Genomic DNA, 67749 nt, shown 5'->3' with positions numbered 1-67749 from the left:
TATTTGTTTAAAAGCCTTGTACAGTTGCTCCTTTTTTTATGAGGAGGACTAGATGCGGGAAAAGGGAGAGAAAGCACCAGGAAAAATCAAATTCTGTAAGCTACTCATCATCATTATCAATCGTATTTACTGAGCGCTTACTATGTGCACAGCACTGTACTAAGCGCTTGGGAAGTACAAATTGGCAACATATAGAGACAGTCCCTACCAAACAGTGGGCTCACAGTCTAAAAAGGGGAGACAGAGAACAAAACCAAACATACTAACAAAATAAAATAGAATAGATATGTACAAGTAAAATAAATAGAGTAATAAATATGTACAAATATATATACATATATACAGGTGCTGTGGGGAAGGGAAGGAGGTAAGATGGGGGGATGGAGAGGGGGACGAGGGGGAGAGAAAGGAAGGGGCTCAGTCTGGGAAGGCCTCCTGGAGGAGGTGAGCTCTCAGCAGGGCCTTGAAGGGAGGAAGAGAACTAGCTTGGTGGATGGGCAGAGGGAGGGAGGGCATTCCAGGCCCGGGGGATGACGTGGGCCGGGGGTCGATGGCGGGACAGGCGAGAACGAGGTACGGTGAGGAGATTAGAGGTGGAGGAGCGGAGGGTGTGGGCTGGGCTGTAGAAGGACAGAAGGGAGGTGAGGTAGGAGGGGGTGAGGTGATGGACAGCCTTGAAGCCAAGGGTGAGGAGTTTCTGCCTGATGTGCAGATTGATTGGTAGCCACTGGAGATTTTTGAGGAGGGGAGTAATATGCCCAGAGCGTTTCTGGACAAAGATAATCCGGGCAGCAGCATGAAGTATGGATTGAAGTGGAGAGAGACACGAGGATGGGAGATCAGAGAGAAGGCTGATGCAGTAGTCCAGACGGGATAGGATGAGAGCTTGAATGAGCAGGGTAGCGGTATGTATGGAGAGGAAAGGGCGGATCTTGGCAATGTTGCGGAGCTGAGACCGGCAGGTTTTGGTGACGGCTTGGATGTGAGGAGTGATTGAGAGAGCGGAGTCGAGGATGACACCAAGGTTGCGGGCTTGTGAGACGGGAAGGATGGTAGTGCCGTCAACAGAGATGGGAAAGTCAGGGAGAGGGCAAGGTTTGGGAGGGAAGACAAGGAGTTGAGTCTTCGACATGTTGAGCTTTAGGTGGCGGGCAGACATCCAGATGGAGATGTCCTGAAGGCAGGAGGAGATGCGAGCCTGGAGAGAGCAGGGGCAGAGATGTAGATCTGGGTGTCATCAGCGTAGAGATGATAGTTGAAGCCGTGGGAGCGAATGAGGTCACCAAGGGAGTGAGTGTAGATCGAGAACAGAAGGGGACCAAGCACTGAACCTTGGGGAACCCCCACAGTAAGGGGATGGGAGGGGGAGGAGGAGCCTGCAAAAGAGACTGAGAATGAATGACCGGAGAGATAAGAGGAGAACCAGGAGAGGACGGAGTCTGTGAAGCCAAGGTCGGATAGCATGTTGAGGAGAAGGGGGTGGTCCACAGTGTCGAAGGCAGCTAAGAGGTCGAGGAGGATTAGGATAGAGTATGAGCTGTTGGATTTGGCAAGCAGGAGGTCACTGGTGACCTTTGAGGGCAGTTTCCGTGGAATGTAGGGGACGGAAGCCAGACTGGAGGGGGTCGAGGAGAGAGTTGGTGTTGAGGAATTCGAGGCAGTGCGTGTAGACAACTCGTTCAAGGAGTTTGGAAAGGGGTGGTAGGAGGGAGATGGGGTGATAACTATCAAAGTATACTATCAAAAATCAAAGTATCAAAGTTTAAATCTAAAGGCCTGCGTTTAAATCTAAATCAACGTATAAATCAAACTGTAAATCAAAGTTTAAATCTAAAGGCCTGCGTTAACGTCTCACTCTAAAGGGCTGCTTTTAAATCTCAATCTAAAGGCCTACTGCTGGTAGGCACATTCCCTAGTGGAAGGAGGAGAGGCCTGGGATTCGGAGGAACTGGGTCCTAATCCCAGGTCTGCCATGTATCTGCTCTGTGACCTCGGGCAGGTGACTTCACTTCTCTAGCCCTCAGTGACGTCATCTGTAACAAGGGAATGAAATCCTATTCGGTCCTGGTTACACTGTGTAATGGGATGTGATGGGAGCTGGGATGGCAACCCTGGTCCTCTGACTCCCGGGCCTAGTCTCTTCCCGTTTGGTCATGCTGGCCAGACTAAAGCTTTAAGCAATGATCGAGTGCCCCCTTCCCAAAGATCATACCCTTTCTGATCTGATGGGGAAGCTCAGAGGCCAAGAAGCTCGACCCAGCTGTCCACTGTAAAAACGGTACAGTGCCCTGTTGAAACAGACCCAGGTGAAACTCTTCTGGTGATCATTGCCTGAATTAGCTGAAAGCTCCACAACCTGTTGGACCTCAGCTGTGGCTCAGTTTTCAAAACCTAAAGATAGAGCCAAATAAAGGGGAAAGTGATGAAGCTAAACCCATTTTCCCTCTCCCCTAAACCCGGTTCAAGAAGATTTGATTGTTAGAATCGAGTCCGGAGGGGTCGTGGCATGAAACCAGCCCTTGCTTTTGCCGGTACCCCTGTCGTTAGTGTTCTTCTGGGTGCCCGGGCCACAGAGACCCCAAGGAACAGATTCAAATGCAAAGTCCATGGCACGAAGCCAGTCCCACCCTTTTGGCGGTAGCCATATTTTTAATTTTCTTCCCGACACCTGGGCCGTGAATGCCCCATTGGGAAGACTCCAATATGGGGTTTGAGGGTTGAGACCTGCCCCGCTTTTGTCAGAAAGCGTATTTTGTATTGTTCTTTCCTTGAGACTGAGCCATGAAGGTCCAAATACAGAGAATCGAGTCTGGGGTCATAGCGTAAGGTCAGCTCAACATAGTGCCGGCATATATGTTTTTGCCGCTCTCCGGGCACCTGGACCAAGAAGACCCTAAAAGGGGGCCTAATCTGGGGTTCTAGGCTTGAGGTCATCACCCATTTGCTACTACCCATATTTTGATTCTTCTTTCTGGTGCCTGGGCCATAAGGATCACCAAATAATAATTACAGTATTTGTGAAGTGCTAACTAGGTGCCAGCCACGGTATTAAGCGCTGAAGTGGAACGAGCAAATTGGATTGGGCACAGGCCCTGTCTCAAGTGGGGCTCACAGTCTCAATTCCCCATTTCCCGATGAGGGACTGAGGCCCAAAGAAGTTAAGCCTCTCAGGCCTACGCTCGATCCGCTACACCGAGCTGCTTCTCGTAGGGACAGTTGGTCTCGGTACTGATATGCGAGGGAATGAGAGGTGTGTGGGAGCTAATTGCAGAAGTGAGTTTCAGGAGATGAGAGCGCAGAAAAATCCTTACCGTGATCAACATTAGATGCAAAAAGAAGAAAAAGAAAGCCCCTACCCCCAGAGAGCCCTGAAAAAGTCAAAATAATTCCCCTACCCTCTCTCACCATGACCTGGAAAAACATGCAAAACGAGAAAATGTAAGAAAGAGGAAGCACAGTGTTTAAGTGACTCATCTGTTGGGGTAGGTTAGAAACGGCCAAGTCACCCCTTGGCCCCGGGTCAACGAGACATCTGAAAATGAATGCAGAAAGTCAGTCAGAATGAATTAGTGCAGCCATACAGTGATAGGGGAAATAGCTGGATCAGACGGGCCTCAAAGCCCCAACCGGGTCCAGCTCCGTCCCACACACCCACAAACTACCTACCCATGCCCCAACCCGGGGTAAACCTGACAGACGCGGGGCCGACTCCCCCAGAGCCATAGCCCCTACCCCCCTAAAGAAGCACAGAGAACCCCCCCCCCCCCCAAATGACCCCCACACACCAATCCCCAGGAAGGAAAGTAGCCACTCAGGGTTTGTTTGTTTTTAAGAGCCTAGTACAGTTGTATTTTTTTATGAGGCAAACTACATGCATGAAAAGGGAGAGGAAGCACCAGGGAAAAATACGTATGTAATCGTGGTGGGTGTTGAAGTACAGCCGCGTCACCCAAGGCGCTGGGTCAGTGATGAATCTGGACAAAAAAAAAAAGACAGAAAAAAAGTCAGCTGGAACTACTTCAGCCCTACCATAACTGAGGCGGATGGGTCATCCGGTCTTCGAGGCCCAAACGCGAGACAGCCCCCTCCCGACATAGATACTAGACCTACAAGCATCTCTCCACACCCCGACTCAGGCTCAACAACATAAACTCTGACAGAGCGGAAGCCCCTGCCCCCAGAGAGCGGTAAAAAAGTCAAAATCACCCCCCTACCCTCACTCACCACGACCGGGGAACACGGAGATGCGGGCAGACGCTTTGAAGTAACTGAAGAGGCGGCAGCCGAGGGAAGGACCACCCTCCTGGGGCCTTATATAGGGGACGGAGGGGGCGGGGCTCCACCGTCTGGCAATTCCTCGATGGGGAGCAGCTGAGCAATAGGCCACCATCGGAGGGGACTGTGCCCAGGAGCTGCTCATCCTTTACAGAAGAAACATCTGGCCTGCTTGGCGGAGTGCACCTACAAAGCATCTGCCCATTCTGCGACTCAGGCTCAACAACACAAACTCCGACAGAGAGGAAGTCCCTACCCCCAGAGAGCAGTGAAAAAGTCAAAATAAGCCCCCTACCCTCACTCACCTGGCCCTGGGGAACACAGAGAGGAAGGCCTACAATGACATCTCAATCTTAAGGCCTGTGTTTAAATCTCAATCTAAAGGCCTACCTTTAAATCTCAATCTAAAGGCCTGCGTTTCAATCTCAATCTAAAGGCCTGCGTTGACATCTCAATCTAAAGGCCTGCGTTTCAATCTCAATGTAAAGGCCTGCATTGACATCTCAATGTAAAGGCCTGCATTGACATCTCAATCCAAAGGCTTGCATTGATATCTCAATCTAAAGCCCTACCTATAAATCTCAATCTAAATGCTTGCGTTGACATCTCAATCTAAAGGCCTACATTTAAGTCTCAATCTAAAGGCCTGTGTTGACATCTCAATCCAAAGGCCTACCTTGACATCTCAATCCAAAGGCATACCTTGACATCTCAATCTAAAAGCCTACCTTTAAATCTCAATCCAAAGGCCTACGTTTAAATCTCAATCTAAAGGCCTGCATTTAAATCAAAATCAAAGTGTAAATCAAAGTTTAAAGATAAAGGCCTGCGTTGACAGCTCAATCTAACTGAGGCAGGTGGGTCATCCTCTCTTCACAGGACAAGCTGCGTGGCTCAGTGGAAAGAGCATGGGCTTTGGAGTCAGAGGTCATGGGTTCAAACCCCGACTCTGCCACTTGTCAGTTGTGTGACTTTGGGCACGTCGCTTCACTTCTCTGGGCCTCAGTTACTTCCTCTGAAAAATAGAGATGAAGACTGTGAGCCCCCTGTGGGACAACCTGATCACCTTGTAACCTCCCCAGCGCTTAGAACAGTGCTTTGCACATAGTAAGCGCTTCATAAATGCCATTATTATTATAATTATTCATGGCCCAAACACTATCAAGCACTTAGTACAATGCTCTGCAAACAAAAAGCGCACAATACAATTAACTGAATGAGACAGCCCCCTGCCAACATACACACTACACCTACAAGCCTCTGCCCACGACCCGACCCAAGCTCAACATCACAAACTCCGACAGAGAGGAAATCCCTACCCCTAGGTAGAAAAGTCCAAATAACCCACCTACTACCCTCGCTCACTATGCCCTGGGAACACAGAGTGGAGGGCAGACATTGTGAATATACAAGAAGAGGCAGCAGCTGAGAGAAAAATCTCCAGTGGCTACCAATCAATCTACGCATCAGGCAGAAACTCCTCACCCTCGGCTTCAAGGTTCTCCATCATCTTGCCCCCTCTTAGCTCACCTCCCTTCTCACCTTCAACAGCCCGGCCCGCACCATCCGCTCCTCTGCTGCTAATCTCCTCACCGTGCCTCGTTCTCTCCTGTCCCGCTGTCGACCCCCGGCACATGTCATCCCCCTGGCCTGGAATGCCCTCCCTCCCCACCAAGCTAGCTCTCTTCCTCCCTTCAAGACCCTAGTGAGAGCTCATCTCCTCCAGAAGGCCTTCCCAGACTGAGCCCCCTCCTTCCTCTCCACCTCCTCCCCCTGTCCATCCCCCCAACCTTACCTCCTTCCCTTTGCCACAGCACCTGTATATATGTATAAATGTTTGTACGTATTTATTACTCTATTTTATTTGCACATATTCTATTTATTTTATTAATATGTTTTGCTTTGTTCTCTGTCTCCCCCTTCTACACTGTGAGCCCACTGTGGGAAGGGACCGTCTCTATATGTTGCCAACTTGTACTTCTCAAGCGCTTAATACAGTGCTCTGCACACAGTAAGCGCTCAATAAATACAACTGAATGAATGAATGAGAAGGCCCTCCATCCTGAAGCCTTATATAGGGGAAAGAAGGGGCATGACTCAACCGTCTGGCAATCCCTTGATTGGAAGCAGCTGAGCAATGGGCCACCATTGGAGCAACTCGTCTTTTGCATGGCAGAGTGCGGGGGAGGCGGAGGCGGGCATCCTGGGCAGCCCGTGACATGGAAAACCCTGCTGGAAAGGATCCAAAATGAATCTCTGTTGCCCCAAGGGACCCAGGAGATGGGCGGGCTAGGATGCAGGCTAGCTGATTATTTAAAAATAAGGAAAAAAAAAAACAAAGTCAACATTTCCCGACCCTACATTCTTTCCCCAACTGGTGGGAATCAGATCAAATTTTTTCCGATTTGGACGGTGAAGACCAAATGGGACTGGGACCTTGCCGATATTCCCCTGTCCACCACAAAACGTGGACCCCGGGAAGAGTGCCTTAAATGCCAAAGGGAAATAAAATGGAAAAAAATTCCACAACGGCCCCCAAATGTATAGCGGGGTTTAAAACATGCGCTGGAAACCTCAGAACCACAACAGGAACCGAAATGAAAAAGTAATTGGCGTTTTGATTTCCTCAAATTAAAGAGGAAATCAAAAAGCCAATGCATCATCTGACTATTAATACCCATGGTGTCCCAGGAAGGCAGTGGTTCCTTTAGAGAGGAATTGCCAGCCCAAAATTTTTTTCGTGTTTTGGGTTTTTTTTTAATACCCCACCCACCTACCTTCCAGCCTAGGAGTGGACACTTGTCTACTCGTGTAGCCCCATCGGGTCCTTTTCCTTTCCCAGAGGGATCCCGATGGAATTTAAAGGAAACCGAATTGCCTCCGGACAGCCCGAAAATTGCTATCCTTGATCGCCCCATCGGGAACACCAAACTAGCGGCGGGACGGCAATTTGGGCACCACTTGGGACCGAAAACCCGGTTGGTCACCCCCAGTGTTATATGAAGTTTATTTGTGACCCTGTGGCCGCCAAATGCACTTTTGGGCAAGTGGGGACATCGACGATACACTCGACCGACGCCCCCTCCTCCCCTTGCTGCCCAAAGCACTCATTAGGGTATCCATGGGCACCAGAAATCCGTTTGGACCCTGTGCCCACCAGAAAATCGTTTGTGCGACCAGGGGCACAAAAAAATCAATTCGGTCTTCAGGGCGCATCAACAAACCGTTTGTTCTTACCTGGATAAGTCAGAAAGAGTGATATTTGTTTCTAAAAGGGGGAGGTCGGGGTCTTTTTTTTTAAGAGGACAACATTGGTTTCTCTGAGGGGGAATTGGAGGGCCCTGCGTCCAGGAGCTGTTCATCCTTTGCAGAAGAAATGCCTTGCTTACCTGGCCGAATGTGGCGGAAAAAGAGGAGAAGGGCTTCCTGGGCAGCTGGTTGCATGGAAAGCCAGTTACGATGGACCCAAGAGGAATCTCAGGTCGGCCAAGGGTCCCGGGGGATAGGCGAGCTAGGGTACAGATGGTAAGAGTTTCCCCATCCTAACTTCTTTCCCCAGGTGGCGAGAATCAAATCGAATTTCTTTCAATTTGGGCAGTGCGAAATGAACGGGACTGGAACGAGGACCCTGTGGATCTCCCCCTGTCCACCCCAAGAGGTGGACCCCGGGAAGAGTGCCCTAAATCCCACAGGGAACTACAAGTGAAAAGATTCCACGATGCCCCCGCCCCCTCGAAGTATAGAGGGATTTAAAACATGCCTTAGAAACCTCAGAACCACAACAGGAACCGAAATGAAAGAAGTCATTGGCGCTATGATTTCCTCTAAAATTTAAGAGGAAATCAAAAAACCAATGCATGACCTGACTATTAATATCCATGATGTTCCGAGAAGGCAAGTGGTTCCTTTAGAGGATGGACAAAGGGAAGTCAAAGTTTAAATTTAAAAGTGGAATTCAACGTTAAAAACTAAAAGCATGAATTTAAATCTAAAAGGCTACTTTTAAATCTCAATCTAAAAGGATAAAGTTTAAATCCAAAAGCCTAGGGTTAAATCCAATGGCAGAGTGGAAGGCTGAAGGCCAGGGTGCAAGGCTACAGGCCAGCAATGAAAGCTAAAGGCCTATCAATTTAAAGCTCAGAGTTGAAATCTAAAAGCCTGAATTTAAATCGTAACTGAAACGCATGATTTTTTTATCTAAATCTCATAGCCTAAGTTTAAATCTAAGTTTAAATTTAAAAATCTGTATTTAAATCTAAAAGCCCAAGATTAAATCTAAGTTTATATTTAAAAACCTAAGTTTACATCAAAGTGTAAATCTCAAGCCTAAATTTAAATCTAAATTTAAATGTAAAAGACTGGGTTTAAATCTAATCCAAATGCCTAAATTGAAGGCTCAGTTTTAATCTCAAAGTTTACATCTAAAAACCAGAATTTAAATCTAAGTTTGAAACTAAAATCCTGAATTAAAATCCAAAGGCTGACCCTGACCCGTGTCTGATTTTAAGTTTTAATCTGTTTGAATCCAAGTTTAAAACTAAAATGAAAAGCCTGAGTTAAAATCTAAGGTTAAACGTAAAGGCCTAAAGTTAGATCTAAAGGCCCGTGTTTAAATCTCAATCTAAAAATCTGTTTAAATCTAAAACCTGAATTTAAGCCTAAAAGCCCAAGTTTGAAGCTAATCCCTTGACTTTAAAACTAAATCTAAGTTTAAATCTACATTTAGATCTAAACCTAACTTTAAATCTAAAACTAAGTTTCATTGTAAATGTCAAGGCTTAAGTTTAGATATAAAGTCCTGAGTTTAAATCACAAAGCCAGAGTTTACTTCTAAGTTTCAATTTAACTGCCGGCTTCGATATCAAAGTTGAAACCTAACGGGCCTGCTTTGAAATCTAAGTTTCAATCCAACTGCCTGCTTTGAAAGCTAAGTTTCAATCCAACAGCCTGCTTTTCAAGCTAACATCCTGCTTTGAAACCTAAGTTTAAATCAAACAACCTGCTCGTAAAGCTAACAGCCTGCTTTGAAATCTAAGTTTAAATGTTACAGCCTGCTTTTGAATCTAACAGCCTGCTTTGAATCTAAGCTTTAATCAAACAGCCTGCTTTTAAATCTAAGTGTAAAGGTAACAGCCTGCTTTTGAATCAAAGTGTAAAGCTAACAGCCTGCTTGGAAATGTAATTTTAAAGCTAACAACCCGCTTTTAAAACTAACAGCCTGCTTGGAAATCGAAGTTGAAATCTAACAGCCTGCTTTTAAATCAAACAGCCTGCTTTCAAATCTGTTTCAATCCAACAGCCTGCTTTTGAATCTAAATTCAAATCTAACATCCTGCTTTTGAAACTGACTTTAAATCCAACAGCCTGCTTTTGAATCCAAGTTTAAATCTAACAGCCAGTTTTTAAAGCTAACAGCCAGCTTTGAAATCTAAGTTTAAATCTAACAGCCTGCTTATAAATCTACCTTTTACTCTAACAGCCTGCTTTTGAATCTGTTTAAAGCTAACAGACTGCTTTTAAATCCAAGTTGAAATCTAACAGTCTGCTTTTAAACCTGCCTGCTTTTGAATCTTTCAATTTAACAGTCTGATTTGAATCCAAGTGCCAATTTAACCGCCTGCTTTTAAATTAAAGTGTCAATCTAACAGCCAGCTTTTAAATCTAAGTTTCAAACAGCCTGCTTATAAATCTAAGTGCCAATATAACAGCCTGCTTGGAAATCCAACTGTCAATCTAACAGCCTGCTTTTAATGCTAACAACCTGCTTTGGAATTTAAGTTTCAATCCAACAGCCTACTTTTAAGTCTAACAGCCTGCTCTTGAATCTAAGTTTTAATCTAACGGCCTGCTTTTGATGCTAACAGCCTGCTTTTCAATCCACGGTTTAATGCTAACAGCCTGCTTTAAATGCAAACAGCCTACTTTTGAATCTAAATTTTAATCTAACAGCCTGCTTTTGAATTTAAATTTTAAGCTAACAGCCTACTTTTAAAGCCAACAGCCTGATTTTGAATTCGTTTCATTTTAACAACCTACCTTTAAAGCTAACAGCCTGCTTTGTAATTTAAGTTTCAAACAGCCTGCTTTGGAATTTGTTTCAATCCAACAGCCTGTTTTTAAAGCCAACAGCCTGCTTTTGAATCTACGTGTTAATCTAACAGCCTGCTTTTAAAGCTAACAGCCTGCTTTTGAATCTGTTTCAATCTAACGGCCTGCTTTTAATGCTAAAATCCTGCTTTTGAATATGTTAAAAGCTAACAGCCTGCTTTTGAATCTGTTTTAATCTAACAGCCTGCTTTTAATGCCAACAGCCTGCTTTTGAATCTAGGTTTTTATCTAACAGCCTGCTTTTAAAGCTAACAGCCTGCTTTTGAATTTAAGTTTCAATCAGCCTACTTTTAAAGCTAACAGCCTGCTTTGGAATTTAAGTTTCAATCTAACAGCCTGCTTTGGAATTTAAGTTTCAATCTAACAGCCTGCTTTCAATGCTAACAGCCTGCTATTCAATCTAAGTTAAAATCTAACAGCCTGCTTTTAAAGCTAACAGCCTGCTTTTGAATGTTGTTTCAATCTAACAGCCTGCTTTTAGAGCTAACAGCCTGCTTTTAAATTTAAGTTTCAATCTAACTGTCTGCCTTTAATGCTAACAGCCTGCTTTTGAATCTAAGCTTTAAGGCTAACAACCTGCTTTCAATGCTAACAGCCTGCTTTTGATTTTTAGTGTCTAAGAGCCTGCTTTTAATGCTAACAGCCTACTTTTAAATCTATGTTAATGCTAACAACCTGCTTTTGAATCTGTTTTTATCTGACAGCCTACGTTTAAAGCTAACAGCCTACTTTTGAATCTGTTTTAATCCTAACAGCCTACTTTCAATGCTAACAGCCTGATTTTGAAACTGTGTTTATCTAACAGCCTGCTTTTAAAGCTAACAGCCCGCTTTTTAATCTGTTTATCTAACAGCCTGCTTTTAATGCCAACAGCCTGCTTTTGAATTTTAAGTTTATATCTAACAGCCTGCTTTTGAATAGAAGTTTCAAACAGCCTGCTTTTAAATCAGACAGCCTGCTTTTAAATCTAACAGCCTGCTTTTAAACCAGGTTTAAATCTAAATGCCTGCATTGAAATCTAAATCTAAGTAAAAGTCAAACCCTTAAAAACCCCCAGAGTACAAAACTAAACCCAAAGCCACCATGCCCCCACCCCAAGAAGGAAACACTCCATCAGTTGTCTTTATTTATTATGATACAAAGACTAAACATTCTCGATGCTAAACGAGATTACAGTTTTCTGGGAACACAAAAATCATGAAACAATTACAGATATGTACATATGTGACAGAACACAACTTAATACAGTCATCTGATTACTTTGTGATGGTACCCGGTTGACACGATGATGGATGTGCTGGGGGACGGGAAGATTTGGGAATGGGACAGAGAGGGCGCACCTTTGGATAATGCCACAGGCTTGGGGAGTCATAATAGTATCACACACTTGAGGGCGGAGCACTGCTTTCGCTACCAGTTGCCTCTGACAGAATACATTAGGGAGTGCTGAGGACGCAAAAGGCAGGAGTGCAAAGTCTAGAACAGATAGCGAAGACGCCGGGAGTCACTGTGGCCGAGCGACAGAGTGAGATTGAATTCCTTCTCACCTGCCGTGTCAGGGTGCCAGGGCCGGAATGCGCCTCAACAGTACTCCATGGCAGAAGAGCGGGAGTGGAGAAGAAAGGATGGTGCTCCTGGGAGCTGAAAAGAAAAGGTGAAAAAAATGAGAGGACGGTTTTTAAATGAGAGGCCTCCACCGGGCCCCAGTGAACCTACTATTCAAATCGCACAAGAGAACAGCCACGGACACTCTTCCTTACCTCTGCCAATAGATCTCCACACCTACCCAGCCCGGGGAGTACCTGAAGTCAAACACATAGCAGCTCTCCAAGGCAGCTGCTGACTAAACAGGGAGTTGACAAGGGCCGCGATACCCAGGACCACCTTTGCTTTCTAGCCTCCCTAACAACTTAGGTAGGAGGCTAAGCGAATCCAGAGAAGAATGGTGGGGGGGGGGGGGGAAAGAACACAAGCATACATACTCTCGCTCTCTGTCTTGATACGTAGCTTTCCGCCCCCCCCCCCGCCCCCCGCCCCTGGGAACAACCCCTTACAACTCTAAGAAGGTCTCTTGTATAGAAAGCTACAGATGAATAACAGTTCCAATGCAATGAATGTTCACTATGCTCGACCCTACCCTTTCCCAGGACTCCGCTCTGACCCAGAAATCTCCCCCTCTCCGACTGTCAGACCTATAGTACTTTTATTCCCGAGTAATAAAGGAGGACAAAGGGAATTGCCGGCCCGAAATTTTTCCTGTTTTGGGGATTTTTTTGAATGCCCCATCCTCCTTCCTTCCAGCACTGCGGTGGATACACGGCTAGTTGGGCAGCCCAACCGAGTCTGTTCCATTTTCCAGAGTGATCTCGATCGAGAGGGGGATGACGCGTGCCGGCGGTCAACGGTGGGACAGGCGAGAAGGAGGCACGGTGAGGAGATTGGTGGCAGAGGAGCTGAGGGTCTGGACTGGGCTGTAGAAGGAATGAAGAGAGGTTAGGTAGGAGGGGGTGAGGTGATCTAGAGCCTTGAAGCCTATGGTGATGAGTTTCTGCCTGATGCGTACGTTGATTGGTAGCCACTGGAGATTTTTGAGGAGGGGAGTAACATGCCCAGAGCGTATCTGGACAAAGACAATGCGGGCAGCAGCGTGAAGTTTGGATTGAAGTGGGTAGAGACAAGAGGATGGCAGATCGGATAGGATGCTGATACAGTAATCCAGATGGGATAGGATGAGAGCTTGAACGAGCAGCGTAGCGGTTAGGATGGAGAGGAGAGGGGGAATCTTGGCAATGTTGCGGAGCTGAGACCAGCAGGTTTTGGTGACGGCTTGGATGTGAGGGGTGAATGAGAGAGCGGAGTCGAGGATAACACCAAGGTTGCAGGCTTGTGAGACGGGAAGGATGGTAGTGCCGTCAACAGTGATGGGAAAGTCGGGGAAAGGGCAGGGTTTGGGAGGGAAGACAAGGAGTTCAGTCTTGGACATGTTGAGTTTTAGGTGGCGGGCAGACATCCCTATGGAGATGTCCCAAAGGCAGGACGAGATGCGAGCTTGGAGGGAGGGAGAGAGAGCAGGGGCAGAGATGTAGATTGGGTGTCATCAGCACAGACGCGATAGTTGAAGCCGTGAGAGTGAATGAGGTCACCAAGGGAGTGAGTGTAGATAGAGAACAGAAGGGGACCAAGAACTGAACCATGAGGAACCCCTACAGTAAGGGGATGGGAGGGGGGAGGAGGAGCCAGCAAAAGAGACTAAGAATGATCGATTTTCAAGGAAATCAAAATGCCTCTGGACAGCCAGAATATTGATACCCTTTATCGTCCCATCAAGAAAACCAAATTACCAGCCAAAAATCCATTTGGGCACCGCTGGGGACCAAAAACCAATTTAGGCACCCCCACCGTTATGTGAGTTTACCTGTGACCCTCTGGCCCAAAACGTACTTTTGGACAAGTGTGGGCATCGACAATACCCTCGACCGACGCCCCCTCCTCCCCTTGGTGCCCAAAGCACTCATTAGGGTAGCCACAGGCACCAGAAATTCGTTTGGACCCTGTGCCCACCAAAAAGTCGGTTGTGCGATGGTGGGCACAAACAAACAGATTTGGTCTGCCGGGAGCACCAACAAACCGTTTGCTCTTGCAGGGTTAATTTGGGGAGAGTGATTTTCGTTTTAAGAATAGGGAGGTTGTGGGGTTTTGTTTAAAAGCCTTGTACAGTTGTTCATTTTTTTAAATGAAGAGGACTAGATGCGGGAAAAGGGAGAGGAAGCACCAGGAAAAAAAAAAGGTTGTAAGCTACTTACTTGCAGGGGTTTTGTTGAGGAACAGCCACATCTCCCAAGGCTCTGGGTCAGTGATGAATCTAAAAAGAAAGACAGAAAAATAAAGATTAGAGAAGCAGCGTGGCTCAGTGGAAAGAGCACAGGCTTTGAAGTCAGAGGTCATGGGTTCAATTCCCGCCTCCACCAATTACCGGCTGTATGACTTTGGGCACATCACTTCACTTCTCTGTGCCTCGGTTCCCTCATCGGTAAAGTGGGGATTAAGGCTGTGAACGCCCGGGGGACAACCCGATTACCTTGGAACCTCTGCAGCGCTTTTAACAATGCTTTGCACATAGTAAGTGCTTAATCAATACTGTTATAATAGATGGAATTATTATTCCGATGGAACCGGTGTAGCCATACCATAACTAAAGCAGGTGGGTCATCCTGTCCTCTCGGCCCCAAAACGGGACGGCCCCCTCCGCACAGACACGCTACACCTATAAGCATCTGCCCACGACCTGACTCAGGTTCAACGACAGAGCCGAAGCCCCTACCCCAAGAGACCAGTGAAAAAGCCAAAATAAGCCCCCTACTCTCCCTCACCCTGACCCGGGAACACAGAGAGGAAGGCAGACACTGGGAAGATACTGAAGACGCAGCAGCTGAGAGAAGGCCCACCCTCCGGGGGCATTATATAGAGTAGGGAAGGGACGGGGCTCAAACTCCTGGCAATCCCTCGATTGGGAGCAGCTGAGCAGTGGGCCACCATTGGAGGGGACTGTGCCCGGGAGTCGTTCATCCTTTGCAGAGCAAACACCATGCCTGCTTGGCAGAGTACGTGCGAGGCGGTGAGCAGCTTCCTCGGCAGCCAGTGGCATGGACAACCCAGTGGGGAAGGACAGAAAAGGAATCTCGGGGGATCCAGGAAATGGGAGAGCTAGTGTACGGCCTAGCTGTTTATTTAAGAAGGATAAAAACTAAAAAAAAAAACTAAAAGTTTCCTGATCCAACATTCTGTCCCCAAGAGGTGGGAATCAAATTTCTTTCAAATTGGACAGTGAGGACCCACCGGGACTGGAACTGGTACAATGCCGATCTTCGGCTGTCCACCTCAAGAGGTGGACCCCGGGAAGAGTGCCCTAAATCCCACAGGTAAATAAAATTGAAAAAAATCCACGATGGCCCCCAAAAGTATAGAGGGGGTTGAAATATGCTTTAAAAACCTCACAACCACAACAGGAATCTAAATGAAAAAGTACATGGGGTTTTGATTTCCTCTTAAAATTAATTTAAGAGGATATCAAAAAGCCAATGCATCATGTGACTATTAATGTCCACGGTGTCCCGGGAAGGCAGGTGGTTACAAGATGGACAAAGGGTATTGCCGGCCTGAAAATTTTTTCCTGTTTTGGGGATTTTTTTGAATGCCCCATCCACCATCCTTCCAGCATTGAGGTGGACACATGGCTAGTCGGGCAGCCCACCGAGTCTGTTCCATTTTCCACAGTGATCTCGATCGATTTTCAAGGAAATCAAAGTGCTTCTGGACAGCCAGAATATTGATATACTTTATCGTCCCGTCAAGAAAACCAAATTACCAGCCAAAAATCAATTTGGGCACCGCTGGGGACCGAAAACCAGTTTAGGCACCCCCACGGTTCTGTGAGGTTTACTTGTGACCCTGTGGCCCCCAAACTCACTTTTGGGGATGTGTGGGCACCGACAATAATAATAATAATAATAATAATGTTGGTATTTGTTAAGCGCTTACTATGTGCAAAGCACTGTTCTAAGCGCTGGGGGAACACAAGGAGATGAGCTTGTCCCATGTGGGGCTCACAGTCTTAATCCCCATTTTACAGATGAGGGAACTGAGGAACGGAGAAGTGAAGTGACTTCCCCAAGGTCACACAGCAGACGTGGGGGAGGCGGCATTAGAACCCATGGCCGTCTGTAGCTTCTCCGGTGCTCCCCGGGACGGCTGGGCCTATGGAGGTCGGCTCAGAATGGAGCCCGTGGCATTTGTGCCAATCTTATTATTATTATTATTATTATTATTATTAGTGGTTAGGGCACAGGCAAACTCCTTGAGCAAAGGGAAGGGATGGCTCTATGTGCCCTCACCCCCCTCTTAAAAATAAATAATGATGATAATAATAATGCTGGTGTTTGTTCATTCGTTCAGTCATATTAATTGAGCACTTACGGTGTGCAAAGCACTGTACTAAGCGCCTGGGTGAGTACAATACAACAATAAACATATGTTCCCTACCCATCACGAACTTACAGTCTAGTACTTACTATGTGCCAGGCACTGTACTGTTACAGGCGCTGAATGTAAGATGATCAGGTTGGACAGAGTCCCTGTCCCACATGGGGCTCACAGTCTTAATCCCCATTTTACAGATGGGGTAACTGAGGCCCAGAGAAGGGAAGTGACTTGGTCAAGGCAATACAGCAGACAAGTGGCAGAGCCAGGATTAGAACCCAGGTCCTCTGATTCCCAGACCTGTGTTCTGTCCACTAGGCCATGCAGCTTCTCTTTCTCTTAACTGAGTCCTCTAAGTCTGCAATGTTCAGGGTGATGGTTATAATAGTAATAATGACAATGAAGACAATAATAATAGTACTTGCTAAGTGCTTACTATGTGCGGTGCACTATACTAGTCATTGGGGTAGATATAAATGAATGATGTTGGACACAGTCCCTATCCCAAAAGAGGCTCCCAGTCTAAGTTAGAGGGAGTAGGTTTAATCCCCATTTTCACAGATAAGGAAACCGTGGCAGACAATGCCCTCGACGGATGCCCCCTCATCCCGTTGGAGCCCAAAGCACTCATTAGGGTATCCACGGGCACCAGAAATCCGTTTGGACCCTGTGGCCACCCAAAAATCGGTTATGCCATCGTGGGCACAATAAAACAGATTTGGTCTGCCGGGAGCGAAAACAAACCGTTTGCTCTTGCAGGGTTAAGTTGGAGAGAATGATTTTCGTTTTTAAAATAGGGAGGTTGTGGGGTTTTTGTTTAAAAGCCTTGTACAATTGTTCCTTGTTTTATGGGGAGGACTAGATGCGGGAAAAGGGAGAGGAAGCACCAGGAAAAAAAAGTCTGTAAGGTACTCACGTGTAGGGGTTTTGTTGAGCAACAGCCACGTCTCCCAAGGCTCTGGGTCAGTGATGAATCTAAAAAGACAGAAAAATAACAAGTAGACAAGCAGCGCGGCTCAGTGGACAGAGCATGGGCTTCGGCAGTCGGAGTTTGTGTTGTTGAGCCTGAGTCGGGTCCTGGGCAGATGCTTGTAGGGGTAGTGTCTCTGTGCCTCAGTTCTCTCATTGGTAAAGTGGGGATTAAGGCTGTGAGCCCCACGTGGGACAACCCGATCACCTTGTAACATCCCCAGCACTTAGAACAGTGCTTTGCACATAGTACGTGCATAATAAATCATAATACATTGCATTATTATTCCGATGGAACTGGTTCAGCCATACCGTAACTGAGGCAGGTGGGTCATCCTGTCCTCTCGGCCCAAACCCGAGATGGCCCCCTCCACACAGAGACACTACACATACAAGCATCTGCCCAGGACCCGACAGCCTCAACAACACAAACTCCGACAGAGGCAAAGCCCCTACCCCCAGAGAGCAGTGAAAATGTCAAAATAAGCCCCCTACCCTCCCTCACCATGACCCAGGAACACAGAGAGGAGGGCTGGAACTGGGAAGGTACTGAAGAGGCAGCAGCTGAGAGAAGGCTCACCCTCCTGGGGCCTTATATAAAAGTAGGGAAGGGGCGGGGCTCAACCGCCTGGCAATCCCTTGATTGGGAGCAGCTGAGCAGTGGGCCACCATTGGAGGGGACTGTGCCCAGGACCCGCTCAGCATTCGCAGAACAAAAAATATGCCTGCTTGGCAGAGTGCGTGGGAGGCGAAAGGGGTCTTCCTTGGCAGCCGGTGGCATGGAATACCCTGTGGGCAAGGACCGAAAAGGAATCTCGGGTGCTCCAAAGGACCCAGGGGATGGGAGAGCTAGGGTACGGCCTAGCTGATTATTTAAAAAGAAGGAACAAAAAAACAAACCAAAAGTTTCCTGATCCAACATTCTGTCCCCAAGAGGCGGGAATCAAATCAAATTTCTTTCGATTTGGACAGTGAGGACCCAACGGAACTGGAACTGGGACCCTGCTGATCTTCAACTGTCCAACGCAAGAGGTGGACCCCGGGAAAAGTGCTCTAAATCCCACAAGGAACTAAAATCGAAAAAAATCCACGATGGCCCCTAAAAGAATAGAGGGATTTAAAACATGCCTAAGAAACTTCAGAAAAAAAATAAAACAGAATCCGAAATGAAAAAGTTATTGGCATTTGGAATTCCTCTTAAATTCATTTAAGAGGAAATCAAAAAGCCAATGCATCATCTGACTATTAATATCCATGGGGTCCCAGGAAAGCAGGTGGTTCCTTGAGAGGATGGAAAAAGGGAATTGCTGGCCCGAAAATTTTTTCGTGTTTTGGGGATTTTTTTGAATGCCTCATCCACCTTCCTTCCGGCATTGGGGTGGACACATGGCTAGTCCGGCAGCCCAACCGAGTCTGTACAATTTTCCAGAGTGATCTCGATCGATTTTCAAGGAAATCAAAGTGCCTCTGGTCAGCCAGAATATTGAAATCCTTCATCATCCCGTCTAGAAAACCAAATTAGCAGCCAAAAATCAATTTGGGCACCGCTGGGGACCGAGAACCAGTTTAGGCATGCCCACGGTTAGGGGAGGTTTACTTGTGACCCTGTGGCCCCCAAAAGTACTATTGGGCAAGTGTGGGCATCGGCAATACCCTCGACCAAAGCCCCCTCCTCCCGTTGGTGCCCAAACCACTCATTAGGATATCCACGGGCACCAGAAATCCGTTTGGAACCTGTGGCCACCAAAATATCGGTTATGGCATCATGGGCACAAAAACACAGATTTGGTCTGTCGGGAGCACCAAAAAACCATTTGCTCTTGCAGGGTTAATCTGGGGAGAGTGATTTTCATTTTAAAAATAGGGAGGTGGTGGGGTATTGCTTTAAAAGCGTTCTACATTGTTCCTTTTTTTATGAGGAGGAATAGATGAGGGAAAAGGGAGAGGAAGCACCAGGAAAAAAAAAAGTCTGTAAGCTACTCACTTGCAGGTGTTTTGTTGAGGAACAGCCACCTCTCCCAAGGCTCTGGGTCAGTGATGAATCTAAATAGAAAGACAAAAAAAATTAGAGAAGCAGCGTGGCTCAGTGGAAAGAGCACGGACTGTGGAGTCAGAGGTCATCGGTTCAAATCCCACCTCCACCAATTACCGGCTGTGCGACTTTGAGCACATCACTTCACTTCTCTGTGCCTCAGTTCCCTCATCGATAAAGTGGGGATTAAGGCTGTGAGCCCCCTGTGGGACAACCCGATCACCTTGTAACCTCCCCAGCGCTTAGAACAGTGCTTTGCTCATAGTAAGTGCTTAATAAATGCTATTATAACAGATTGCATTATTCCGATGGAACTGGTGCAGCGATACCGTAACAGGCAGGTGGGTCATCCTGTCCTCTCAGCCCAAACCCTAGACGGCCCGCTCCGAACAGAGACACTTCACCAACAAGCATCTGTCTACGACCCGACTCAGGCTCAACAACAGAAACTCCGACTGAGCCGAAGCCCCTACCCCCAGAGAGCAGTGAAAAAGTCAAAATAAGCCCCCTACCCTCACTCACCATGACCCGGGAATACAGAGAGGAGGGCAGGCACCGGGAAGGTACTGAAGAGGCAGAAGCTGGGAGAAGGCCCACCCTCCGGGGGCCTTATATAGAGTGGGGAAGGGGCAGAACTCAACCGCCTGGCAATCCCTTGATTGGGAGCAGCTGAGCAGTGGGCCACCTTTAGAGGGGACTGTGCCCGTGAGCAGCTCATCCCTTGCAGAATAATCACCATACCTGCTCAGCAGAGTGTGTGGGATGCAGAGGGGGCCTTCCTTGGCAGCCGGTGGCACGGAAAACCCAGTGGGGAAGGACTGAAAAGGAATCTCGGGTACTCCAAGGGACCCAGGGGATGGGAGAGCTAGGCTACGGGCTAGCTGATTATTTAAAAGGGAAAAAAAAAGGATTATTTAAGAAGGAAAAAAAAAAAAAACAAACAAAAAGTTTCCAGATCCAAAATTCTGTCTCCAAGAGGCGGGAATCAAATCAAATTTCTTTCGATTTGGACAGTGAGGACCCAACGGGACTGGAACTGGGACCCTGCCTATCTTCAACTTTCCACCCCAAGAGGTGGACCCCGGGAAGAATGCCCTAAATCCCACAGGGAAATAAAATTTAAAAAAAGCAACTACGATGGCCCCTAAAAGAATAGAGGGGTTTAAAACATGCCTTAGAAACCTCAGAACCACAACAGGAACCGAAATGAAAAAGTAATTGGCGTTTTGATTTCCTCTTAAATTAAAAATGTATAATTATAAATAATAATTATAATTAATTTATAATTATAAATTATTATTTAATTTAGGAGGAAATCAGAAAGTCAATGCATCATCTGACTATTAATATCCATGGTGTCACGGGAAGGGAGCTGGTTCCTTTAGAGGATGGACAAAAGGAACAGCTGGCCTGACAAATTTTTCATGTTTTGGGGACTTTTTTTCAAATGGCCCATCCACTTTCCTTCTAACATTGGGGTGGACACATGGCTAGCCGGGGAGCCCAACTGAGTCTGTTCCATTTTCCAGAGTGATGTCCATCGATTTTCAAGGAAATCAAAGTACCCCTGGACATCCAGAATATTGATATCCTTTATCTTCCCATCAGGAAAACCAAATTACCAGCCAAAAATCAATCTGGGCACTGCTGGGGACCAAAAACCGGTTTAGGGCCCCACACGGTTGTTTAAGGTTAACCTGTGACCCCCAATCGCACCTGTGGGCATATGTGGGCATCGACAGTACCCTCGACCGACGCCCACTCCTCCCCTTGGTGCCCAAAGCAGGCATTAGGGTATACACGGGCACCAGAAATCCGTTTGGACCCTGTGGCCACCAAAAAATCGGTTGTGTGATTGTGGGCACAAAAAAACAGATTTGGTCTGCCAGGAGCACCAACAAACCGTTTGCTCGGGCAGGGTTAATTTGGGGAGGGTGATTTTCATTTTAACAATACGGAGGTTGTTGGGTTTTTGTTTAAAAGTCTTTTCCAGTTGTTCCCTTTGTTTTTATGAGGAGGACTTGATGTGGGAAAAGGGAGAGGAAGCACCAGGAAAAAAAAAAGTCTGTAAGCTACTCACTTGAAGGTGTTTTATTGAGGAACAGCCATGTCTCCCAAGGCTCTGGGTCAGTGATGAATCTAAAAAGAAAGATGGAAAAATAATAATTAGAGAAGCAGCGTGGCTCAGTGGAAAGAGCATGGGATTTGGAGTCAGAGGTCGTGGGTTCAAATACCGCCTCCAATAATTACCGGCTGTGACTTTGGGCACATCACTTCACTTCTCTGTGCCTCAGTTCCCTCGTCGGTAAAGTGGGGATTAAGGCTGTGAGCCCCCCATGAGTCAACCCGATTACCTTTTAACCTCTGCAGTGCTTAGGACAGTGCTTTGCACGTAGTAAGTGCTTAAGAAATGCTATTATAATAGATGGAATTATTATCCCGATGGAACTGGTGCAGCCATACCATACCTGAGGCAGGTGGGTCATCCTGTCCTCTGGGCCCAAACCCAAGACTGCCCCCTCCGCACAGAGACGCTACCCCTACAAGCATCTGCCCAGGGCCCGACTCAGGCTCAACAACACAAACTCTGACAGTGCCAAAGCCCCTACCCCAGAGAGCAGTGAAAAAGTCAAAATAAACCCCCTACCCACACTCACCATGACCCGGGAATACAGAGAGGAGGGCAGGCACTGGGAAGGTACTGAAGAGGCAGCAGCTGGGAGAAGGCCCATGCTCCTGGGGTCTTATATAGAGAAGGTATGGGGCGGGACTCAACTGCCTGGCAATCCCTTGATTAGGAGCAGCTGAGCAGTGGGCCACCATTGGAGGGGACTCTGCCCGTGAGCAGCTCATCCTTTTCAGAACAAACACGGCACCTAGTTGGCATAGTGCGTGGGATGCGGAGGGGGGCAGGGAAAACCCAGTGGGGAAGGACCGAAAAGGAATCTCGGGTACTCCAAGGGACCCAGGGGATGAGAGAGCTAGGGTACAGGCTAGCTGATTATTTAAAAAGAAGGAAAAAAAAATCAAACTAAAAGTTTCCCGATCCAACATTCTGTCCCCAAGAGGCGGGAATCAAATCAAATTTCTTTCGATTTGGACAGAGAGGACCCAACGGGACTGGAACTGGGACCCTGCCGATGTTCAAGTGTCCACCCCAAGAGGTGGACCCCGGGAAGAGTGCCCTAAATCCCACAGGGAAATAAAATTGAAAGAAATACATGAGGGCCCCCAAAAGAATACAGGGGTTTAAAACACGCCTTAGAAACCTCAGAACCACAACAGGAACTGAAATGAAAAAGTAATTGGCGTTTTGATTTCCTCTTACATTTATTTTAAGAGGAAATCAAAAAGCCAATACATCATCTGACTATTAATACCCATGGTGTCCCGGGAAGGGAGGTGCTTCCTTTAGAGGATGGACAAAGGGAATTGCCGGCCCGAAAAATTTGTCATGTTTTGGGGATTTTTTTTAATGGCCCATCCACCTTCCTTCCAACATTGGGGTGGACACATGGCTAGCCGAGCAGCCCAACCGAGTCTGTTCCATTTTCCAGAGTGATCTCCATCGATTTTCAAGGAAATCAAAGTACCTCTGGACATCCAGAATATTGATAATAATAATGATGGCATATAGTAAGCGCTTACTATGTGCAAAGCACTGTACTATATCCTTTATCCTCCCATCAGGAAAACCAAATTACCAGCCAAAAATCAATTTGGGCACCGATGGGGACCGAAAACCAGTTTAGGCACCCCTACGGTTATTTCAATCAATCGTATTTATTGAGCGCTTACTATGTGCAGAGCACTGTACTATGCGCTTGGGAAGTACAAATTGGCAACACATAGAGACAGTCCCTACCCAACAGTGGGCTCACAGTCTAAAAGGGGGAGACCTTATTTAAGGTTTACTTGTGACCCTGTGGTTCCCAATCGCACTTTCGGGCATGTGTGGGCATCAACAATACCCTCGACTGACTCCCACTCCTCCCCTTGGTGCCCAAGGCACTCATTAGGGTATCTACGGGCACCAGAAATCCTTTTGGACCCCGTAGCCACCTAAAAATTGGTTTTGCGATCGTGGCCACAAATCAACAGATTTGTTCTGCCGGGAACACCAACAAAGTGTTTGCTCTTGCAGGCATCAGTTGGGGACAGTGATTCGTTTAAAAAGTAGGAAGGGTGTGGGGTTTTGGTTTAAGCCTTCTACAGTTGTTCATTTTTTTATGAGGAGAACTGGATGTGGGAAAAGGGAGAGGAAGCACCAGGAAAAAAAGTCTGTAAGCTACTCACTTGCAGGGGTTTTGTGGAGGAACAGCCACGTCTCCCAAGGCTCTGGGTCAGTGATTAATCTAAATAGAAAGACAGAAATAATGAGAGAAGCAGCGTGGCTCAGTGTAAAGAGCACAGGCTTTGGAGTCAGAGGTCATGGGTTCAAATTCCGCCTCCACCAATTACCGGCTGTGTGACTTTGGGCACGACACTTCATTTCTCTGGGCCTCGGTTCCCTTATCAGTAAAGTTGGGATTAAGGCTGTGAGCCCCGCGTCGGACAACCCGATTACCTTGTAACCTCTACCGCGCTTAGAACAGTGCTTTGCACATAGTAGGTCCTTAATAAATGCTACTATTAGAGGAGCAGCGTGGCTCAGTGGAGAAGAGCACGGGCTTTGGAGTCAGAGGTCATGGGTTCAAATCCCAGCTCCGCCACATGTCTGCTGCGTGACCTTGGGCAAGTCACTTAACTTCTCTGGGCCTCAGTTCCCTCATCTGTAAAATGGGGATTAAGACTGTGAGCCCCACGTGGGACAACTTGATCACCTTGTATCCCCCCGCAGCGCTTAGAACAGTGCTCTGCACATAGTAAGCGCTTAACAAATGCCAATTATTATTATTATTATTACTATAATAGATTGCATTATTATTCCGATGGAACTGGTTCAGCCATACCGTAACAGGCAGGTCAGTCATCCTGTCCTCACGGCCCGAACCCGAGATGGCCCCCTCCGCACAGGGACACTGCACCTACAAGCATCTGCCCAGAACCCGACTCAGGTTCAACAACACAGACTCCGACAAAGCCGAAGCCCCTACCCCCAAAGACGAGTGAAAAAGTCAAAATAAGCCCCCTACCCTCCGTCACCATGACCCGGGAACACAGAGAGGTGGGCTGGAACTGGGAAGGTACTGAAGAGGCAGCAGCTGGGAGAAGGCCCACCCTCCGGGGGCCTTATATAGAGTAGGGAAGGGGCGGGACTCAACCGCCTGGCAATTCCTTCATTGGGAGCAGCTGAGTAGTGGGCCACCATTGGAGGGGACTGTGCCTGTGAGCGGCTCATCATTTGCAGAACAAACACCATACCTGCTTGGCAGAGTGCGTGGAATGCGGAGGGGGGCTTCCTCGGCAGCCGGTGGCATAGAAAACACAGTGGGGAAGGACCAAAAAGGAATCTCGGGTTCTCCAAGGGACCCAGGGAATGGGAGAGCTAGGGTACGGCCTAGCTGATTATTTAAAATGAAGGGAAAAATAAAACAAACTAAAAGTTTCCCGATCCAACATTCTGTCCCCAAGAGGCAGGAATCAAATCAAATTTCTTTCAATCTGGACAGCGAGGACCCAACGAGACTGGAACTGGGACCCTGCCGATCTTCAACTGTCCACCCCAAGAGGTGGACCCCGGGAAGAGTGCCCTAAATCCCTCAGGGAAATAAAATTGAAAAAAAACCACGATGGCCCCCAAAAGAATAGAGGGGTTTAAATCATGCCTTAGAAACCTCAGAACCACAACAGGAACAGAAATGAAAAGGTAATTGGCGTAATTTAAGAGGAAATCAAAAAGCCAAAGCATCACCTGACTATTAATATCCATGGTGTCCCGGGAAGGGAGGTGGTTCCTTTAGAGGATGGACAAAAGGAATTGCCGGCCCCAAAAATTTTCGTGTTTTGGGGTTTTTTTTTAATGGCCCATCCACCTCCCTTCCAGCATTGGGGTGGACACCTGGCTATCCGGGTAACCCAACCTAGTCTGTTCCATTTTCCAGAGTGATCTCCATCGATTTTCAAGGAAATCAAAGTACCTCTGGACATCCAGAATATTGATATCCTTTATCCTCCCATCAGGAAAACCAAATTACCAGGTAAAACACAATTTGGGCACCGCTGGGGACCGAAAACCGGTTTAGTGTCCCACACAGTTATTTAAGGTTAACCTGTGACCCTGTGGTACCCAATCGCACCTTTGGGCATGTGTGGGCATCAATAATACCCCGCCTGATGCCCACTCCTCCCCTTGGTGCCCAAAGCACTCATTAGGTTATCTACAGGCACCAGAAATCCTTTTGGACCCTGTAGCCACCTAAAAATTGGTTTTGCGATCATGGGCACAAATCAACAGATTTCTTCTGCCATGAGCACCAACAAAGAGTTTGCTCTTGCAGGCTTCACTTGGGGAGAATGATTTTCGTTTTAAAAATAGGGAGGTTGTGGGTTTTGGTTTAAAAGCCTACAATTATTCCTTTCTTTATGAGGAGGACTAGATGCGGATAAAGGGAAAGGAAGCACCAGGGAAAAAAAAAAGTCTGTAAGGTACTCACTTGCAGGGGTTTTGTAGAGGAACGGCCACGTCTCCCAAGGCTATGGGTCAGTGATTAATCTAAATAGAAAGACAAAAAAAAATTAGAGAAGCAGCGTGGCTCAGTGTAAAGAGCGCAGGCTTTGGAGTCAGAGGTCATGGCTTCAAATCCAGCCTCCACCTATTACCGGCTGTGTGACTTTGGACACGTCACCTCACCTCTCTGTGCCTTGATTCCCTCATCAGTAAAGTGTAGATTAAGACTGTGAGCCCCGCGTTGGACAACCCGATTACCTTGTAACTTCTGCCGCGCTTAAAACAGTGCTTTGCACGTAATAAGTCCTGAATAAATACTACTATAAAAGGTGGAATTATTATTCCAATGGAACTCGTGCAGCCATACCGTAACTGGGGCAGGTGGGTCATTCTGACCTCCGGACCAAACTCGAGACGGCCCCCTCCACACAGAGACACTACACCTACAAGCATCTGCCCATGACCCGACTCAGGATCAAGAACACAAACTCCGACAAAGCCAAAGCCCCTACCCCCAGAGAGCAGTGAAAAAGTCAAAATAAGCACCCTACCCCAACTCACCATGTCCTGGGAATACAGACAGGAGGGCAGGCACTGGGAAGGTACTTAAGAGGCAAAAGCTGGGAGAAGGCCCACCCACCGGGGGCCTTATATAGAGTAGGGAAGGGGCGGGACTCAACCACCGGGCAATCCCTTGATTGGGAGCAGCTGAGCAGTGGGCCACTACTGGAGGGGACTGTGCCCGTGAGCAGCTAATCCTTTGCAGAACAAACTCTGTACCTGCTTGGCAGAGTGCGTGGGATGCGGAGGGGCGCTTCCTCGGCAGGGGGTGGCATGGAAAAACCCAGTGGGGAAGGACCGAAAAGGAATCTCGGGTACTCCAAAGGACCCAGGGGATGGGAGAGCTAGGGTACGACGTAGGTGATTATTTAAAAAGAAGGAAAAATAAAACAAACTAAAAGTTTCCCTATCCAACGTTCTGTCCCCATGAGGCGGGAATTAAATCAGATTTCTTTCGATTTGGACAGTGAGGACCCAACGAGACTGGAACTGGGACTGTGCCGATCTTCAACTGTCCACACCAAGAGGTGGACCCTGGGAAGAGTGCCCTAAATTCCATAGGGAAATAAAATTGAAAAAAAAAAAACGATGGCCCCCCAAAAGAATAGAGGGGTTTAAAACATGCCTTAGAAAGCACAGAACCACAACAGGAACCGAAATGAAAAAGTAATTGGCGTTTTGATTTCCTCTTAAATTTATTTAAGAGGAAATCAAAAAGCCAATGCATCATCTGACTATTAATATCCACGGTGTCCAGGTAAGGGAAGTGGTTCCTTTATAGGATGAACTAAAGGAATTGCTGGCCAGAAAAATTTTCGTGTTTTGTAGAATTTTTTTTTTAATGGCCCATCCACCTTCCTTCCAGCATTGGGGTGGACACATGGCTATCCGGGCAGCCCAACCGAGTCTGTTCAATTTTCCAGAGTGATCTCCATCGATTTTCAAGGAAATCAAAGTACCTCTGGACATCCAGAATATTGCTATCCTTTATCCTCCCATCAGGAAAACCATATTACCAGCCAAAAATCAATTTGGGCACCGCTGGGGAATGAAAACCGGTTTAGGCCCCCCCACAGTTATTTAAGGTTTACTTGTGACCCTGGGGCCCCCAATCACACTTTTGGGCATGTGTGGGCATCGATAATACCCTCGATCGACGTCCACTCCTCCCCTTGGTGCCCAAAGCACTCATTAGGCTATCTACAGGCACCAGAAATCCTTGTGGACCCTGTTGCCACCTAAAAATTGGTTTTGCGATCGTGGGCACAAATCAACAGATTTCTTCTGCCGGGAGCACCAACAAAGCGTACGCTCTTGCAGGCTTCAGTGGGGGAGAGTGATTTTCATTTTTAAAATAGGGAGGTAGTGGGGTTTTGGTTTAAAAGCCTTCTACAGTTGTTCCTTTTTTATGAGGAGGACTAGATGTGGAAAAAGGGAGAGGAAGCACCAGGAAAAAATAAGTCTGTAAGCTACTCATTTGCAGGGGTTTTGTGGAGGAACAGCCACGTCTCCCAAGGCTCTGGATCAGTGATTAATCCAAATAGAAAGACAAAAAAAATTAGAGAAGCAGCGTGGCTCAGTGAGAAGAGTGCGGGCTTTGAAGTCAGAGGTCATGGGTTCAAATCCCACCTCCACCAATTACCAGCTGTGTAACTTTGGACAAGTCACTTCACTTCTCTGGGTCTTGGTTCCCTCATCGGTAAAGTGGGTATTAAGGCTGTGAGCCCCGTGCTGGACAACCCGATTACCTTGTAACCTCTGCCACGCTTAGAACAGTGCTTTGAATATAAGTCCTTAATAAATGCTACTGTATTAGACAGAATTATTATTCCAATGGAACTCATACAGCCATACCGTAACTGGGGCAGGTGGGTCATTCTGAACTCTCGGACCAAACTCGAGACGGCCCCCTCCGCACAGAGACACTACACCTACAGGCATCTGCCCACGACCTGACTCAGGATCAACACCACAAACTCCTAACCCTAACGGGCAACAACACAAACTCCTAACCCTAACCAGCAACCCTAACCCTAACCCCAACCCTAACCCCTAACCCTAAGCAGCAACCCTAAACCTAACCCTAACCCCTAACCAGCAACCCCAACCCCTAACCAGCAACCCTAACCGTAACCCTAACCCGAACCCAACCCCCTCCTCCCCCTAACCCTCCTCCTCCTCCCCCCCCCAACCCCAATCCTAAGCAGTAACCCTAACCAGCACCCTAACCCTAAAAACTAACCCTAACCCTCGGTCCTCCTCCCTAACCAACCCTAACCAGCAACCCCAACCCTAACCAGCAACGCCAACCCTAACCAGCAACCCCAACCCTAACCCTTACCCTCCTCCTCCCCCTTCCCCCAACCCCAACTCCTAACCCTAACCAGCACCATCTAACCCTAACCAACCTTTACCCCTTGCCCTAACCCTCCCCTAGCCCCCTCTACGTGCACGCACACATGCAAAAAAAAAATTAAAAAAAAGAAATAGAAAAAGAAAAAACATACCTTCCCTTTGATGTAGCAGCAGAGCTCACAGCTCCATCTCAATGGCTGGTCTGAAGTAAGAACCAGAGGTCCCAATGGCCAACGGATGATTCTCGAGACCTGGAAATGCACTGGGCATCTGCTGTAGAGAGACAGGCAAAAAAAATAAATAAATAAAATTATCTCACTTTGGTCATCCCACCCTAACCTGTGCACTGCCAGGTGTGGAGACTGAAGAACTTCATAAAAAGAAGATAAAGCTAAGGTGGTGGGTCAGTTTGGTTTACCTTTAGTGGAACTGGGGCATGTTTGTAAATGTCGAGGAAGGAAGTAATTCACAGAGAAGCAGCGTGGCTCAGTGGAAAGAGCCCAGCCTTTGGAGTCGGAGGTCATGGGTTCGAATCCCAGCTCTGCCAATTGTCAGCCGTGTGACTTTGGGCAAGTCACTTAACTTCTCTGTGCCTCAGTTCCCTCATCTGTAAAATGGGGATTGTAAGCCCCCTGTGGGACAACCTGATCACCTTGTAACCTCCCCAGCGCTTAGAACAGTGCTTTGCACATAGTAAGCCCTTAATAAATGTTTTTTTTCTTTTTTTAAAGTAATTCAACACAAGGAATAGTTGAAGATGGTCATCAGGAAAATATGACAAGGGGATGTGAGCGTTTAGAAAGCATGAACTAAAGGGAATCAAAGTTGATGGAATGATTTGGAAGTCAGGCAGGTGTGATGTCTGCGAAGAATGAGGATGGATGAGGAATAGGTGAGGAAGATTTGGGGGTAGGGTAAAGCCAGTGGCTTCCGGAGCACCATCTGCTCAGTTATTAGTAACAGTCTTTATTAAAAATATTCCCTCAGAAAAAAGCCCTATTTTGAGCATTGGCAGTTGCCTCAGTGTCAGGAAACGAGTAGGGAGCACTGGGGGTTTAAGGCAAGACTTAAGTCTACAACAGAGGTTAAGAGCAACAGGATTGGGCATTAATGATGGAGAGGAATCATTGTGGCAGGTGACAACAAAGTTGCATTCACTCACCTGCTGAGAGGCTTGAGGGGTCCTAGTGCACACATTGCACCCAACAGGGCTCCAAGGCAAGAGAGCAGGAGTGGAGAACGTCAGATGGGGCTCCTGGGGGCTGAGGAGGAAAGGGGAGGAAAGGCAAACAATGCAGTTTCTCTAAAGCACACGTGCCTTCACCACCCCCAAATCAACTGATTGTTCAAAACACATGAGGACAGCCACTGACACCCTGGCTTCTCCACACATCCGGGCCAGGAAAGACCAAGACACAAACAACAAGAGGTTTCTAGGGCAACAGCTGACGGAATTTCTAGACTGTGAGCCTGTTGTTAGTTAGGGGCCGTCTCTATATGTTGCCAGCTTGTACTTCCCAAGCGCTTACAACAGTGCTCTGCACACAGTAAGTGCTCAATACGATTGAATGAACAAGGATGCGGGAAAGCCTGCAGTGTCAGGGACTATCCGCTTTCTAGGGCCCCTACCGAAACTCAGGAGCCTACGACACTCTAGAGAAGAATAAGGGTAGGCACACAGACACATACACACCATCTTAGTCTTAACACTGACCTCCTTCTCCCCCGAGAGCATCCCCTTACAGCTATGGAGAGGTCGTTTCTGTGAAAACTATAGATGTGTTAGGTATTTGTAACGCCAGGGCAGGTCACTATGCTCTGCCCTCCCTACTCTTGTGCTGGACCCCTCTCTACCCCTAGAGACCCCTCCCCATGTTACCCCAGGTATCGGACACGCATGACTGGTATTTCTGACTTCAAAAGATACCCCACAGTTCTGTATATCTTATAGTCATTTTCAAGTACAAGGCCTGCATTTTCAGCCCTCCGGCCTCTTTGCGACTCACTGACTTCCTCAAACTGTCTCACCACAGACATCTCTCACAATGAGGACTCCTTAACTGAGTTTAAAAGGAGACCACGATCTTCCCTGCCTCTCACCTCAAAAAGCACCTTCCTCCTCTCTTCCTCAGAAGCGACTGCCAGACGCAGAAGAGTCCCGTTGTGGGAGACTGAGGATGTACGGAGTGACTCTGGAGACGGGACTGTGAGCACCCAGAGATTAGACCCATCTATAGAATTAAGGGCCCTGGGTCTTCAGACCCACAGTTGAGTCAAAACAGAACCAGTTCCCTGCACAGAGCCCGAGGCCCCATACGCAGAACAAGCTTCTGTGTCCACAGTGGCCTCCTCTTCCTCACTGCTCTCTCCCCCAATCCAGCTAACCCTCTCCACACACACACACACACACACACACACACACACACACAAAGAAAAAAAACACACACCTTCCCTTTGAGGTGACAGTACAGCCAACAGCTCCATCTCAACAGCAGGTCATGTCTGATACTTGACCCGATGGTCCAAACGGCAGAGGGATAGTCCATGAGACTGGGAAATGCACTGGGCAACCGCTGTAGAGTAAGAGCTAGTCAAGAAAATAATAAAAAACTCACTTTGTGCATCCCACCTCAACCTATCCCTGGCCAGGTGTTGAGGCTGCAGGACTTGTGGGAAAAGAATGTAAAGTTGGAGTGGCAGGCTAATTTTAGTTTTATTTATTATGGAAGACTGTGGCCATGTTTGATAGCACTGAAGAAATAATTCAGCACAGAGCAGTAAAAGACGGTCATCGGGAAGGAAGAGAAGTGGATGTGAGTTTTGGATGTGCCAGGTGAGGGGAATCAAACTTGGAAGGAATATTTAGAAGTCAGGGGGGACAGCTGGGAAGAAGGAAGAGGGATGTGGAATAGGTGAGGAACATTTGTGGGCAAGGCAAATCCAGTGGCTTCACAGGCACCCTACTCTTGCGTAGTAATAACACTTATTAAATGCTTCTGAGGTACACCACTCTGCTTTGACCACTGGTATTTACCTCGGTGGGCAAGGAGGGAGTCGAGAACACTGAGGATTTAAGGCAGGGGCTAAGTCTACACCAGAGAGTGAAGGCAATACCCTCGGTGTCAATGAGGGAGGGAAGCCATAGTTAGTGAGCACAGGAGAGAACAAAGTTGAACTCACTCTCAGCTGCCGGGAGATGATCGAAGTGGTCCCAGTGCCCAGATGGTCCCCAACGGCAAGCCGTGGGCACAAGAGAAAGGAGTGGAGAAGATCTAATGGTGGTCCTGGGGGCTGAGAAGGAAAGGGAAACAAATGCAAACGATGCCGTTTCTCTCAAAGACACATTCTTCCACCACCCACAACTCAACTGATTCTACATTAAAAAAAAAGAAATCCAACAACAACAAAAAAAACCTTAAATGACAAGGAACCCACACAGACATCCTGGCTTTGCCACTTTTTGCCTTCCCCTGACACTAGATCTCCACAAACCCACACCAAGGATAGGGTGGGGCAGGGAGGTGAGGAATAGGTGAGGAACATTTAGGGGCAGGGCAAGCATCATCTGCTTGGTTATTAGTAATAGTTGATTAAATGCTCTCCTAAAAGACAGCCCTGTTTTGAGCATTGGCAGTTGCCTCAGTGGCAAGGAAGGAGTAGGGAGCACTGGGGATTTAAGGCAGGATTTAAGTCTACCACAGAGGTTAAAGTCTATAGGAATGGGCATTAATGATGCACAGGCATCATTGTTGCTGGTGGCAGGGGACAACAGAGTTGAATTCACTCACCTGTTGAGAGGCATGAAGGGTCCTAGCGCCCACATTGCACCCAACAGTGCTCCAAGGCAAGAGAGCAGGAGTGGAGAACATCTGATGGGGCTCCTGGGGGCTGAGAAGGAAAGGGGAGGAAAGGAAAGACAAACAATTGTCAGCTGTGTGACTTTGGGCAAGTCACTTAACTTCTGGTGCCTCAGTTGCCTCATCTGGAAAATGGGGATTAAGACTGTGAGTCCCCCGTGGGACAACCTGATCACCTTGTAACCTCCCCAGCGCTTAGAACAGTGCTTTGCACATAGTAAGTGCTTAATAAATGCCATCATAAAAACAATGCAGTTTCTCTAAAGCACACATTCCTCCACCACCCCAAATCAACTTATTCAAAGCACATGAGGACAGCCACAGACACCCTGGCTTTGCCACACTTCCCTCCCCCCTGGATCCCCACACATCCAGGCCAGGAAAGGCCAAGACACAAACAACAAGAGATTTCCAGGGCAACTGCTGACCGAACAGGGATGTGGGAAAACCTGCAGTGCCCGGGACTTTACCCGCTTTCTAGGGTCCCTACCAAGACTCGGGAGGCTACAACACTCCAGAGACAAATAGGGGTAGACAAACACATACACACCATTTTAGTCTTAACATGGACCACCCTCTCCCCTGAAAACATCCCTTTACAGCTATGGAAAGGTTTTTTCTGTGAGAACTATACAGATGTGTACAGCATTTGCGATGCCAGAACTGCTCACTATGCTCTACGCTGCTTTTGCACTGGGCCCCTCTCTACCCCTAGAGCTCTCTCCCCATGTTGCCCCAGGTATCAGACCTGTACAACTGATTTTTCTGACTTCAAAAGATACCCCACACTTCTGTATATCAAAGTCAGTTTCTAGACTTTCAGTTTGTACTAGAAACTGATACAATGCCTGCATTTTCAGCCCTCCTGCCACTTTGCAAGTCACTCACTTTCTCAATCACCACACATCTCTCTCACATTGAAGACTTCTTAATTGAGTTTAAAAGGATAAAGGAGACCATGGTCTTCACTGCCCCTCTCCTCAAAAAAGCACCTTCCTCCTCTCTTCCCCAGAAGCGACTGTCGGACACAGAAGAGTCCCTTCGTGGGAGATCTAGGATGTACAGAGTGACTCTGGAGATGGACTGTGAGCACCCAGAGATTAGACCCATCTATAAAATTAAGGGCCCTGGATCTTCTCAGACCCACAGTCAAATCAAACAGAACTAGTGTCCTGCACAGAGCCCCAGCCCCCATTTCCAGGAGCAGTTTCTGTGTCCACAGTGGTCTCCTCTTCCTCACTGCTCTCCCCTGCAAGCCAACTAACCCTAACCCTCACCCTCTACACAAACACACACACACACACAAAAAAAAAAGCCAACACCTTCCCTTTGATGTAGCAGCAGAGCTCAAGGCTCCATCTCAATGGCTGGTCTGAGATTAGAACCGAAGGTCCCGACGGCCGACAGGTGGTTCTCGAGGCTGGGAAACACACTGGACATCTGCTGTAGAGAGACTGCCCCCCCAAAAAATAAATAAAATAAAAAAATTCTCACTTCAGTCATGTCACCCTAACCTGTGCACTGCCAGGTGTGGAGACTGAAAAACTTCATAAAAAGAATAGAGCTGGAGTGGTGGGTCAGTTTTTGTTGGGTTTTTTTAGGTGGAACTGAGGCATGTTTGTAAACATTGAGGAAGGAAGCAATTCAACACAAGGAATAGTCGAAGATGGTCATTGGGAAAATAAGACAAGAGGATGTGAGTGTTTAGAATGTGTGAACTAAAGAGAATCAAAGTTGACGGAATGATTTGGAAGTCGGGCAGGTGGGATGACTCCGAAGAATGAGGGTGGATGTGGAATAGGTGAGGAACATTTAGGGGCAGGGCAAGCATCATCTGCTTGGTTAGTAGTAGTAGTTGTGATTAAATACTCTCAGAAGACAGCCCTGTTTTGAGCATTGGCAGTTGCCTCAGTGGCAAGGAAGGAGTAGGGAGCACTGGGGATTTAAGGCAGGGCTTAAGTCTACCAAAGAGGTTAAAGGCAGTAGGAATAGGCATTAATGACGGAGAGGAATCATTGTTGCTGGTCACAATAATAATAATAATAATAATAATGGCATTTGTTAAGTGCTTACTATGTGCAGAGCACTGTTCTAAGTGCTGGGGGGGGAACACAGGGTGATCAAGTTGTCCCACGTGGGGCTCACAGCCTTAATCCCCATTTTACAGATGAGGTAACAGGCTCAGAGAAGTTAAGTGACTTGCCCAAGGTCACACAGCAGACATGTGGTGGAGTCAGTATTCGAACCCATAACCTCTTACTCCAAAGCCCGTGCTCTTTCCACTGAGACACGCTGCCTCTCAAGCAAGTTGGCAGTACAAGTTGGCAACGTATAGAGATGGTCCCTACCCAACAGCGGGCTCACAGTCTAGAAGAGGGGAGACGGACGACAAAACAAAACATATTAACAAAATAAAATAAATGGAATAGATATGTACAAGTAAAATAAATAAACAAATAGAGTAATAAATCCGTACAAACATATAAGCAGGTGCTGTGGGGAAGGGAAGGAGGTAAGGCGGTGGGGATGGAGAGGGAGAGGAGGGGGAGAGGAAGGAGGGGGCTCAGTGTGGGAAGGCCTCCTGGAGGAGGTGAGCTCTCAGTAGGGCCTTGAAGGGAGCAGAAGGTGAGCAGTGGGGTGGGGCCTGGGGGTGCACTGTGAACCTCCACACGCACGTTTTCTGCCACACTCAAAGACTCATGATGATGACGACGTTTATGGTATTTGTTAAGCGCCTACTATGTGACAGGCACTGTCCTAAGCGCTGTGGTGAATACAAGCAAATCTAGTTGGACACAGTCCCTGTCCCATGGAGGGGGCGCTCACAGTCTCAATCCCCATTTTACAGACGAGGTAACTCAGGCACAGAGAAGTGAAGTGACTTGCCCAAGGTCAAAGCCATTCACATAGACTCTCATATAAATAATAATAATAATACTTCATTCATTCAATCGTATTTATTGAGTGCTTACCGTGTGCAGAGCACTGTACTAAGAGCTTGGGAAGTACAAGTTGGCAACATATAGAGATGGCCCCTCCCCAACAGCGGGCTCACAGTCTAGAAGGGGGAGACAGACAACAAAACAAGACATATTAACAAAATAAAATAAATAGAATAAATATGTACAAATAAAACAAATAGAGTAATAAATACGTACAAACATATATACAGGTGCTGTGGGGAAGGGAAGGAGGGTGCTCAGTCTGGGAAGGCCTCCTGGGCCTTAATAATAATAATGATGGCATTTGTTAAGCACTTACTATGTGCAAAGCACCGTTCCAAGTGCTGGGGAGGTTACAAGGCGATCAGGTTGTCCCACGGGGGGCTCACAGTCCTCATCCCCATTTTCCAGATGAGGGAACTGAGGCCCTGAGGCCCAGAGAAGCTAAGTGACTTGCCCCAAGTCACACAGCTGACAGTTGGTGGAGCCGGGATTTGAACCCACGGCCTCTGACTCCAAAGCCCAGGCTCTTTCGCCCATGCAAGCACACTCAATCACGTTCCCCAGTTACACCCAAAGACACACCCATAACCATCATCAGCATTAGAAAGTGTACATTCAAGTAGAAGTTGCTGACAACGAAGTTGAATTCACTCACCTGTTGAGAGGCTTGAAGGGTCCTGGTGCCCTCATTGCACTTAACAGAGCTCCAAGGCAAGAGAGCAGGAGTGGAAAACGTCTGATGGGGCTCCTGGGGACTGAGAAGGAAAGGGGGGGGAAAGGCAAACGATGCAATTTCTTTAAAGCACACATTCCTCCACCACCCCAAATCAACTTATTATTCAAAATACATGAGGACAGCCACAGACACCCTGGCTTCACCACACTTCCCTCCCCCGGAACCCCACACAACCAGGCCAGGAAAGGCCAAGACAAACAACAAGAGATTTCCAGGGCAACTGCTGACTGAACAAGGACGGGGGAAAGCCTGCAGTGCCCGGGACTTTACCTGCTTACCTAACAAAACTCAGGAGGCTACAACACTCCAGAGACGAATAGGGGCAGGCAGACAGACACATACACACCATTTTAGTCTTAACACTGACCTCCCTCTCCCCTGAGAGCATCCCTTCACAGCTATGGAAAGGTCTTTTCTGTGAGAACTATGCAGATGTGTAAGGCATTTGCAATGCCAGAACTGCTAACTATGCTCTACCCTGCTCTTGCACTGGGCCCCTCTCTATCCCTAGAGATCTCTCTCCATGTTGCCCCAGGGATTGGACCTGTACGACCGGTTTTTCCGTCTTCAAAAGATACCCCACACTTCTTTATATCGTAAAGTCAGTTTCTAGACTTTCAATTTGTACTAGAAACTGATACAATGCCTGCATTTTCAGCCCTCCTGCCTCTTTGCAACTCACTCACTTCCTCAATCTGTCTCACCACACACCTCTCTCACATTGAGGACTTCTTAGTTGAGTTTAAAAAGGATAAAGGAGACCGTGATCTTCGCTGCCCCTCTCCTCAAAAAGCACCTTCCTCCTCTCTTCCCCAGAAGCGACTGTCGGACACAGAAGAGTCCCTTCGTGGGAGACTGAGGATGTACAGAGTGACTCTGGAGACAGGACTGTGAGCACCCAGAGATCAGACCCATCTATAGAATTAAGGGCCCCGGGTCTTCTCAGACCCACAGTCAAGTCTAACAGAATCAGTGCCCTGCACAGAACCCCAGCACCCATTTCCAGAAACAGCTTCAGTGTCCACAGTGGCCACCTCTTGCTCACAGTGCTCTCCCAACTCACTTAAGCATAATCCCTTTCTCTCTCTCTCTCTCTCTCTCTCTCTCTCTCTCTCTCTCTCACACACACACACACACACACACACAAAAAAAAAAAACAACCTTCCCTTTGAGGTAGCAATGGCTCCATCGGTAGCAGGGCAGGTCTGAGATTTAACATGATGGCCCAAATGGCAGAGGGATGGTCCTTGAAGCTGGGAAATATATTGGACATCCACTGTAAAGAGAACAAGACCTAGTAAATATCTGCCTCCAATCATCCCAACCTGGCCTCTGTCAGTAATTAAGGCTGTGGGACTTGTAGGAAGACAGTATAAGCCTGGGCTAGAGAGCTTTTTGGGGGGGCGTGGGGGGGGGGGGGTAAGATGAAGAAGCTGCGGGCATGTTAGAAGGCACAGAAGGTCATAGTTTAGCACAGCAGGAGAGCTTGGAAATGGTCATCGGGAAGGGAAGAAGAGCGGATGTGAGTGAAGCATGGCTAGTCAAAAGCTCAAAGAGACTAATCTGAGTCGGGCAAATGTGACAGTTGGGAACAATGAGGATCGATGTGGAATATATGAGGAAGATTTGGGGATGGGAAAAATCCAATGGGTTCAGGTATCAGGTTCCTGGACAGTAGTAATAGTTTTTATTCAACACTTCAAGTGCAAAGCACTGTACTAAGCACTGATAGTTACCTCAGTGACGAGGAGGGAGTAGGGAAAACTGGGGATTTATGGCTTGGGTTAGGTCTGGAACCCACGATGAAGGCGATAGGCAAGGAAGTCAATGAGGGAGGGGAACCATGGTTGCTGAGCAAAGTTGAATTACTTCTCACCTGCTAGGAGATGGTCCTAGTGCCCAATTCTCACCAGCTTCCCTCTAAGGCATGAAAGCAGGAAGGTAAGAGATCTGTTGGTGCTCTTGGAGGCTGAGAAGGAAATGGGAAGACACGCAAACAATTCAGTTTCTCTAAAGGACACATTCCTCCGCCACCCCCGACTCAACCTATCGATGAAGATGTGTGATAGGACACCCACTGGCACCCTGCATTCGTCACTCTTCCCTCCCCCACCCCTGGGCTAGCTAAGGTCTCCACATAGATAACAGGAGGTCTCCAGGACAACTGCTGAATAAATGGGGCTGAGGAAAAAAAAAAAAACCTACGGTTGCCAGGGCCATTTCTGCTTTCTATGCTCCCTACCCCAACTCATGGAGGAGGCTCCAGGGCTCCAGAGAAGAATGGGGTGGACACACACCCTATCTTGACATTGACCCTGGCTTTGTTGCAGGACGACTCTCCGGAGAGCTGGTGGGAAGGAGCCCCACGGGCCGGACCACGGCAGAGAGTTTCGGGTGGCCCGCTCGGTCCCGGGATCCCCAAACGCGAGGAGAAATGTGGAAACGCAGGATCAGTTGCTCCGAGATCCCCAGGAGTTTCCAGGGATCTCACATCCGGGCGGAGAGCAGCAGCAGCAGGCAACCAAAAGGGAGGCAAGCCGCCGCTGGAGGAGGAAAGTGCCACCAGGTGGCGATAGAGAGGCGCGGCCGCCCAGCATCCCCATGCGGGAGAGAAGCAGCGCCGTCTAGTGGGGAAGTGGGGAGAGCCCGCGGGGGGGGGGGGGGCCAGGGGGCGGGAGAGAGAGAGAGAGAGAGAGAGAGAGAGAGAGAAGCAGCGCCGCCTAGTGGGGAGAGCCCGCGCCTGGAGAGAGAGAGAGAAGCAACGCCGCCTAGTGGGAGAGCCCGCGCCTGGAGAAAGAGAAAGAGAAAGAGAGAGAGAGAGAGAGAGAGAGAGAGAGAGAGAGAAGCAGTGCCGCCTAGTGGGGAGAGCCCGCGCCTGGAGAGAGAGAGAGAGGCAGCGCCGTCTAGTGGGGAGAGCCCGCGCCTGGAGAGAGAGAGAGAGAGAGAAGCAGCGCCGCCTAGTGGGGAGAGCCCGCGCCTGGAGAGAGAGAGAGAGCGAGAGAGAAGCAGCGCCGCCTAGTGGGGAGAGCCCGCGCCTGGAGAGAGAGAGGCAGCGCCGCCTAGTGGGGAGAGCCCGCGCCTGGAGGGAGAGAGAGAGAAGCAGCGCCGCCTAGTGGGGAGAGCCCGCGCCTGGAGAAAGAGAGAGAAGCAACGCCGCCTAGTGGGGAGAGCCCACTCCTGGAGAAAGAAAGAGAGAGAGAGAGAGAAGCAACGCCGCCTAGTGGGGAGAGCCCGTGCCTGGAGAAAGAGAGAGAGAAGCAGCGCCGCCTAGTGGGGAGAGCCCGTGCTTAGAGAGAGAGAGAGAGAGAGAGAGAGAAGCAACGCCGCCTAATGGGGAGAGCCCCTGCCTGGAGAGAGAGAGAGAGGCAGCGCCGTCTAGTGGGGAGAGCCCACGCCTGGAGAGAGAGAGAGAGAGAGAGAGAGAGAAGCAACGCCACCTAGTGGGGAGAGCCCGCGCCTGGAGAGAGAGAGAGAGAAGCAGCGCCGCCTAGTGGGGAGAGCCCGTGCTTAGAGAGAGAGAGAGAGAGAGAGAGAGAGAAGCAGCGCTGCCTAATGGGGAGAGCCCGCGCCTGGAGAGAGAGAAGCAGCGCCGCCTAGTGGGGAGAGCCCGCGCCTGGAAAGAGAGAGAGAGAGAGAGAGAGAGAGAGAGAGAGAGAGAAGCAGCACTGCCTAATGGGGAGAGCCCGCGCCTGGAGAAAGAGAGAGAGAGAGAGAGAAGCAGCGCCACCTAGTGGGGAGAGCCCACGCCTGGAGAGAGAGAGAGAGAGACAGAGAGAGAGAGACACAGAGAGAGAGAGAAGCAACGCCGCCTAGTGGGGAGAGCCCACGCCTGGAGAGAGAGAGAGGCAGCGCCGTCTAGTGGGGAGAGCCCGCGCCTGGAGAGAGAGAGAGAGAGAGAGAGAGAGAGAGAGAGAGAGAGAGAGAGAGAAGCAACACCGCCTAGTGGGGAGAGCCCGCGCTTGGAGAGAGAGAGAGGCAGCGCCGTCTAGTGGGGAGAGCCCGCGCCTGGAGAAAGAGAGAGAGAGAGAGAAGCAACGCCGCCTAGTGGGGAGAGCCTGCGCCTGGAGAGAGAGAGAGAGAGAGAGAAGCAGCGCCGCCTAATGGGGACAGCCCGTGCCTGGAGAGACAGAGAGAGAGAGAGAGAGAAGCAGCGCTGCCTAATGGGGAGAGCCCGCGCCTGGAGAAAGAGAGAGAGAGAGAAGCAATGCCGTCTAGTGGGGAGAGCCCGAGCCTGGAGAGAGAGAGAGAGAAGCAACGCCGCCTAGTGGGGAGAGCCCGCGACTGGAGAAAGAGAAAGAGAGAGAGAGAGAGAAGCAATGCCGCCTAGTGGGGAGAGCCCGCGCCTGGAGAGAGAGAGAGAGAGAGAGAGAGAGAGAGAGAGAGAGAGAGAGAGAGAGAAGCAACGCCGCCTAGTGGGGAGAGCCCGCGCCTGGAGAGAGAGAGGCAGCACCGTCTAGTGGGGAGAGCCCGCGCCTGGAGAGAGAGAGAGAGAGAGAGAGAGAGAGAGAGAGAGAGAAGCAGCGCTACCTAGTGGGGAGAGCCCACGACTGGAGAGAGAAAGAGAGAGAGAGAAGCAACGCCGCCTAGTGGGGAGAGCCTGCGCCTGGAGAGAGAGAGAGAGAAGCAGCGCCGCCTAGTGGGGAGAGCCCGCGCCTGGAGAAAGAGACAGAGAGAGAAGCAACGCCGCCTAGTGGGGAGAGCCCGAGCCTGGAGAGAGAGAGAGAGAGAGAGAGAGAGAGAGAGAGAGAGAGAAGCAGCCCGCCTAGTGGGGAGAGCCCGCGCCTGGAGAAAGAGAGAGAGAAGCAACGCCGTCTAGTGGGGAGAGCCCGCGCCTGGAGAGAGAGAGAGAGAGAGAGAGAGAGAGAGAGAGAGAAGCAATGCCGCCTAGTGGGAAGAGCCCGCGCCTGGAGAGAGAGAGAGAGAGAGAGAGAGAGAGAGAAGCAGCGCCGCCTAGTGGGGAGAGCCCGCGCCTGGAGAGGGAGAGAGGGAGGGAGAGAGGGAGGGAGAGAGAGAGAGAGAGAGAAGCAGCGCCGCCTAATGGGGAGAGCCCGCGCCTGGAGAAAAAGAGAGAGAAGCAGCGCCGCCTAGTGGGGAGAGCCCGCGCCTGGAGAGAGAGAGAGAGAGAGAGAGAGAGAGAGAGAGAGAGAAGCAGCGCCGCCTAGTGGGGAGAGCCCGCGCCTGGAGAAAGAGAGAGAGAGAGAAGAAACGCCGCCTAGTGGGGAGAGCCCGCGCCTGGAGAGAGAGAGAGAGAGAGAGAGAGAGAGAGAGAGAGAGAGAGAGAGAGAAGCAGCGCCACCTAGTGGGGAGAGCCCGCGCCTGGGGAGGGGGAGAGAGAGAGAGAGAGAGAGAGAGAGAGAGAGAGAGAGAGAGAGAGAGAAGCAGCGCCGTCTAGTGGAGAGAGCCCGCGCCTGGAGAGAGAAAGAGAGAGAGAGAAGCAGCGCCGCCTAGTGGGCAGAGCCCGCTCCTGTAGGTGAGAAGGACCTGCCTCCTAATCCAGGCCCTGCCACTGCTCTGCTGCGTGACCCTGGGCACGACACACAGTAATCGCATTATAATTGCATTATCGCTTCCCCACAGCCCCTGTATATATGTATATATGTTTTTACGTATTTAATACTCTATTTTACTTGTACATATTCTATTTATTTTCTTTTATTAATATGTTTTGTTCTCTGTCTCCCCCTTCTAGACTGTGAGCCCACTGTTGGATAGGAACCGTCTCTATCTGTTGCCAACTTGTACTTCCCAAGCGCTTAGTACAGTGCTCTGCACACAGTAAGCGCTCAATAAATGCGATTGAATGAATGAATGACCCCTCACTTTCTTGTAAACAACCCCTTACAGATATAGAAAGGTCATTTTTGTGGGCACTGCAGATGCGTAAAGCAGATCTAATGTAAGAATTGTTCACTATGTTCTACCCTACTCCTGCACTGGATCCCTCTCTCCCCCAAGATTCCTCACCCACAAGAAAATTTCAGAACTATGGGGTTGAGATTCTTGACTCCAAAGATACCCCACACTTCTGTATATTGGAAAAATGAATTTAATAGCAAAAATGCCTGCATTTTCAGCTCTCCAGCCTCTGCACAACTCATTCACTTTACCTCAAATTTGTCTCATGACAAGTATTTCTCACTAGAGAATCAAGTAGACAGTGAACTTCCCTGCCTCTCTCCTAAAAGTACCACCCATCTCTTCCCCCCCCCCCCCCATCCCGAGAAGCAACTGCTAGACACAGAAGAGTCCCTTTGAGGAAGATTGAGGATGTATATAGAGTGACTCTGCATACAGGACTGTGAGCACCCAGATATCAGACCCGTCTATAGAATTAAGGGCCCCGGGCCTTCTCAGACTCACAGTTGAGTCAAACAAAGCCAGTTCCCTGCACAGAGCCCCACTCACTTTTTCCAGAAGCAGCTTCTGTGTCCACAGTGGCCCCCCTTGGCTCACTGCTCTGTCCCACAACTCAGGTAATCTTAACTCCTTTCACACATGCAAAAAGAGAGAGAGAGAGAGAGAGAGAGAGAGAGAGAGAGAGAGAGAGAGAGAGAGAGAGAGAGATGTCCCCCAAACCTTCCCTTTGAGATAGCAACACAGCCAAAGCTCCACCTCCATGACAGGTCAGGTCAGATCTTAAAGTTGCCCTCTTAATCCAAGTGGCAGGCAAAAGTGCTGGGATAGGCACAATTTATCAGGTTCATCCATCCATTCATTCATTCATTCAATCATATTTATTGAGCACTTACTGTGCGCAGAGCACTGTATTAAGCGCTTGGGAAGTACAGATCGGCAACATATAGAGATGGTCCCTATCCACCAACGGGCTCACAGCCTAGAAGGGGGAGACAGGCAACAAAACAAAACAAGTAAACTGGTACCAATACCACCAGAATAAACAGAATTATAGCTATATACACATCATTAATAAAATATAGTCATTCATTCATTCATTCAATCGTATTTATTGAGCACTTACTGTGTGCAGAGCACTGGACTAAGCGCTTGGGAAGTACAAGTCGGCAACGTATAGAGACGGTCCCTACCCAACAGCGGGCTCACAGTCTAGAAGGGGGAGACAGACAACAAAACAAAACATATTAACAAAATAAAATAAACAGAATAGTAAATATGTACAAGTAAAACAAATAGAGTAATAAATCTGTACAAACATATATACAGGTGCTGTGGGGAAGGGAAGGAGGTAGGGTGTGGGGGATGGGGAGTGGGAGAAGGGGGAGAGGAAGGAGGGGGCTGAGTGTGGGAAGGCCTCCTGGAGGAGGTGGGCTCTCAGTAGGGCTTTGAAGGGAGGAAGAGAGCTAGCTTGGCGGATGTGGGGAGGGCGTTCCAGGCCAGACAACAAGAGAAAACATATTAACAAAATAAAATAAATAGAATAGTAAATATGTACAAGGAAAATAAATAGAGTAATAAATCTGTACAAACATATATACAGGGGCTGTGGGGAGGGGAAGGAGGTAAGGCGGGGGGGTGGGGAAGGGGAGGAGGGGGAGAGGAAGGAGGGGGCTCAGTCTGGGATGCCCGACTGACCCCCCTCAAACCCTGCTTCTGGCTCCCGACGGCTGCGTGCGGCTATCCCGGTGGCGCTGACCGCGGCGAGAGAGAAATAATAATAATAACAATAGTGGTATGTGTTAAGCGTTTACTCCGTGCCTGGCCTCGTTATAAGCACTGGGGTAGACACAAGGCGATCAGGTTAGACAGTCCCATATCCACTTGGGGTTCAAAACCCTAATCCCCATTTTGCAAATGAGGAAACTGAAGCCCAGAGAAGTGAAATGACTTGCCCAAGGTCATACAGCAGATATGGGGCGGAGCAGGGATTAGAACCCACGGTCTCTGAATCTCAGGCCCAGGCTCTTTCAGCCTCCTCCCGCTCCAATCACCCATCGCTCAATCGATCGATCACATTTATTAAGCGTGTACTGTGTACAGAGCGTTCAATCTAGCGTAGCAAATTGAGCTCGGGGTTCAGAGCACTGTACTTAGCACTTGGAAGAGCACACTGTAACAGACACTTTCCTTGCCCACAACAAGTTTACAGTCTAGAGGGGGAGACACACATTAAAATACGTGTATAAAATTACAGATAGGCACATAAACAGTTGGGAGAGTATAACAGAGTGGTTAGATGCATTCCCTGCCTACAACAATTTTACAGTCTAGAGGGGGAGACAGACACTAATGTAAATAAATAAAATTACAGATATATACAAAAGCACTTGGGAGAGTACACCACATCAAAGTCCTTAGACACATTCCCTGTCCATGAGGAGTTTACGGTTTAGTGGGCGAGAAGCAATGCAGCCTAGTGAAAAGAACGCGGGAATGGGGTCCTAATCCCAGCTCTACCACGTGTCTGCTGGGTGACTTTGGGCCAGTCACTTCACATCTCTGTGCCTCAGTGACTTCATCTGTAACATGGAGATTAAATCCTACTTCCTCCTACTTAGAGTGTGAGCCCCATGTGGGACAGTGACTGTGTCCAACCTGGCTCCGTAAGTGTCATTATTATTATAACTAAATTAGGCATACATACATAAGTACTAGGGGTCCCTCAAGGTTCAGTTCTTAATAATAATGATGACATTTATTAAGCGCTTACCATGTGCAAAGCACTGTTCTAAGCACTGGGGAGTTTACAAGGTGATCAGGTTGTCCCACGGGGGGCTCACAGCCTTAATCCCCATTTTACAGATGAGGGAACTGAGGCCCAGAGAAGTGAAGTGACCTGCCCAAAGTCACACAGCTGACAATTGGCGGAGCCGGGATTTGAACCCATGAACTCTGACTCCAAAGCCCGGGCTCTTTCCAGTGAGCCACGCTGCTTCTCCTTCTATTCTCCATCTACACTCACTCCCTTGGAGAACTCATTCGCTCGCGCGGCTTCAACTGTCACCTCTACGCAGACAACACCCGAATCTATATCCCCTCCCCTGTTCTCTCTTCCTCCGTCAGGGCTCGCATCTCCTCCTGCCTTCAGGACATCTCTACTTGGATGTTCTCCCACGACACAAAACTCGACATGTTCAAGACAGAGCTCCTCATCTTCCCTCCCAAACCCTATCCTCTCCTTGACATTGCCGTCACTATGGACGGCACAACCCCGCTTCCCGTCTCACGAGCCCGCAACCTTAATGTCATCCTCGACTCCGCTCTCTCATTCACCCCACATATCCAATCCGTCACAGGCCCGTGCCCTCTCCCCTACACCATCCCCTCCAGTCCGTCGGGTCGCCCCTGAAGGCCAGAGGCGGCTCCCCTCGGCCCTCTGGAAGCTGCTCCGTCGCGTCGGCGGGAACCCTCGTCGGTCCCAGGGCTGTCCGTTGGATTCCCCGGCTTTTCATCGGCGGTAATCTCCTTTTTAACACAGAAAACCGTATGGAAAACAATAATTACAGTAGTTACAAAGTTCTTTCTAAGTGCCAAACACTGTGCGAAGCACCAGAGTTGATACAAGATAGTCTAGACTGTAAGGTCATTACAGGCAGGGAACATGCCTGCTAATTCTACTGTATTGTACTCACCCAAGCAGTTATTACAGTGGTCTATACATAGAAGAAGCAGTGTGGTCTTGTGGACCGAGCACAGATCAGGGAGTCAAAGGACCTGGGTTCTAATCCTCGCTCCACCATTTGTCTGCTGTGTGACCTTGGGCAAGCCACTTCACTTCTCTGTGCCTTAGTTACCCCATCTGTAAAATGAGGCAGAAAAGCAGCGTGGCTCAGTGGAAAGAGCACGGGCTTTGGAGTCAGAGGTCATGGGTTCAAATCCCAGCTCTGCCACTTGTCAGCTCTATGACTTTGGGTATGTCACTTAACTTATCTATGCCTCAATTACCTTATCTGTAAAATGGGGATTAAGACTGTGAGCCTCCCATGGGACACCCTGATCACCTTGTAACCTCCCCAGCGCTTAGAACAATGCTTTGCATATAGTAAGCACTTAATAAATGTCATCATTATTATTATTAATATTATTATTAAAATGAGGAAATAAGAATGTGAGCCCCATGTGGGAGAGGACTGTGCATAACCTTGTATTTACCCCAGCACTTAGCACAGTGCCTGGCACCTAGTAAGCACTTAACAAATACCATAAAAATAGTACGTGCTCAATAAATACAATAGATTTATTGATTGCCAGATGGGACACGGTACCTGGCCCATGTAAAGCCCCCCAGGCAAAGAGATGGGGAGAGAAAGTAAGAATGAATGAATGAATAAAGAAATTACAGAAGGACATAAATGCTGTGGGACCCAGGCAGGGGAGTGAATAAAGCGATCAAATTATGGTGATGCAGAATAATAATAATAATTTTGGTATTTGTTAAGCACTTACTATGTGCTATGCGATGGGGAGGACAATAATAATAATAATAATGGCATTTATTAAGCGCTTACTATGTGCAAAGTACCCTTCTAAGCGCAGGAAGGTTACAGAGTGATCTGGTTGTCCCATGGGAGGCTCACAATCTTGATCCCCTTTTTACAGATGAGGGAACTAAGGCCCAGAGACGTGAAGTGACTTGCCCCAAGTCACACAGCTGACAATTGGCGGAGCTGGGATAAGAACCCATGTTCTCTGACTCCCAAGCCCGTGCTCTTTCCAGTGAGCCACGCTGCTTCTCAGAAGGGATTGGGAGAAGAGGAACAGGTTTAGTGAGGGAAGGCCTCTTGGAGGAGATGGGCCTTTAATAAATACGGCCTTGAGCGAGGGGCCAGTCATTGTCGGGTGACAAGGGAGGGGGTTCGTGGGAGAGGTTGGTGGCGACCTTCAAGGCCCTACTGAGAGCTCACCTCCTCCAGGAGGCCTTCCCAGACTGAGCCCCTTCCTTCCTCTTCCCCTCGCCCCCCTCTGCATCCCCCTCATCTTACCTCCTTCCCTTCCCCACAGCACCTGTATATATGTATATATGTTTGTACATATTTATTACTCTATTTATTTTACTTGTACATATCTATTCTATTTATTTTCTTTTGTTAGTATGTTTGGTTTTGTTCTCTGTCTCCCCCTTTCTGACTGTGAGCCCACTGTTGGGTAGGGACTGTCTCTATAAGTTGCCAATTAAGTATCTATATGTAGACACTTAAACCGTGGGCAAAGTATCATGATTATTATTACTATTATTACTAGAGAAGCAGCGTGGCTCAGTGGCAAGAGCCCGGGCTTGGGAGTCAGAGGTCGTGGGTTCAAATCCCACCTCCGCCACTTGTCAGCTGGGTGACTTTGGGCTAGTCACTTCACTTTCCTGGGCCTCGGTTCCCTCATCTGTCAAATGGGGAGGAAGACTGTGAGACCCACGGGTACACATCTATTCTATTTTATTTTGTTAGTATGTTTGGTTTTGTTCTCTGTCTCCCCCTTCTAGACTGCGAGCCCACTGTTGGGTAGGGACTGTCTCTATATGTTGCCAGCTTGTACTTCCCAAGTGCTTAGTACAGTGCTCTGCACACAGTAAGCGCTCAATAAATATGATTGATTGATTGACAACCTGATCACCTGGTATCTCCCCTCAGTGCTTGAAACAGTGCATGGTACATAGTGAGCGCTTAACAATTAACATTATTATTATTAATAACCAATAACACAACACCAGTAGAGTAAGCAGAGACGATTCAGAGTAGTAATATTGTACATATCTAGTCTATTTATTTTTATTTTGTTAGTATGTTTGGTTTTGTTCTCTGTCTCCCCCTTCTAGACTGTGAGCCCACTGTTGGGTAGGGACTGTCTCTATATGTTGCCAGCTTGTACTTCCCAAGTGCTTAGTACAGTGCTCTGCACAGAGTAAGCGCCCAATAAATACGATTGATTGATTAACAACCTGATCACCTGGTATCTCCCCTCAGTGCTTGGAATAGTGCTTGGTATATAGTAAGCGCTCAACAATTACCATTATTATTAATAATAACCAATAACACAACACCAGTAGAGTAAGCAGAGACGATTCAGAGTAGTAATATTATTGATGCCTCCTTCCTTGGGGTCTAGACACTTAACTGAACCGTGGGCAAAGTAGACTGTGAGCCCACTGTTGGGTAGGGACCGTCTCTGTAGGTTGCCAACTTGCACTTCCCAAGCGCTTAGTACAGTGCTCTTCACACAGTAAGCGCTCAATCAATCAATCGTATTTATTGAGCGCTTACTTTGTGCAGAGCACTGTACTAAGCGCTTGGGAAGTACAAGCTGGCAACATACAGAGATGGTCCCTACCCAACAGTGGGCTCACAGTCTAAAAGGGGGAGACAGAGAACAAAACCAAACATACTAACAAAATAAAATAAATAGAATAGATATGTACAAGTAAAATAAATAGAGTAATAAATATGTACAAACATATATACAGGTGCTGTGGGGAAGGGAAGGAGGTAAGATGGGGGGATGGAGGGGGGATCATCATCATCAATCATATTTATTGAGCGCTTACTGTGTGCACAGCACTGTACCAAGCGCTTGGGAAGTACAAGTTGGCAATATCTAGAAACAGTCCCTCCCCAACAGTGGGCTCACAGTCTTGAAGGGGGAGACAGAGAACAAAACCAAACATATTAACAAAATAAAATAAATTAATTAACAAAATAAAATAAACAGAATAGATATGTACAGGTAAAATAAATAGAGTAATAAATATGTACTAACATATATACATACATACAGGAGAGGGAGATATTGAATCTTGAATTTGAATATTGAAATACGATTGAATGAATGCCAACTTGTACTTCCCAAGTGCTTAGTACAGTGCTCTGCACATAGTAAGCACTCAATAATAATAATAATAATGGCATTTATTAAGTGCTTACTATGTGCAAAGCACTGTGGAGGTTACAACCTGATCACCTTGTAACCCCCTAGCGCTTAGAACAGTGCTTTGCACATAGTAAGCGCTTAATAAATGCCATCATTATTGTTATTATTATTATTAATAATTAACAAAATAAAATAAACAGAATAGATATGTACAGGTAAAATAAATAAAAATAGAGTAATAAATATGTACTAACATATATACATATATACAGGAGGGGGAGATATTGAATCTTGAATTTGAATATTGAAATACGATTGAATGAATGCTAACTTGTACTTCCCAAGCGCTTAGTACAGTGCTCTGCACATAGTAAGCGCTCAATAATAATAATAATAATGGCATTTATTAAGCGCTTACTATGTGCAAAGCACTGTGGAGGTTACAACCTGATGACCTTGTAACCCCCTAGCGCTTAGAACAGTGCTTTGCACATAGTAAGCTCTTAATAAATGCCATTAAAAAAAAAAAAGTTGTCCCACGGGGGGCTCACAGTCTTAATCCCCATTTTCCAGATGAGGTAACTGAGGCCCAGAGAAGTGAAGTGACTTGCCCGAAGTCACCCAGCTGACAAGTGGCGGAGGCGGGATTTGAACCCATGACCTCCGACTCCAAAGCCCGGGCTCTTTCCCCTGAGCCACGCTGCTTCTCTAAATACGATTGATTGATTGACTGATTGATTGACATAGACCAGATGGAGCTGAGAGGCCTGGTCTAAAGGCCTTCCTAAAGAGAGGGCCTAAACGCTTCCGGGTGAACCGCTGCCCTTTCCCGCTTCACCCTTCGGGGTCAAAGCCTGGCCGGCTCCGGCCTAGCTGCAAAGAGCAAGCCCGCCATCTTACGAAAGGGCAACATTACCGGTGCCGCCATCTTGGGGATGGGCAGCGCGGCCGGCCCTGCCGTTTTTCAAGTCACGGGAACCATTTTAGGAAAGGGCAGAGTGCCCGGCGCTGCCATCTTTCCAAGGGGCGCGAGCGCCATCTTGGGAGAGGGCAGGACTAGAGTGGCCGCCATCTTGAGGGAGGGCAGCGTAGCTCGCCCTCTCCTGCTTCGAGAAGGGCAGAGTCGCCGACGCGACCTCCCTGAACAACGGCTGATAACCCACGAGGGGGCGATAGAGAGCCGCAGCCCGCAAGAGGCGAGCCCCAATCAATCAATCAATCGTATTTATTGAGCGCTTACTGTGTGCAGAGCACTGTACTAAGCGCTTGGGAAGTACAAGTTGGCGACATATAGAGACGGTCCCTACCCATCAATCGTATTTATTGAGCGCTTACTGTGTGCAGAGCACTGTACTAAGCGCTTGGGAAGTACAAGTTGGGGACATATAGAGACGGTCCCTACCCATCAATCGTATTTATTGAGCGCTTACTGTGTGCAGAGCACTGTACTAAGCGCTTGGGAAGTACAAGTTGGAGACATATAGAGACGTTCCCTACCCATCAATCGTATTTATTGAGCGCTTATTGTGTGCAGAGCACTGTACTAAGCGCTTGGGAAGTACAAGTTGGCGACATATAGAGACAGTCCCTACCCAACTGTGGGCTCACAGTCTAGAAGGGGGAACCAAAACACTGGGCCCTGACGAGCAGGGGTTGGTTGGGATTCATTCATTCAATCCTATTTATTGAGCACTTACTGTGTGCAAAGCATTGTACTAAGCGCTTAGTTGGGATGAGAACTAATGAGAAGCAGCGTGGCTCGGTGAAAAGATCACGGGCTTTGGAGTCAGAGGTCAGGGGTTCAAATCCCAGCTCCGCCAATTGTCAGCTGTGTGACTTTGGGCAACTCACTGAACTTCTCTGTGCCTCAGTTACCTCATCTGTAAAATGGGGATTAAGACTGTGAGCCCCCCGTGGGACAACCTGTTCACCCTGTAACCTCCCCACTGCTTAGAACAGTGCTTTGCACATAGTAAACCCTTAATAAATGCCATCATTATTATTATTATTATTATGAGACGGAAGTGGGAAGGAGAGATGGAGGCTTCCGACGCTGCGTAGGTAACTGTGCCTCGGTTACTTCATCTATAAAATGGGGATTATGACTGTGTGCAACCTGATTACCTTGTATCTACCCGAAGGCTTAGTTCAGTGCTTGGCATATAGTAACTGCTTCATTCATTCATTCAATCGTATTTATTGAGCGCTTACTGTGTGCTGAGCACTGTACTAAGCGCTTGGGAAGTACAAGTTGGCAACATATAGAGACGGTCCCTACCCAACAGTGGGCTCACAGTCTAGAAGGGGGAGACAGAGAACAGAACAAAACATATTAACTAAATAAAATAAATGGAATAAATATGTACAAATAAAATAGTAATAAATACGTACAAACATATATACATATATACAGGTGCTGTGGGGAGGGGAAGGAGGTAAGGCGGGGGGATGAGGGGGAGGAGGGGGAGCAAATATACCACTATTATTGCTAATAATAATAGCAACAACAATAGCAACAAATGGACAACTTAATGATGGTTGTAATAATAACAATAATAATTGAATTTGTTAAGCGCTTACCTTGTGTCAGGCACTGTACTAAGAGCTGGGGTGGATACAAGTAAATCGGGTTGGACAAAGTCCGTGTACCACGTGGGGCTCCCAGTCTCAATCCCCATTTTACAGGTGAGGTAAGTGAGGTCCAGAGAAGTGAAGTGACTTACTGACGGTCACCCAGCTGACATTTGGCAGAGCTGGGTTAGAAGCCAAGACCTTCTGATTCCCAGGCCTCCGCTCTATCCACTACTGGTATTTGCTGGTATTTGTGAAGCATTTCCTATGTGTCGAGCACCGTTGCATGCAAGGAAGAAGCATGGTCTAGTGGAAAGAGCATGGGCTTGGCAGTCAGAGGACTTGGTTCTAATCCCAGCTCTGCCACTTGTCTGCTGTGTGACCTTAGGCAAGTCACTTCACTTCTCTGTGCCTCAGTTACCTCATCTGTAAAATGGGGATTGAGACTGTGAGCCCCACATAGGACAGGGACTGTGTGAGACTCAATTTGCTTGTATCCACTCCAGCGCTCATTACAGTGCCTGGAACGTAGTAAGCGCTTAACAAATACCATCATCCTCATAATCATCACTCTAATCCCGGCCCTGCCCCGTGTGACCTTGGGCAAGTTACTTCACTTCTCTGTGCCTCAGTTACCTCATCTGTAAAATGATGATGAAGACTGTGAGCCCCTCCTGGGACAACCTGATTACCTTGCATCTACCCCAGTAGTTAGAACAGTGCTTGGCACATAATAAGCGCTTTAAAAATACAATTTTTATATATATAATAACATATATATGAATACGTACACACACCGGTTCAAATGCACAGTCAATTATTCACCTTGACTACTCAGCTTGTAAATAATGGGCTGGGAATGGATCTGTTTTGTATTATACTCTCCCAAGCGCTTAGTACAGGGTTCTGCACACAGTAAGCACTCAATAAATACGACTGAACGAATGAATGAATACCTGTCTCCCCTGCCCATGATCCTCTGTGGGCAGGTAACGGGTCACTTCATTGTTTTGTACTTCCCAAATGCTTAGAACAGTGACTACAACCTTCCATTACTACAACTCCTACTCCCTCCACTGCCGTCACCATCAGTACCGCTGCTACGACTCTAGCCGTTCTGGGTTTTGCGGCGATCTGCAGAGCCCTGGGTCGCTCCCGTTGTGGCATCCCACCACCTGCCGTACAAGTTCCCGACCGTGATTTGCATCCTGAGAAGTAGGGTTCTGGGAACCTGACTCCCGCCTGAGCCCTGATGCGCTGTTTGGACAGTAGTTACTTAGGCACCACAGTGACAAACCCCACGGCGTTGGACGAGGAAGTAGAAGACGGAGTCGATCGTGAAGGCTGGCACGTCCTCCGGGAGACGAGCAGAAGGAGGGTGGCAGCGGCGGACAGAAAGTCTACCGAGACGCAGCGCTTCCCGACCCACCTCTATCCTCTACGCCGCCAGCAGCGTGGTCCAGTGGTGAGGTCCCGGGCCTAGGAGCCAGAAGGACCTGAGTTCTAATCCCGGCTCCACGACTAGTCTGCTTTGGGGCCTTGGCTGTGTCACTTAGCTTCGCTGGGTCTCAGTTCCCCCATCTGTAAAATAGGAATTAAAACTTTGATCCCCATGTGGGACCGGGACTGTGTCCAACCAGATTCGCTTGATTCTGCCCGGCGCTTTGTACAGTATCTGGCACATAGTAAGTGCTTAACAAATATCTTTTATTTTTATTTCTCACGGCCCCAAGACCCAGACCCCACACTGATGCCACAGCTGGCTCCCCGGGCCATTTCATGAACGTCCCTCATGGGCTCTTCTCAACATCAAATGGTGGGACAAGGGACCAGATTGATTGTACTCTCCCAAATGCTTAGTACAGTGCTCTGCACACAGCAAGTGCTCAATAAATACGATTGATTGATTACAGTGCCGTGTACACAGTAAGCGCTCAATAAATACAATTGAATGAATGGAGTGCCTTAAAGCTGACAGTGAAAAGTTTCTGTTCGATGTGGAGGGAGACGGACAGCCAGTGGAGGTTCTTGAGGAGCGGGGAGATACGGACTGAACGTTTTGGTGAAAAATGATCCATTCAGCAGTGTGAATTTTGGACTGGAGTGGGGAGAAGAAACAGGAGGCCACAAGGTCAGCGAGGAGGCTGATGCGGTAGTTAAGGTGGGATAGGATAAGCGCTTGGATCCACATAGTAGCGGCTTGGATGGAGAGGAAAAGGAAGATTTTAGTGATACTGTGAAGGTAGAACTGACAGGATTTAGTGACAGATTGAATATGTACGTGGAATGAGAGAGATGAGTTGAAGACGATTCCAAGTTTATGGGCTTGTGAACTAGGAAGCATCCTTGTATTGTCTAGTGATGGGAAAGACAAGAAGAGGATAGGGTTTAGGTGGGGAGATAAGTAGTTCAGTCTTGGACTTGTTAAGTTTGAGGTTTTGGCGGGACATCTAGGTAGAGGTGTCCTAAAGGCAGGAGGAAATGCAAGATTGCAGGGAAGGAGAGAGGTGGGGGCTGGAGATGTAGATTTGAGAATCATCTGCATAGCGATGGTAGTCGAAGCCATGGGAGAGAATGAGTTCTCCAAGGGAGTGGGTATAGACGGAGACTAGAAGGGGACGTAGAACTGAGCCTTGAGGGAACCCCACTGTCAGAGTATAGGAAGCAGAGGAGGAGCCAGCAAAAGAAACTGAGAAGGAACAGACAGGGAGATAGGAGGAAAACCAAGAGAGGACAGTGTCAGTGAAGCCAAGGTTGGATAAAGTTCAAAGGAGAAGGGGATGGTTTACAATGTCGAGGGCAGCTGAGAGGTCAAGAAGGATTTGAGGCCGTCATATTTGGTGAGAAGAACATCATTGGTTACCTTAGAGAGGCCAGTTTCTGTGGAGTAAAGGGGGCGGAAACCAGATTGGAGAGGATCTAGGAGAGAATTATAGGACATGAAGTGGAGACAGCAGGTGTTAACAACCCCCAAGAAGTTTGGACAGAAACGGGAGGAGGAAGTTGGGGCGACAGCTGTACGGAGCTGTGGGGTCAAGGGAAGTGGTTTTTTTTAGGATGGCGATACGTAAGCATGTTTGAAAGCAGTGGGGAAGCTGTTGGAAAGTGAACAGTTCGAGATGGCAGTCAGAAGAAAGTGGTGGTGGGAGTGGCGTAGATCAAGTGTTTTAAAACGACATGAAGAGATGGGGTCAGAGGCATAGGTGGAGGGCTAGATTTCGAGAGGAGGTGAGAGATCTCACATAGAGTTCCTGCAGGGAATAGAGAGTGAGTCGATGGAGAGCCAATGGTGCAGGAAGAGGGGGTTATTGGAGAGGAATGGGGGAGATTTTTGGGAGATCTCACTCGATTGTTGCAATTCTATTGATGATGCCTGTGGCCAGGTCATTCAGGGAAAGATCTGGTGGGGTCAGGGGGACAGGAAGTCTGAGGAGGGAGTTAAATGTCTGGAACAGCTGGAGCGGGCAGTGGCTCTGGGAATGAATTAGGAAGGAGAAGTATTGTCAGCAGGCAGTGGAGAGGGCTGAACTGAAGCAGATAAGAATGAATTTCTGGTGAATAAAGTCAGAAAGAGATTTCCGTATCTCCACCAACAGCACTCGCAGCTCGGGCACGGCCGGAACCCCCACGATCACAGGGTGTGAGCCTTCTCGCCTCATGTCAAGTCGGCCCCGACGAGATCCCCCTCGCCCCTCAAAATGCCTTGGATTGTTATCTGCGAGGGCAATGCAAATTGGAGAGAAACAGACAGTAGAAGATTTGCATTTAACCAAATCTCAAACAAGGCATTTCAGGAGCATTGCCACTCTGCAAAGATGCCTTTTCCTCTGCGGGCTCAGCCGGGAAGGGCTGGGCCGGGCCTAGTCGGACTGGCCCCGGGGAGCCCAACAGCGTTTCTGAGAGAACCCTTAGGTCGGGCGACGGGAGGGAGCCTCGCCGGGAAGCCACCATGGAGAATGGTGAGTGTCGCGTGACCCCGCCGACCCGCGTCAGAAATCGCTCGGGTCCACGTCTGTCCGGCAGCACCCCGACCCCCGCAGGGAGCGCGGGGTTCGCGGAGGGACAGGAGGTGACGGGGCCCGCCCGCCGGAGCTCCCCGGACGCTCCTTGCGGGGCCTCCTACAGTATCCGCACCCTGTTTTAAAATCCTCACCCCCTTTTTTTCTTCAATTCAAATTTGCCTCTTTCAGAACCGAGCGGCTGTGCTGTTTAGGGAAATGCAGTGATCATTTGGATGACTTCTTTACTTGACTGTTTTCATTTCTTGGGCACCGAACTCTTATTACCTGCTATGTCGTTTTCATCCAAATGTCTCGATTTCTCTCAAACCGTGGAACTAGCTCATAAACACATAAGGGCCTCATAAGGTTTGATTACAGGTGGACTTTCTCCAACGACAAACGGCCACCCTCCCAATCCCTCCGCAGAGTCTTTCCTTCAGCTCAGACCCCCTCAGACGTCCTCGGTTCTCGGTCCTAGGCTCTCTCAGCACACCAACCCACATTTCTGTGACAACCTGAGTTCGAGAAGACTCACGTCGCGGTCCGCCCCTCCTAAGCCACATGAATGCACACCCTCGGCCACTTCTCCTCCCACCTCCACGCCTCCCACCGCAGATGGGAAAAAGTTTCCCTCATTCCCCGACGGCGTTCGGTCACAAACACGGGGTGGTCGGTGTGGGGAGGGGTGCTGGAAGGAGAACAACGCTCTCCCGAGGGCCTCTGTTATTTCAGAGGGCAAGTGAATAGATAGCTTTAAAAACCCCACCCACCCAACTCCATCCAGCCCCTCGGGATTCCGGGGGAAGGAGACGGTCAGTGCCCAGACTCCAAATCAAGGCTCCCCGTGCCTCTCCGGGGAGACTGATCGGCGGTTAGGAGATGAGCCTAACTACTTAGTACAGTGCTCTGCACACAGTAAGCGCTCAATAAATACGATTGATGATGATGAGGCAGCGTGGCCTAGAGGAAACTGCACGGGCCTGCGAGTCAGGAGACCCGAGTTCTAATTCTGGCTCTGACTCTTACCTGCTGTGTGAGCTCGGGCAGGTCACTTTACTTCTCGAGCCTCAGTTTCCTCATCAAAGAAGATGGGGAAAGGATCCTGGTTCTTCTTCCCCCTTAGACTGAGCCCCAACCGGGACAGGGACTACAGAAGTAGCAACGTGGTTTAGTGGCTAGAGCCACTGGGTTCTAAGCCCAGCCCCGCCAAGTGACTGCTGTGTGACCTTGGGTAAGTCACTAACCTTCTCTGGGCCTCAGTTACCTCATCTATAAAATAGAGACTAAGAGTTTGAGCCCCATGTGGGACAGGGACTGCGTCCAACCCCATTTACTTGTTTTCATCCCCGTGCTTAGAACGGTGCCTGGCACATAGTAAGCACTTAACAGATACCACTTAACAAATGCCATTGCTATTGTTGTTATTATGATTACTATTGATAATAACAATAATATTTATTAAATGCTTGCTGTCTGCAGGCCACAGTACTAACATCTGGAAAAGAGTATACAGACAGGAAATGGACACCAACCCTGACCCTCGAGGGCCTGGCAATCTATAAAGTCCATCTCTGATCATCATCATCAATCGTATTTATTGAGCGCTTACTGTGTGCAGAGCACTGTACTAAGCGCTTGGGAAGTACAAATTGGCAATATATAGAGACAGTCCCTACCCAACAGTGGGCTCACAGTCTAAAAGATCTACTGATCTACTCATTTTGTAATAATTATAATTGTGGTAATTATTAAGCACTTACTATATGCCCAGCACTGTTCAAAGTGGTGGGGCAGATACAAGGTAATCAGGTTGGACACAGTCCCTGCCCCACCACCAGCCAGACACCAGCTAGAAGTGGGAGGACCTGCTCCCTCCCCACGATCAGGAGCCAGGGACGTCCTGGCGGCTTTGCTTTATGGGGTTTGGAAGGGCGGCTGGGCTCCTGAGCCTGAGCCCAGCCTCCTTCAGGGACTGCGGAGCCTTCGAGGGCACACCCCAAGGGCAGATCCTGAGGGCACATCCCAAAGGCAGACCCCAAAGGAAGATCCTGAGGGCACACCCTGAGGGCAGAAGCCTAGTAGCCAGAGCCCGGACCTGAGCATCAGAAGAGAAGCAGCGTGTCCCATTGGAAAGAGCCCGGGCTTTGGAGTCAGTGGTCCCGGGTTCAAATCCCGGCTCCGCCACTTGTCAGCTCTGGGCAAGTCACTTCACTTCTCTGCGCCTCAGTTACCTCATCTGTAAAATGGGGATTGACTGTGAGCCCCCTTTGGGACAACCTGATCACCTTGTAACCTCCCCAGCGCTTAGAACAGTGCTCGGCACATAGTAAGCGCTTAATAAATGCCATTTTTTTTTAAAAAAAAGGACCTGGGTTCTGATCCTGGCTCCTCACTTGTCTACTGTGTGACTTCGGGCAAGTCATTTCACTTCTCTGTGCCTCAATCACCTCATCTGTAGGAAGCAGTGTGGCTCAGTGGAAAGAGCACGGGCTTTGGAGTCAGAGGTCAGGGGTTCAAATCCCGGCTCTGCCAATTGTCAGCTGTGTGACTTTGGGCAAGTCACTTAACTTCTCTGTGCCTCAGTTACCTCATCTGTAAAATGGGGATTAAGACTGTGAGCCCCCCGGGGGACAACCTGATCACCTTGTAACCTCCCCAGCGCTTAGAACAGTCTGGGAGGCCTTCCCAGACTGAGCCCCCTCCTTCCTCTCCCCCTCCTCCCCCTCCCCATCCCCCCAGCTTTACCTCTTCCCCTCCCCACAGCACCTGTATATATGTTTGTACATATTACTCTATTTATTTTACTTGTACATATTTACTATTCTATTTATTTTATCTGGTTAATATGTTTCATTTTGTTTTCTGTCTCCCCCTTCTAGACTGTGAGCCCACTGTTGGGTAGGGACCATCTCTATATGTTGCTAACTTGTACTTCCCAAGCACTTAGTACAGTGCTCTGCAAACAGTAAGCACTCAATAAATAAGACTGAATGAATGAATGAATGAATGCTTTGCACATAGTAAGCGCTTAATAAAATGCCATCATTAGAGAAGCAGCGTGGCTCAGTGGAAAGAGCCCGGGCTTGGGAGTCAGAGGTCATGGGTTCAAATCCCAGCTCCGCTACTTGTCAGCTGTGTGACTTTGGGCAAGTCACTTCACTTCTCTGGGCCTCAGTTACCTTATCTGTAAAATGGGGATGAAGACTGTGAGCCCCATGTGGGACAACCTCTTCACCTTGTAACTTCCCCAGCGTTTAGAACAGTGCTTTGCATATAGTAAGCGCTTAATAAATGCCATTATTATTATTATTATCTGTAAAATGGGGATTAAAACTGTGAGCCCCATGTGGGACAGGGACTGTGTCCAAACAGATTAGCTGTTATCTATCCCAGTGCTTAGAACGGTTCTTGACACCTCGTAAGCACTTAACCGGATGCCATCATCAACATCAGAAGCAACATGGCCTAGTGGCTACAGCACAGTCCTGGGAGTCAGAAGGACTTGGGTTCTAATCCTGACTCTGCTACTTCTTTTCTGTGTGACTTTGGGCAAGTGACTTAACTTTGCTGTGCCTGTTTCCTCCGTTGTAAATGGAGGAAAAGGCTGTGAGTCCCATATGAGACAGGGACTGAGTCCAACCAAATTTGCTTGTATCCAGCCCAGCACTTCCTACAATGCCTGGCACATAGTAAGCGCTTGACAAATACCACAATTATTTTAACTGGGACCAAACCCTCAGTAATAGGCAGGAAAGTCACAGAGTTCCATTCTACACTGAAGAAGCAGCCTCCCCCATAATCACAGATAGCCCCCTCTGCTCGGTTTAGGACAGATGGTCCAACACCCCCACTCTCCCCTCTCCGTGCCCGACTCTGCCGGTGACCAAGCACAGCCCATTTAACACCCCTCATGCATCACCAAGATCCCCTGGGTGGAGTCAGGGAGCGGATGCCAGTCAGTCCTGGGGAGAGGAGGCAGCAGCACTACTGGGGCGGCCTTCCTTCTCGGAGCAGAACGCAATGACTATGAGCCCGCTGTTGTCTAGGGACCGTCTCTATATGTTGCCAACTTGTACTTCCCAAGGGCTTAGTACAGTGCTCTGCACACAGTAAGCGCTCAATAAATACGATTGAATGAATGAACGAATGATGAGGGGGCTCAGTCTGGGAAGGCCTCCTGGAGGAGGTGAGCTCTCAGTGGGGCCTTGAAGGGAGGAAGAGAGTTAGCTTGGCGGATGTGTGGAGGGAAGGCATTCCGGGCCAGGGGGAGGACGTGGGCAGGGGGTCGATGACGGGAAAGGCGAGAACGAGGCCCTATTTATTGTGATAACTTGACACCTTTCCACATGTTTTGTTCTGTCGTCTCCCTCTTCTAATCAATCAATCAATCAATCGTATTTATTGAGCGCTTACTATGTGCAGAGCACTGTACTAAGCGCTTGGGAAGTACAAATTGGCATCACATAGAGACAGTCCCTACCCAACAGTGGGCTCACAGTCTAAAAGGGGGAGACAGAGAACAGAACCAAACATACCAACAAAATAAAATAAGTAGGCTAGAAATGTACAAGTAAAATAAATAAATAAATAGAGTAATAAATATGTACAACCATATATACATATGTACAGGTGCTGTGGGGAAGGGAAGGAGGTGACGGGGGGATGGAGAGGGGGACGAGGGGGAGAGGAAAGAAGGGGCTCAGTCTGGGAAGGCCTCCTGGAGGAGGTGAGCTCTCAGCAGGGCCTTGAAGGGAGGAAGAGAGAGAGCTTGGCGGATGGGCAGAGGGAGGGCATTCCAGGCCCGGGGGATGACGTGGGCCGGGGGTCGATGGCGGGACAGGCGAGAGCGAGGTACAGTGAGGAGATTAGTGGTGGAGGAGCGGAGGGTGCGGGCTGGGCAGTAGGAGGAGAGAAGGGAGGTGAGGTAGGAGGGGGCGAGGTGATGGACAGCCTTGAAGCCCAGGGTGAGGAGTTTCTGCCTGATGCGCAGATTGATCGGTAGCCATTGGAGGTTTTTGAGGAGGGGAGTAATATGTCCAGAGCGTTTCTGGACAAAGATAATCCGGGCAGCAGCATGAAGCATGGATTGAAGTGGAGAGAGACACGAGGATGGGAGATCAGAGAGAAGGCTAGTGCAGTAGTCCAGACGGGATAGGATGAGAGCTTGAATTAGCAGGGTAGCGGTTTGGATGGAGAGGAAAGGGCGGATCTTGGCAATGTTGCGGAGCTGAGACCGGCAGGTTTTGGTGACGGCTTGGATGTGAGGGGTGAATGAGAGAGCGGAGTCGAGGATGACACCAAGTTTGCGGGCTTGTGAGACGGGAAGGATGGTAGTGCCGTCAACAGAGATGGGAAAGCCAGGGAGAGGACAAGGTTTGGGAGGGAAGACAAGGAGCTCAGTCTTCGACATGTTGAGCTTTAGGTGGCGGGCGGACATGCAGATGGAGATGTCCTGAAGGCAGGAGGAGATGCGAGCCTGGAGGGAGGAGGAGAGAGCAGGGGCAGAGATGTAGATCTGGGTGTCATCAGCGTAGAGATGATAGTTGAAGCCGTGGGAGCGAATGAGGTCACCAAGGGAGTGAGTGTAGATTGAGAACAGAAGGGGACCAAGCACTGAACCTTGGGGAACCCCCACAGTAAGAGGATGGGAGGGGGAGGAGGAGCCTGCAAAAGAGACTGAGAAAGAACGACTGGAGAGATAAGAGGAGAACCAGGAGAGGACGGAGTCTGTGAAGCCAAGGTCAGACCGTGAGCCCGTTGTTGGGTAGGGACCGTCTCTATATGTTGCCAACTTGTACTTCCCAAGCGCTTAGTACAGTGCTCTGCACACAATAATGGCTCAATAAATACAATTGAATGATGACCGTCCAGTCTTCAGCTCGTCTGTCTGCTGTCCAGGATGGACACAGCACCGGATGGCTTTATCTCTGATACTCCCGTGTAAAATCCCCCGCCACCTTCCGCCGCATCCCACAGCTCGGACGTGGGGCCGCGTTCGGAGTGAGCCGGGAAGGGGGTCTCAACGCCTCCAGAGCGAGGGGGGGGCCCAGCAGCCCCTGGGACCCGCTGGGGGTCCGGGCAGCCTTAGGCAACTACCGCACAACATCTGTGTCGTGCCGTGCCCGGAGGCTCACATGTGACATCACGTACACCCCAATTCTGGGAGCCACGAAGGCCATCGACAGCCTCTCCTTGGGCAAGTCACTTCACTTCTCCGTGCCTCCTCCTTCTCCTCCCCCATCCCTTTGCCCTGGCATCAGCAACTCTCCCCCGACCACAGCCCACCTGGTCCCCTAAAACTTTCTCGAGCAGCAGGAGGAGCTTGCTTTGTCTAGTCTGGGCTCTGTCCTGGCCGGACACGTAGGCCCGAACAATTATCCAGAAGGTTGCCCTTAAGAATCCTCATGGTCTCTGTCTCGCCCTTGGTCAGCTCCGGAGGACCGGGCAACCTGTTAATTCCCCCTTATTTCTTTCAGTGCCTGCGGACTGCGGTAAGCGAGTCTACCAAGGAGTCCGAGTGAAGCACACAGTCAAGGATCTTCTTGCAGAAAAGCGATCCAGGGGCACGAGCGTCTCCAGATTGAACGTAAGTCCCATTTTCCCTCCACGGGACACGGGAAATCATGATAATAATAACTGTGATGTTTACTAATAATAATGATAGCATTTGTTAAGCGCTTACTATGCACGAAGCACCGTTCTAAGCACTGGGGTGGATACCAGCAAGTCAGGTTGGACTTAGTCCCCGCCCCACATAGGTCTCACAGTCTTAATCCCAGATGAGATAACTGAGGCACAGAGAAGTGAAGTGACTTGCCCGAGGTCACACAGCAGACATGTGGCGGAACTGGAATCAGAATCCAGATCTTTCTGATTCCCGGGCCCATGCTGTAGCCGCTAAGCCACGCCACTCCTACATGCTATGGGAATACGGTGCTGTGAGGCGGGAGGGGGCCCTGGGGCCGGCAGGGAGCCGGATGGAGCTCGCCGCTCTTCTGGCCATTCTGTTGCACTTTGGCAACCAAAAAGCGTTGGCCGCTCCATCCTGAGAAGTCTGACCAGAACCATGGGACCCGGAGTTCCCGCTCCAACAGGGGTCCACGATTCTTGGAGAAACCACATGCCGGTTGCCGTTCTGAACCCACAAACTTGAGATAAAAAAAAAAATAGGGACAGGCACCATAAATGCCCCCCTTTCCATCCCTGACTGTCCCCACAAGTAGTTCAGCACAGACCATCTAAAACCCCAAACTCTCCCCTCTCCATCCCTGATTCTCCTCCCCGGTGACCAACCCAGCACAGGCCATCCAACACCTCTGACTCTCCCCCTCTGTGCCTAAACAGCCCCAAATGACCCAGCTTAGGCCACCCAACGCTTCTGACCCTTCCCCGGTATCCCAGCACAAACCACTCAACCTTGAATCAGCCCAAATCCTTTAAGACTCTGCCGACATTTTCAGTCCCCGTGACTTCCCGCGGGTACGAGTTTCATGTGGCGACCAGCTGCTGTCTGAGCAAGTTTCCTTTGGGGAAGTCAGGAGCCATATGGCTTTGCTCCTGCCCGGGCTTGACCCCTACCCCAGCTCCACCTTGTCCCCCACTTGGCTCTGGAGGGGAACTTCGGCCCAGTCTGCGAGAGCAACACGGCAAGTGGGCCAACACCATTCACTCTCCGGGACCGAGCCCGGCGCTGTCGTCACCCAACTGTGTTGGCGGGGGGTCACTCTCGCGATGAACGCAAATCGGGTACCAGCTGCCATCCCGATTGCCCGAGATGGGAACCGGCTTCACCCGGCTGACCAGTTCAGCGCTGGTGAGAAGCAGGATGACCTAGTGATAAGAGCCCAGGCCTGGGAGTCGGAAGGACCTGGGTTCTAATCCTGGCTCTGCTCTCTGTCTGCTTGAGTAGGTCACTTCAGTTCTCTGGGCCTCAGTTACCTCATCTATAATATGGGGATTAAGACTGTGAGCCCCATGTGGGACGTGGACTGTGTCTCCAACCTGATTATTTGTAACTCTTCCAGCGCTTAGAACAGTGCCTGGCAGCAGAAAGAGAAGCAGCACGGATAGAGCACAGGCCTGGGAATCAAAAGGACCTGGGTTTTAATCCCAGCGCTGTATGCAGCATGACTTTCGGCAAGTCATTTCTCTTCCATGTGCCTCTGTTACCTTAATCTGCAAAATGGGAATTGAGACTGTGAGCCCTATATGGGACAAGGACTGTGCTTGTATCCACCCCAGCACTTAGTACAATGCCTGGCATATAGTAAGTGCTTAATACCATAATTATTACCATTATTATTATTACACAATAAAGCACTAAAAGAATACCATAAAAAATGTGTAGTGGATTTATCGGGGGCTGCCTCCAGGCAGCGCTCGGGAAAACCCACCGCCAACTTGTCTTCCCCTCGTCCTCGCCCCCACTGCTACCATCTCACATGACCGTGCTGGAAAAAGCTTCCAGGGAAACACGATGCCCAGGCTCGGGGCGGGATCCTGCCCGGGGCCGAGAAAGGCCAGCTCCAACCCCGTCTGTGGGGTGCAGAGCACGGGGCCCGCGCCCCACGGCCAACAGCTGCGGGCCTTATCCAACAACATGCCGTTAAACAAGAAATCAAAGGGAATTGGACAGAAAGTAAATAAATCCCACCTTCGTCTGCCCTCCCGTGTGCCAGCTGCAATAACGGAACTATTTTCCCTCCCTGGGGCGAGTCTGCTCCCGTTCCACCTCCGACCACCCGGGGCCTTTGCGTTTCCACCTGCCGATCGCCGAGATCCCACAGACGCGGCTGCTCCGGCGGGTGGGGGTGGGGGCTCCTCCGGGAGGGCTTACCTGCGGAAGAAGTGGGCACAGCCCCGATCTGCATGGGCAGGTGGTTCACCGAGGGGTAACGATGGCAGATCTGGAGTCGAGGGGACGGACAAGCCGCCACCGGCAGAACCTCAGGACGCACGTGCGGGCCCCTGCTGGGCCCAGTCCCAGTCAGACTCCCAGCTAGACAGAGGGCACGTGGATTTTCCCCCCCGCTCCCCTCCTTCCACCCCCACCTCCCTGAGAACAGGAGCAACGCCCATCCCATCCCAAGAAGCCCCCCAGCCAAGTCAGCACTGGACTCTGTCTCTGTCAGTGGCACCAGGATGCTTTGGAGGAACTGTGAGCCATTTGCCCTCCTGGCCACTTTCCCTTAAGTTTCTGGAAGGACCATTCAACACCTCTGACTCTCCTCTCTCCATCCTTAACCCTTCCCCAGTGACCCACCACAGACCATCCCAAGCCCCTGAATCTCCCGTTTCTATCCCTGACTCTCCCCCTTTTATCCCTGACTCTCCCCCAGTGACCCAGCGTGGACCATTCAATCCCCCCTGACTCCCCCCTCTCCATCCCGGACTCTTCCCCGGTGAACAAGCACGGACCAACCGACAACCCGACTCTCCCCTTTCCTCCGGTGACCCTCCCTTCAACCCTCTGACTCTCCCCTCTTCATCTCTGACTCTCCTCCGGTGATCCGACATGGACCATCCAACAGCCCTTACTCTCCCCTCTTCATTCCCCACTGTCCCCTGGTGACCCAGCCAGGACCACCCAACATCCCCAACTCCCCTTTCTCCAACCTGACTCTTGCCCCAGTGACCCAACACGGACCATCTGACACCCCCATATTTCCCTCCGGCGACCCAGCACAGACCCTCCGATACCCTAGACTCTTCTCTATCCAACGCCGACCCCACCCCGACGGTCCAGCACAGATCCTTTTTCAATGACCGTATCCAAGCCTTTCTAAAATCTGCTGACATTTTCGGCTCCCCAACTTCCTGTGGGAGCCAACTCCTACTACTCAACCCCTGCTACTTGAGAATTTCCTCTTGTCTGTTTTGAGTCCATCCCCCTTCAGCTCCGTGCCCGCTTGCCGTGATGGGGTGGGATTTGGGGAACAGCAGTCTGTGTTCACCCCATCCACCCGCCTTGACGATTTTGTAAGTCTCGCTTCTGTTGCTTCTCGCCGTACGTTTTCCGGAAGGAAGAGTCCCGGTATCGTCAGTCTGTCCTCACATGGACAGGGGTCTGCCCTACCCCTACCCCGGTCACCCTGGAGGCCCTTCCCTGGCCCTTGCAACATCCAGCATTTGGCTGGCCTTCCTGGCTTGGTCTGGACACTGACCTGAGGATGAAGAACGACAGTCATCAGCAACCCCACGGTCTCACTCTGGATTCATGCCGGACGGTTCTGGGTCCCAGTCCACGCCTTGGAGTGCTATGGTTGTTTTATGATGCCTGTTAAGCACTCACTATGTGCCGGGCATTGTACTAAGCACTGGAGTAGTTACAAGATCATTGGGTAGGTCCCTGTCCTACATAGACCTCACAGTCTTAATCCCTATTTTATATATAAGGTAACTGAGGCACAGAGAAGCAAAGCGATTTGCCCAAGATCACATGGCAGACTAATGGCGGAGCTGGCATTAGAACCCAGGTCCTGGTTCTTTTTATAAGGCCACACCACTTATCAGTTGTGATCTGGGCAGGGTTTCCAGGGACCGTGCCACACGCGTGCTCAAGCTGACTCCCCCTGGACCCTTCCCGGACATCCCCCCCTCCTTCGCCCCGGCGTTTTCCCACCCGGAGCAGCTTAGTGTCTTCAGACAATTGTGAGGTTTCGCTGCACACTCCCTCCTGCCCATGAATTATAAAAGCGTAAAAAACCAGGCTCCCAGAGTCCCGCTACTATCCAGCCTGCAACATAGCCTCCTCCCCTTTCAAGTCTCCCGGCCCCGGTCTCTGGGTTCCTTCTCTCAGGAAAAACTGCTGTCATGTTTCAAATGGTCTTGGTGTGCAACCTTGCCTGCTGGTGTGACCCTGGGAAAGTCACTTAACTTCTGTTTGCCCCAGTTTCCTCATCTGTAAAAGGGGGATCTCATTCCTGTTATCTCTCCCACTTCGACCTTGTGGCCCTTGGGGGACAGAGGCTTTGTATGACCTGGTCCAAGGCTCTTCAAAATCACAGGTTATTCTGTCTGCCAGTTCCTCCATTAAAGGATGCCCACAGTTTAATGAGGGCTGAATTTTCCTTCCCAATGCCAGGCTGTCTGTCTTTCTCCCTTACCCCTGGGTTTTCAAACTGCTCCCTGATTAAAAATGGGATTATTCAGCTGGGAGATGGCCCAGTCTAGTGGAAAAAGCCCAGGACAGGGAGCCGGGAGGCCCGGGTTCGAGTCCCAGTTGCATCGCCGGCCCGTCGGGTGACCTGGGGCGAGTCACTTAAGCGCTTAGTACAGTGCTCTGCACACAGTAAGCGCTCAATAAATACAATTGAATGAACTTAACTCCTCCATGCCTGCTTCCTCATTGGCATAATGGGGGTAAAATGCTCTGTACATAGGAAGCGCTCAATAATTGATCAGTTGAGTGACTGGATAAAACACCTGTTCTCCCTCCCTCTTGCACTGTGAGTGGGAGGCAGGGACTTTGTTCAACCTGTTTCTTCTCCTGCATCAAATCTAGTACTTAGCTCTTGCTGCTTCACAGATAGTATCCTCAACATTAAAAAAAAATTTATGGTATTCGTTAAGCACTTATTATGTTCCAGGCACTCTTCTAAGTGCTGGGGGTAATCAAATTGGAAACAGTCTCTATCCCACATGGGGCTCACAGTCTTAATCCTCTTCCACTCACTTTCCAGATCCAGAAATAATTCACAGGATCACCTCTAGAGCCCTTGCAGAAACAGGAGGGGAACTGACAGTGGCCCTTTAAGATGACAGGTTAGACCCTTCACGCCAGAACCCTCAGTGACGGCTGAATCCTCGGGTGGCGGCGAGGGGCTCACGTCCAGTCGATCCGTCCCAGGCCAGGATGCCACATGAGGTCGCCACGGCCCGACCCCCAACCCCTGTTCTGCCAACACTCAAACCGACTCACTTGTGGGAATTTTCCCTCGGCCACGACCCAGCTTCTCAAAGCAATCAATCAGTCAATCA

At 49.1% G+C, this 67749-nt stretch overlaps 2 long non-coding RNA genes across 2 annotated transcripts; both read right to left on the bottom strand.

The window, feature by feature from the left end:
- Positions 1 to 25979: 25979 nt before the first annotated feature.
- Positions 25980 to 32770, bottom strand: LOC119931651. Its single transcript, XR_005452143.1, has 6 exons — positions 32675 to 32770; positions 32067 to 32177; positions 31334 to 31473; positions 30049 to 30148; positions 29039 to 29159; positions 25980 to 26015 (listed from the first exon to the last, which is right to left on the bottom strand). It is a non-coding gene; the product is annotated as an uncharacterized LOC119931651 (long non-coding RNA).
- A 1218-nt stretch (positions 32771 to 33988) lies between these two features.
- LOC119931652 lies at positions 33989 to 38387 on the bottom strand. The gene is made up of 4 exons (XR_005452144.1): positions 38301 to 38387; positions 37586 to 37700; positions 36344 to 36443; positions 33989 to 34197 (listed from the first exon to the last, which is right to left on the bottom strand). It is a non-coding gene; the product is annotated as an uncharacterized LOC119931652 (long non-coding RNA).
- Positions 38388 to 67749: the final 29362 nt, after the last annotated feature.

The sequence above is a fragment of the Tachyglossus aculeatus genome, chromosome 8, assembly GCF_015852505.1.
Source record: "Tachyglossus aculeatus isolate mTacAcu1 chromosome 8, mTacAcu1.pri, whole genome shotgun sequence".
NCBI classification, from domain to species: domain Eukaryota; kingdom Metazoa; phylum Chordata; class Mammalia; order Monotremata; family Tachyglossidae; genus Tachyglossus; species Tachyglossus aculeatus.
The sequence above is the reverse complement of the archived record's forward strand: the minus strand, read 5'-3'. Positions and strand labels throughout refer to the sequence as shown.